General features: G+C 44.2%; 1 protein-coding gene and 1 non-coding gene across 3 annotated transcripts; both read right to left on the bottom strand.

Annotated features, from left to right (window-relative positions):
• Positions 1–35,818: 35,818 nt before the first annotated feature.
• CFAP418 (cilia and flagella associated protein 418) lies at positions 35,819–59,514 on the bottom strand. 2 transcript variants are annotated; one of them, XM_068983768.1, is made up of 6 exons: positions 59,360–59,514; positions 54,713–54,800; positions 52,346–52,410; positions 51,753–51,818; positions 44,071–44,166; positions 35,819–38,109 (listed from the first exon to the last, which is right to left on the bottom strand). In XM_068983768.1, the coding sequence occupies exons 1-6, from the start codon at positions 59,512–59,514 to the stop codon at positions 37,956–37,958; spliced, it is 624 nt and encodes a 207-aa protein (XP_068839869.1). In that variant the 3' UTR covers positions 35,819–37,955. The 2 variants fall into 2 exon arrangements, with proteins under 2 accessions (XP_068839869.1, XP_068839870.1); XM_068983769.1 differs by lacking the exon at positions 44,071–44,166.
• Positions 59,515–59,992: 478 nt separating this feature from the next.
• Positions 59,993–60,074, bottom strand: TRNAS-AGA (transfer RNA serine (anticodon AGA)). Its single transcript has one exon. It is a non-coding gene; the product is annotated as a tRNA-Ser (tRNA).
• Positions 60,075–72,089: the final 12,015 nt, after the last annotated feature.

Genomic DNA, 72,089 nt, shown 5'->3' with positions numbered 1-72,089 from the left:
CTCTGCCTGCTGCACAAAGGGTCCTGTGCTGCGAGCTCCCTCTGAGGGTGACGGCCAAAGGCAAGGCGATGCTGATGAGCACCTGCCGTGGCCGGTGTGGCAGGCCCTGTCCTGGGTGCCTTGGTGTGTGAGCTCACTCAGTCCTGCAGCAACCTGGGAAGGAGCTGCTGTTACCCCCTCTGTGTCACAGGTGAGGAAATATGGAGGCGCAGAGAGGTTAGGCTACCTGTCCAAGGTTGCACAGCTGGTAAGTGGCTGATTTAGGATTCACATTCAGCAGTCTGGCCCGCCAGACCTCATACCCTCACGACTGTTTTCCTGATGGCCTGGAAACCCTCTCCCCTTCTTACACTGCCATGGTCCAGGAGGACAGTGTTGGCACCTCTCTCACTCAGTACCACATCCAGTGCCCAGCGGGAGGGGCCCGGTTTGCAGAAGTGGTTGTTCAGGTCTGGAGCACATGGGGCCAGGCCCACCTCAGTTTCCCGAGGGCGGCGCGGTCACTGGACGGAAGGGAGGGCCTGCTCCAGGGCTGCGGTGACCATCTGTGTTTTTGCAGCGCGGTCTCTTCAGGCTTTGTTACCACAATATGTTTATTTTCGGAGAATTACTGTTCCCAGCTTGGCACCGCAGGCCTCTTATTTGTCAGCCGAGTTCTTTCTGGTTTCTTTTGAAGTGTGTTGTGTGCCAACTCCACCGCTGCTATCTTTGTTTCTTTTCTAAAATCAGCGCCCGAGTGGGCAGCCCTGTGTATTCACTCGCTTCTTCAATAAACACAGCTTCCGTGTAAGGACACTGTGCTGATTGCTCTGGGGACATCAAAGATGAAGTCGGTGTGGCCTTTGCCCTCCAAAATCTTCCAGTCCACGAGTGACAAATAGCACGGAGGTGGCTGTAGTGGCACATGGATGATGCTGTATGAGTGTTCCCACCAAAGTCATGGCAGGACTTCAGAGAGCTCTCAGGGAGGCCTTTCTAGAGGAGATGGTGGATAAATCAGCTATAGCGCAGAGATCCCCAAACAGTAGTCTGTCTCAGGTCCATCTTCAGATACAATTTTGTTTCCCTGTCCCATAGCAGTGCAGATGCACGTGGTACCAGGCTGGTGGGATGGCTCAACCTTGCAGGGTCATTCAGGGACCAGTTGGGCTCTATCCCGTTTCATTTCCTTGCTCCACCATCATCTACTGTCTTTAGCTGCAGGGTTGACGCTTGGTCATGGCTGCATCGATTTCCCTCCTCGTGGCAAGGGCAGAGAGATGGTGGAGGAACGCAGAGATGCTTTGAGACACAGCTCCAGAGTGGCTCTCCTATCCTGTTGGCCAGAACTTGGCCTTTGGCCACATCTACTTACAAAGGAGGCTGGGAAATGTAGTCTACAGCCAAGTGGCCAAGTGTCCAGCCTAAAGTTCATTGTGGAAGAAAGGGATAACAGGGAGATTGGTATCTCTATTTCAATGACTTGGGCCTGGGCATATGGACAGGGTATTGTTGGGAAGGAATAGAGGGGGAGGGCATTCCAGGTGGAGAAAATGGCAGAGGTGTGGGAAGATGCATGGTGGATCTGGAGAAAGGAGAGCTGCAGCCTCCCTGGGGTGTAGGATTTATGTAGAGGAGGCTGTGACCCATGTTTGCATAGACATGGAACAGCCTTCATCTCTTTAATAGGCTGCTCAGCCTTCACGTAGGCTGTGATCCTTGTCATCTGCTATCCAAAAACAAATCTTCAATCAACCACACAGGATGTGCGCATCATCGGCCTTACTCAGGAAATTTGATCTTGAACCGATAGTGATCTAGATTCTATCACAAGCTTTGCTCCCCTGGGGTATGCTGCTTTCAACAGTGATTCTTGTGTCAAACGCTGGCCACCATTTAATGCAAGTTCTGTAGAGGACTCTGTTAGCCCAGTCACCTAGCAAAAGACCTTCACTGTGCTGGAGCTTGTGTTAAGCCCTTGGAAGAAATGGCCACATGAAGAACACTTTGGAATGTTTCAATAAAACATTAAGGCTGTTGCTTATTATTTTGTTCATTGAATAATATGGTATTTTACTTTATATAACAATCAACCAATTACATGTCAATTATATATCAGTAAAGCTGGGGAAAAAGCTTTAAAAATTTTGGATGCATTTATAGAGATGCTATAATGGAGCATATATGGAGAAGGAAATGGCAACCCACTCCAGTATTCTTGCCTGGAGAATCCCAGGGACAGAGGAGCCTAGTGGGCTGCCGTCTATGGGGTTGCACAGAGTCGGACACGACTGAAGCGGCATAGCAGCAGCAGCAGCAGCATAGAGATGCTATGTGTGTATCACAGACCCTGTTCAGGATTTTTCATTAAGCTCTCACATTGGTTTTTGGATTCAGAATACACATTTTGTATAATAATGTTACTGCTTTAGCTCATACCTTGTTTATCTTTTTGTCTTTTCCAAAACGACCATGTTGTCTTTCAGAATTTTCACAATTTCTGTTGGATTTTTGTGTGATTTACTAAACAAAGGAATTTTCTCATGCATAGAAATTTCCTTCTGCAATATGGAGTGCTAAAAACAAACAAAAAAACATGAATAAAAAGAGTCAACCAGATACATCTCTTAATATCAAGCTGCTCTGTCCTTGCCATTCAACAAATGTTGATTGAGGCACTATTGGCAGGCACTGTGGAAGGTGCTGGAAATACAGAGAGAAGAGGCACAGACCCAGACTTCAAGGAGCTCACAGTCTGGGGCAGGGCGTTGGGGGGCGTGGAGTGTGGGGCGGGTAGGTAAGTAACAGGCACTTATGATGTAGGTGCTGTGAGAGACATAGGGCAAGATGCTATGGGGGCTGGAAGGGGGAAGACAAGAAAGCTTTCTGAAGGACCTGAGTCTTAAGGTTGAGAAAGGGTTAATAATGTGAGGAAGGAATAAAAGAATTTCCTGTTCCCAGGAAAGCGAGCAGGATGTGCAAAGGCACGGAGAAATGAGAGGGGCTAGGCTAGCGTGGTTGGGGAACTCCAGCAGCTGCACAGGGCTCTGGTTTAGGGGCCGTGGGAGCGTGGCTGGAGGGTAGTTGGTCATGCGGTGGACCTCGCAGCCACCCTGGGGAGGGTGGTCTTTGGCCTAAAAGAGCTGTGCAGCCCCGGCACGTGATTAGATATGCATTTAAAACATGTCAGCCTTGGCACTTCCCTGGCGGTCCAGTGGTTCGGACTCCACTTCCATGGCTGGGGGCATGCCTGGCTTTGATTCGTGCTGGGGAGCTAAGATTCCGCATGCTTTGCACCACAGCCAAAAAAAAAAAAAAAAAAAGTCCACCTTGTGAACATACACTGTGCAGGGAAGGAACCAAAAAGGGAAGCAGTTTCATCGTTTCAGCTGAGAAATGATGTGACTTTATGTGAAGACACGGTGGACACAGAGGTCGAGAGAGATGTGAGGCACGTGAAGGGGAATGACCCATGACACTTGCTGGCTGACTTGGGGATAAAGGAGAGACACCTGTCAGGTGTCGGGTTGGGTGGCTACTCACGCAGTTGAAGACCCAGGACGAGGAGCAGGTGAGGAGTGGGGCAGGCAGAGTCTGACCATGGAAACACTGAGCTACGGGTCAGCGGGAGGAGGAGAGACTTGGGCGTTACCGACGTGCAGGTGCTGGTTAAAGGCAGGAGTGTGTACAGACCTGGTGAGCCTGCAGTCATGCATGCACCCGCTGTGCAGTCAGCTACTTGCACTCAGTTGAAAAAATAAAAACGTTGATGGAAGCCCTCCTGCGGGCCTGGAACCTTCACACTTACTCATTCAGCCCATCTGGCCTGTGAAGGAGGAGATAACACCTGGTCTGACTGGAGAAAGGAGTTAAGTGGCTCAGCTGGGAAAGAATTCACCTGCCATGTGGGAGACCTGGGTTTGATCCCTGGGTTGGGATGATCCTCTGGAGAAGGAAACGGCTCCCCACTCCAGGATTCTGGCCTGGAGAATCCCATGGACTGTAGAGCCATGGGGTCACAAAGAGTCAGACACGACTGAATGACTTTCTTTCATTCACTCAGGTATCATTATCAGCCTGGTTTTACAGTGAGGTTCGGGGGAGTGAAACGAGGTCAGCCTGCTCGCAGGGCGGTAGAGGGGGATTCGGAGCAGGTCATTGGTGGCCTGATCTTCACCGCAACTGCCTTTCATGATGTGGGTGACCTTTGAGCTGGAGATGCTTAGATGGGGTGGAGCATGATGGTCACGGGGGTGGCATGAGTCAGGGGCAGGAGGGCAACCTGCACATGGCCTTGACCCACACTCATATACTGGGTTCTGCATCTGGTACACCTGGGGGAGACCCGGCTTCGTGATTTCCTGCGGACATTCGGAGAGGGCCTGGCACACATTCTACCATCCTTGTTGGAGCGGCAGGCTCCCTACCTCTCTCAGTCCTCTGCATCCCCTGCTGGATGGGCACATGTGTCCCTGGGGAGAGGAGAGGCTCAGCAGCATCAGGCTTTGAAAGGTGTGAGCAAGGGTGTGGGAGGTGGGGCACAAAGGCACGAAGTGGTACTTCATTACCAACACTGATTTAGTACAAGTCTGGGGGAATGGGCTGAAGGCATGCTCCTTCCTGCCTCCAAATAGGTCCAGGTCCCAGCTACCAATAAGGGGGTCCCAACCACTGGGTTTTGGCAGATGGTATTGTTAAGAAGCTTGAGATGAGGTCATCCTGGATTCAGGATGGGTTCAGTTCACTTCAGTCGCTCAGTCATGTCTGACCATTTGTGACCCCATGAACTGCAGCACGCCAGGCCTCCCTGTCCATCACCAGCTCCCAGAGCTTGCTCAAACTCATGTCCATTGAGTCAGTGATGCCATCCAGCCATCTTGACCTCTGCCATCCCCTTCTCCTCCTGCCTTCAATCTTTCCCAGCATCAGGGTCTTTTCAAATGAGTCAGTTCTTCGCATCAGGTGGCCAAAGCATTGGAGTTTCAGCTTCGGCATCAATCCTTCCAGTGAATATTCAGGACTGAATTCCTTTAGGATGGACTGGGTGGATCTGCTTGTAGTCCACGGGGTGGGTACTCAATGCCATGACTTGTGTCCTTATGAAAGAAAAGAGCGGGCGGTCTGACGACCTGGAGGAAGGCACTGAGGGGCTGGGAGCAGAGACTGGAGTGATGCTTCCATGAGCTATGGGACACCTGAGCTCCCAGCAGCCGGAAGAGGCAGGAAGGATTCTCCCAACAGCCTTTGGAGAGAGCACAGTCCTACCAATGTCTTGATTTTGACCCAATCAGTGAGACTGATTTCAGAGTTCTGGCCTCCAGAAGGCTGAGAGAATAAATTTCTGTAGTTGTAAGCCACCAAGGTTTTGCTGGTTGGTTGTGGGAGTCCCAGGAAGCTAATGCATCTGGTGAACCAGGCTAGCTGCCTGGGCCCCAGGCAGACAATACTAATAATTCTCAGTTTTCTTTCCCAGGGAGACTGATACCACCTCCAGGGTGACCTCAGGGCCCTCCAGGCAGCTGCTGCCCTCTGGCTGGGGCTTGACAAGCTGGATGAAACCCGCTGGCGGCATGGATCCCAAGCCTATCGCTGGGCATGGCGCTGGCAGTTCAGGAAAGTGGCCCAGAGTTTTGGCTTATGTGTGAGTGTGGAGGATGTGGGCATTTCCCTTGTGGAGCACTTACAGCTCTTGTCAGCCTCTGAACATCCGGGAGATGGTTATGGACATGGAAGCCTGGCGTGCTGCAGTCCACGGGGTTGCAAAGATTCAGACACGACTGAGCGACTGCACTGACTGAACATCTGTCTGCTCAGGCCCACCTGGACTCTGCTTGCCAGCTGGGTCTCTTCCAACTCCCCAGCAGCCGCTCTGCAGACAGCAGCCCGGAGCTGTGGCTTCACCCCCGCAGGGTGATTAATTCAGCCGCAAAGCACTAAGCAGTGAAAACTACCGCTTGAACCAACGTGATAGTGCCGGAAAATGCATGAGTGCCTAACTTTAAAGGCTGTGCATTCCTAAGGGGGCCTCCTTAACTCTTTCTGGAGTTATGGAAAAAGACTGCACTGAGGAGGTGTGACCTGGGAACCCGAGCTTGAAGGAGTGGAGATGGTCCAGGTGTGGAGGGAGAGAGGTCATTCAGGCTGCGGCCGCCCCACCCTCCCCTCCGCGGGCATTTCTTAGCCTTCTGCCAAGGCTGACTGCTCACCCGGGACCCTGTTTTCTACTTTCCTTCCTTCCTTCTTCCCTTCCCCCATCTTTTTTCTTTTTTCATCCTCTCCCTCCAATTACTTGCATCAGAATCATTGCCTATACTCATAGGCTCCCGGGCTGCACCCCAGTCCAGAGTTAAAGGCTCTGAGGATGCAGGACCTAGGTACCTGCATGTTTAGCACCTTCCCCAGGGCTTCCCTGGTGGCGCCGATGGTAAAGCGTCTGCCCGAAATGTGGGAGACCTGGGTTCGATCCCTGGGTCGGGAAGATCCCCTGGAGAAGGAAATGGCAACTCACTCCAGTATTCTTGCCTGGAAAATTCCATGGACGGAGGAGCCTTGTTGGCCACAGTCCATGGGGTTGCAGAGTTGGACACGACTTCACTTTTCACTTTCACCAGGTGATTCTGAAGCACCATCAACTGGGAATGATTGACCTAAAGGTGTTCCCAACACAGCCCACCATGGCTGGCCTGATGCAGAGCAGGTGTGTGTGCTTCAGGGCGGAGCCTCATTCTCAACTTGAAAAACTGGTTTCCACAAGGAGGCTGCTTGGCTCAGAACCATCCTGCGCTGTGGGCGGGTTCGGGCAAGCTGAGCCCAGGGGTGCGGCATCTGGGGATGGTCTTGGATTTGGTGAGAATGGCTTCACTACTCATTAGCAGCTCAACGGTCTTAAGCAAACTATTTTCTCATCTGTAAAGTGGGGCAACAATAGGACCAATTTTGGTGGGTTGTTGAGAGGGTCACGTGAGGGCCAATAACCACAGGATCGTTCCAAAAGCAGAGATTTTGGTTGTTTATGTTTTGTTTTTAAATAAGGGTGATAAAACAAACATATCGTACCCAAAAAGGAGAAAGTCTGATTGAAATCTTTATTGAAGCTTAGCTTTTTTGATCAAAGTGGTAAGAATAGGGACAAGTATGCTTGAAGATCAGCAGTGATTCTCAGTAGATTAAGCATCAGAGCCACCGTGTTCAAAACATCAGTCCCCCCTGGTTCCACCAGCTGCCACACCACCCCCACCCCCATTACAGTGACTCTCTAGGAGGTATCTGCATTAAAAAAGAAAAAAAGGGAAAACCTGCTTTCCTATGATAAGAATGGCCTGGAGGTCCTTGTAGAAACATCTTCCCTGACTTCTGGAGATTCTGCTTTAGGGGGTTGTGGGTGGGTTCTGGAACTTGCATTTTTAAACAAGTGTTTCTTTTTTTTTTAATTGAAGTATATTTGGTTTCAGTTCAGTTCAGTCGCTCAGTCGTGTCCGACTGTTTGCGACCCCATGAACTGCAGCATGCCAGGCCTCCCTGTCCATCACCAACTCCCGGAGTCCACCCAAACCCATGTCCAGGGTCCCTGGGAAAGAGGCACCATGGCCATGGGTCTGGGCAGCTGTTGTTGGCAGCGTGGCTAAATCCCTCCAGATTGGGTTAATAGAAGGAAGAGGGGTATGAGTTTCAGGACAGCGGCCATGGCTACCAGTTTCCACAAAACCTGTCAGGCCCTGTCTGATCCTTGACCTCTGCTAGCTGCCCCTCCTCACAGCTGGAAGCCGCACAACCCATCCCACCTGAGTCCTCTGCCGCGTCTCACCCTGGGCAGGGTTGGGGTGGGGAAGGCTCGAGGCAACATCAGCTCAAGAGTGTGTGTCAACAGCAAGAACAACAGCAAGCATTCCTGGCTGCAAATCCAGCCAACCCTGTGCTAAATCCCTGAAACTGCCTTCTGGACTTTGTCCTGAGTCTGCAAAGTGGCTGCGTTAACAGGTGACTGTAGGAGTGCCCAGCTCCTGCGCGAAGTCTTCCCTGGGAACGCAGCTCCCCTTCTCAGGTGCGGCCCTGCCTTTCACTCAGGGACAAGTCTCTCTTCAGGCTTTGGCCCTGTGGCTGCCCCTTTATAATGAACAGTTCCAAGTTCCTATCCCGCTGCCATTCCTCCCAGGGCCTCCCTCAGGTTAGTTTTGCACAGGCCTTCTTCACACATAAAAAACTGAAGCCATCTTGATAAACAGCCCGAAGTCACACAGCCTTATGGCTGAACCAGAGGCCAACCACACGGTTCTAACTCTGGCTGCACACTGCAAGTGTGAAGATGTCTGCCTTCTTCAGAGGCCTGGCAGGCTTTGTTTTTTGTTGTTTAATCAGGCTGCCTCCTACCAAACGGCCCTCTTCAAGAACCACACACTTGCCCAGCATTTACATTTGCAACCCTGTTTGAGGGTCAGCCCTTCATAATAGCAGCATAGAGTCCTCTGAAGTTAATACAGAAGTTGGGCTAGAAACACAGAGAGTACTGGCCTAAAGCAGTAGAGGAAACAAAGTGGGAAACAGGGGCCCCACCGTAGTTCAGTTCAGTCGTGTCTGACTCTTTGTGACCCCATAGACTGCAGCGCGCCAGGCCTCCCTGTCCATCACCAACTCCCGGAGTTTACTCAAACTCATGTCCATTGAGCCGGTGATGCCATCCAGCCATCTCATCCTCTGTCGTCCCCTTCTCCTCCCACCTTCAATCCTTCCCCACATCAGAGTCTTTTCCAATGAGTCAGTTCTTCGCATCAGGTGGCCAAAGTATTGGAGTTTCAGCTTCAGCATCAGTCCTTCCAATGAATATTCAGGACAGATCTCCTTTAGGATGGACTGGTTGGATCTCCTTGCAGTCCAAGGGACTCTCAAGGGTCTTCTCCAACACCGACCTCAGGACCTCTCAGCTGAGGGCTGTGCCCCCCCTCCCTCCCATGGTGCTAGGCAACCCGCCCCCGATACCGAGCCTTCTGCCCTCCCCACCCTGGCCTGGCTTCCTGCCCATCTGTCTACCAGCAGGAGGGCTGCAGGAAGGAAGCCCAGCCTCCCCCAACAAGTTCAGCAGGACATGGGCTAAATGCTCCTGAAAAAATGGGAGCCTGGCTAGGCCCCTGGCTCCCACTATTGACCTCTGTCGTCAGTACAGGCTGTCTTGAGATTCAGCCCACAAGTTCTGACCTGAGTCCTCCCAATTCCTCACTGTGGGCTCCTCAGACCTCTCAGCTTTGCCTTTTAGAAACCCTGTTCCATCCCACAAGGCTTGTGGCTCTTGTCCGAATCTTCCTCCTCTCACTTCAGCTAAGGAAGGACACAACTGCGCCCCTCTGAGGGAGGCTGTTTGCTCTCACACCTACAAGTCTCTAACTTGGCTTTAGTGTACCTCACTCTGGAAGAGAGCACCTGCTGGCCTCGTAAGGACACACTGACCCCCTAGCCAACCATGCCTTGCTTCCGGCCCTCACTTCTAAGCTCTATGAACCTACTTTTGCCAGAATCCCTGGGGCAGGCGGCTCCTCTGCTGTGAGACACTGCACTCTTCCCGCCCCGGGACTGTTGCCCCCTGCACAAAGGACCTCACGCTCGTTACCAAATTGCTTTGTTACTGACGTTCAACAGTGTCTTGGGGATGCCGGTTCTCCAGCCTTCCTCCCAGGCCCCTCTGCTCTCTCAGGGGCCATGTTCCCCACCGAGCTCCTTCACACTCAGGGGTTCACTGCATTCCAGCAGGGCTGGGATGAAAGAAGTTTGAAGAAAGCTAAGTTCCCCCAGTTCTCAGGCATGTTTGGGCCCGTCCAGGAGTCCAGTAGACAGACTTGCCAGGTCTATTTATAAGGGAACCAGGGGGGTCTCCTGCAAAGGACCCAGAAATTTTTTCATTCCCGCATCACAATCAACCAACAAATCTACCTCAACACGCAGTCGTGAGCATTCTTGTAGGCACTGGGTGGGGGAGGGAGGTCAGAGGGAACTTAACTAAACAGATAAAATTTTGGTCTCTGTGGAAACACACATAAACAAGATCAACAAGTAAGCTATGATGTGAGAAACACTGAGGAGAAAGATTAAGCAGGTGTGGAGGTAAATGTGTGTGTGTGTGTGTGTACAGGTGCTGACATCTGAGATGGTGTCATCACTGAGACTGCGAGCAAAGACTGGAGAGGGGGTGGGTGGCCACGAGCAGGGAGAATATTCCAGGCTGAGGGAACAGCAAGTGCAGAGGGCCCGAGAGGACAGCAAAGGTCCTTTGCCCAAGGACTGGAGGAGCTGCGGGAGTAAGGACTAGCAGCCCAGAGTCAAGGTCAGAGCATCACTGGGGTTTGCGGGGGGTGGTGGTCATGTTAAGGCTGAGACCACAGGGCTTTGGGAGGATTTGGGTTTTCCTCTGAGGTGGGAGGACGAGGTTTCAGCAGAGCACTGCCTGGTGGATGATTTACTCAGGCTACTGTGTTAAGACTGGGCTGAAGGGTAGAAACAGGAGGATCGGTTGGGAGGCTGTGGCAATAACCCAGGCAAGAGATAGTGGTGGCTGAGTCTGGGCTGGGGACACTGGAGGTGATGAGAAGTGGCTAGAATCTTCCTGGGAGTTGAGGGTCGTGCCATCAGAATGATAATGCTTGGGCCCACCGGCTGGGTAATCCAGACTCTGGGTACCGATCCTTGTCTTGGATCGTGTCTTCAGATTGCCCAGTCTCGGTAGACTAGAGGTTTTGCTTTCCCCTGAAACAAACTGATATTCTCCGAGTCAGTCATTATGGAAAGATGCTAATATGGGGCAGGATTGGAGGCAGGTTTGGACTGGGGCTAGGGTGTCCATGGGGCTTGCCTCTGCAGGTGTGGAGGTGCTCGGGACATTCCTGGTGATGGTGGGGTGACGGTAGTGGTGGTGGTGGGGCTGAGTTAGCCCTGCTCTAGTCGGGGCCTGGCCTGCTGTGGGTTTTGTTGGTTTTCATCTTTACCTGCTTGTGGAACATGTATTCTTTCAATGCAGACATCGATGCCGTTGCCAGAGGGCCTTGGCCCCAGTGGGTCAGAGCTGGAGCCGTGACTCTTGGGTGGCCATCGGGACCCAGGCATGGGTCTGAGTCTGGGTGGTCGCTGGTGGGCAGGAACGAGGAGGGGAGAGCCGTGGAAACTGTGGGGCTGCAGAGGTCTAGCTCAAGAAGTGAGTTGGCGTGAGTGAGCAAGCTCAAGCGTTCCTGGACTGTGTCTGAGAGGAGCTGGAATCCCCCAGGAGGCGGGGAGACGCAGGCCAAGAAGGCTGTCCTGGTGACTCACTGTCACGCTCCTTTTCACTCCACACTCCTGCTGCCTGGGAAGCGTGCCTTCTAGTCAGCTGACTCCTGGGTCTCCCCAGGCCAGCCTGCTCTCCGGTACCCACACCTCTGGGCACCCTGGCTTCTGGCATCCGAGCTCTCAGACCCGGCATGTCCTCCCTTGCTACCCGCTCTCCCTCCTGTTCTCAGTCTCTGGGGCAATGACCCCCTACCCCTCAGCCAGCCGCCCCGCCAGAGCCTGCAGGGCAGCCCAGTTCCCGCCACACCCAATTAATTATAGACTCCGCGTGTCACCTCCTGAACACCACTCGACCCCCGTGCCTTTCTTTCCGCCCTCGCAGCAGCCCTGGCCACAGTTCTGGGGGGGCCCTGACAGGTCTGTCTCCCAGTCATGTCCTCCTCACCCCGGGGTCCCCAGAGTGCCTGCGGAGTCGGGTCTCCATCCTGCTCTCCCTGGGTCTGTGGCTGCCCCTCACCCTGGGGACTGCAGGGCACACGAGGCCTGGCCACCTGTCCAGCCTCTCTGAGCACTGCGGGGGTGGGGAGGGTGGAGTCTGTGCCCAGCGTCATCTTCTCCTTGGGCTATGCCCAGCGTCTAAACAAGGAGGAATTTCCGCCTCCCTGTAGCCCTTGTAGCTCAGTAGGTAAAGAATCCACCTGCAGCACAGGACACTCGGGTTTGATTCCTGGGTTGGGAAGATCGCCTGGAGGAGGGCATGGCAACCCACTCCAGTGTTCTTGCCTGGAGAATCCCATGGACAGAGGAGCCTGGTGGGCTACAGTCCATGGGGTTGCAAGGAGTCGGACATGGCTGAGAGACTACACTTTCACTTAAGGGAACCGTAAGGAAGGAAGAAGCAGGCCCCACCCCTCCCGCTGCCACCCTGCCGGCCCTGTTCTCCTGGGGCTGGAGGGGGCTCTTTGTGACCCAGGAGGAAGAACCTGGCACCCTCAGCTGGGTGTCTCCCTATTTGTCCTGCAGAAACGTGTATTCAGTGCATTTGCCAGTGTTTATTGACTAGGTTGCGGGGTAAGCCTGTGGTTTTAGGTAGTAAGAATCCAGTTTAGGGGGGAATCCTTAGAAGCCCCACTCCTTCTAGAGTACTATTTATTATTCCCCTAAGTGAAGTGAAAGTCCCTAAGTTGTGTCTGACTCTTTGCGATCCCACGGACTATAGTCCCCCAGACTCCTCTGTCCATGGGGATTCTCCAGGCAGGAATACTGGAGTGGGTTGCTGTTCCCTTCTCCAGATGATCTTCCCAGCCCAGGGATTGAACCCAGATCTCCCGCACCGCGGGCAGATTCTTGACCATCTGAAACACCAGGGATGCCCATTATTCCCCTAAAACCCTAGCCAAACCAGGGTCTTTCACACCTCCGTGCTTCAGCTTCTGCTCTTCCCTCCCTGAAATGGCTCATCCTTCTTTGCAAATTCCTCTCTTGTTCCCAGGCTCCCTCAGGCTCTGCATCAGTCATGGGGTCTCCCCATCCCGCTCCTGCCCTCCAGTGCTCCTTCCCCAGGCGCCCCCCCACCCCCTGCCGCCCCTCCACGGGTGCCTTCTTCTAGTCTCCCAAGTACCTAATTCTACTGCAGTGTTTGTGCCTAATCCACTCCCTTGCTTCCTTTTCATTTTTGTATCCCTTGCTCCCGGCACAGAGTCTGGCCTACAGTATTTTGCTTGGTAAAAGTCTGCTGAAGGTAATTCAGTTCAACATAGTGTATTCCACGTATATGATGTTCTAGGCACTATAAGGCAAGCATTGGGATACAAGATGAATTGGGGACCCTTTAAAGGTGTGCAGTCTACTGGAAAAGGGCACACTCTTGCAATTAAGTCATTATCAAGTGATATGGTAAGTCTTACATTAAGTCTATGAAGAATGCAGCTCCTGGGTAGAGAAGTATTGGACCTGGAGTAAAGACTGGGTTTAAATCTGCCAGCTGAAAAGGGCCACTTGCCATCTGCCTCTACAAAGATGAAGTCACTAGCCACTGTGTTCTCTGACTTTTAACACACCCTAAATGGCACCCCACTCCAGTACTCTTGCCTGGAAAATTCTGTGGATGGAGGAGCCTGGTAGGCTACAGTCCATGGGATCGCAAAGAGTCGGACACGACTGAGCAACTTCACAAGAAGAGTTTAGGGTGGAGATTAGGAATGAGATGCTCTCTGCTTTGGGAAATACTGGCAGAACAATTCAGATAGATATTTTCAGAAGATTTTATGAACCCTAAAACTTGCATCTTCTCACATCTAGAGAAGCATTAAAATCATTCATAGAGACATCTGCTCCTCGTGACAGCAAGTTTCTGCCAAAATGTGTGCTTAATCGCATGTATACTCCCTTCACCAAAATCACGTATATACTGACCCCACCACTGCCTCTTTGGAGCAGTTCCTCTGAGATATTTGAGATGCTATCTCTCAGGCTGTAGTCCTCATTTTGCCCCAAATAAAACTTAACTCACAAATTTCACATGGTGCATAATATTTTCAGTCAACAAATTCTAGCCCCATAACCCACTAGCCTCTGTTTTCATAGCTGTAAAATGGGAATAATAGTACCTATCTCCATAGGTGAAGGATAAAATGAGACGATACAAGTCAAAACATCCTGCATAGTTCCTGAGTTTCCCCAGGTGGCTCAGTGGTAAAGAATCTGCCTACTCATGTAGGAGACACAGGAGATGCGGGTTTGACCCCTGGGTTGGGAAAATCCCCTGGTGTAGGAAATGGCAAACCACTCCCATATTCTTGGCTGGAAATTTCCATGGACAGAAGAACCTGATGGGCTGCAGTCCATGGGGTTGCAGAGAGTCAGATGCAACTGAACATGTGTGTGCACACACACACAGTTACTGGGCACAGGATATACATCCAGTTAACATTTGTAGAATTGTCCCTGCTTCTAGAAGCTTTACTTTTGCCTGGGGCTGTTGTGCAGACTTTGCAGAGGGGTGACACTGGCAGTAGATTCAGAGAAGTGAAGAGTGAAAGTCGCTCAGTTGCGACCCCATGGACTATACAGTCCGTGGAATTCTCCAGGCCAGAATACTGGAGTGGGTAGCCGTTCCCTTCTCCAGGGGATCTTCCCAACCCAGGGATAGAAGCCAGGTCTCCCGCATTGCAGGTGGATTCTTTACCAGCTGAGCCATCAAGAGGGAGTCTGTAAACTGCATTTCTGGACAGAGGTCTTGGAGCTTGGGGTTGTGACCCGGGGATGCCGAGGCAAGGCAGCTTCTCGAGGAGCTGCAGGAGCCAGGAGATCTGTGGGTGTGTGTCCCCCACCCGCCCCAGAACTGCTAAGCTGGGCCCAGGCCCAAAGGTCCCTGTTTTGTCCTAGGGAGTGGGAGCTTGCTGCAAAAGGACAGGCCCCGACAAGCCCTAGGTGCTGGGGCTTGCACCCTGCTGTTTCCTGGGAGCAGCTCACAGCCCTGCCGGCCCCTCCTCGTCCTCCCATCTCTTCAGGGAGACCCAGGGAATCTCAGCCCAGATTTCTAGAGTGACTGTCAGCTGGGGGTCAAGATGCTTCTTCCTTGGGGCTTTGGTTTAAGTGCAGCCCCTGAAGCAGAAAATTCCTGCTTCAAGTGGCAGATCTAGAGGTCAAGCAGCCACCAGAGAAATCCTAGTCCTTGGAGTCCATCCTAAAGGAAATCAGTCCTGAATATTCATTGGAAGGACTGATGCTGAAGCTGAAACTCCAATACTTTGGCCACCTGATGCGAAGAACTGGCTCACTGGAAAAGACCCTGGTGCTGGGAAAGATTGAAGGCAGGAGAAGGGGACGACAGAGAAGGAAATGGTTGGATGGCACCACTGACTCGATGGACATGACTTTGAGTAAACTCTGGGAGTTGGTGATGGACAGGGAGACCTGGCGTGCTGCAGTCCATGGGGTCACAAAGAGTCAGACACGACTGAGTGAGTGAACTAAACTGAACTAAGTTTATAATCTTGGGCCTGTAGTCTGACCTCTTTAAGCCTAGCTCCTTCCTCTATGAAATGGGGATAGCAATTCCAAGCCCCAGGGCTGCTACAAGGATTAAGTAAGGGAAGTTGTGCTTTCTTACTTTGTGCAATGAAGACTTTTGTACTTGGCATTAATTATGCAAGGTGCTGTGGGGAAGGTTACAGGAAGGACCTGGATACTCACTCAGATAATCACGATGGTGTGATCACTCATCTAGAGCCAGACATCCTGGAATGTGAAGTCAAGTGGGCCTTAGAAAGCATCACTACGAACAAAGCTAGTGGAGGTGATGGAATTCCAGTTGAGCTGTTTCAAATCCTGAAAGATGATGCTGTGAAAGTGCTGCACTCAATATGCAAGCAAATTTGGAAAACTCAGCAGTGGCCACAGGACTGGAAAAGGTCAGTTTTCATTCCAATCCCAAAGAAAGGCAATGCCAAAGAATGCTCAAACTACCGCACAACTGCACTCATCTCACACGCTAGTAAAGTAATGCTCAAAATTCTCCAAGACAGACTTCAGCAATACGTGACCAAGGAACTTCCAGATGTTCAAGCTGGTTTTAGAAAAGGCAGAGGAACCAGAGATCAAATTGCCAACATCTGCTGGATCATGGAAAAAGCAAGAGAGTTCCAGAAAAACATCAATTTCTGCTTTCTTGACTATGCCAAAGCCTTTGACTGTGTGGATCACAATAAACTGTGGAAAGTTCTGAAAGAGATGGGAATACCAGACCACCTGACCTGCCTCTTGAGAAATCTGTATGCAGGTCAGGAAGCAACAGTTAGAACTGGACATGGAACAACAGACTGGTTCCAAATAGGAAAAGGAGTACGTCAAGGCTGTATATTGTCACCTTGCTTATTTAACTTATATGCAGAGTACATCATGAGAAACGCTGGGCTGGAAGAAACACAAGATGGAATCAAGATTGCCGGGAGAAATATCAATAACCTCAGATATGCAGATGACACCACCCTTATGGCAGAAAGTGAAGAGGAACACAAAAGCCTCTTGATGAAAGTGAAAGTGGAGAGTGAAAAAGTTGGCCTAAAGCTCAACATTCAGAAAACGAAGATCATGGCATCTTGTCCCATCACTTCATGGGAAATAGATGGGGAAACAGTGGAAACAGTGTCAGACTTTATTTTGGGGGGCTCCAAAATCACTGCAGATGGTGATTGCAGCCATGAAATTAAAACACTCTTACTCCTTGGAAGAAAAGTTATGACCAACCTAGACAGCATATTCAAAACCAGAGACATTACTTTGCCGACTAATGTCCGTCTAGTCAAGGCTTTGGTTTCTCCAGTGGTCATGTATGGATGTGAGAGTTGGACTGTGAAGAAGGCTGAGCACCGAAGAATTGATGCATTTGAACTGTGGTGTTGGAGAAGACTCTTGAGAGTCCCTTGGACTGCGAGGAGACCCAACCAGTTCATTCTGAAGGAGATCAGTCCTGGGTGTTCTTTGGAAGGAATGATGCTAAAGCTGAAACTCCAGTACTTTGGCCACCTCATACGAAGAGTTGTCTCATTGGAAAAGATTCTGATGGTGGGAGGGATTGAAGGCAGGAGGAGAAGGGGACGACAGAGGATGAGATGGCTGGATGGCATCACTGACTCAATGTGCGTGAATCTGAGTGAACTCCGGGAGTTGATGATAGACAGGGAGGCCTGCATGCTGCAATTCATGGGGTCGCAAAAAGTTGGACATGACTGAGCGACTGAACTGACTGACTCACTCGGATCCAGTCAATCACAGGGTCCTAGAGAATCCACTGCTTCTCAAACTTTCCTGTTCAAGTCATCCAGGGATCTATAAAAGGCAGATTTTGATCCAGTGGGCCTGGGGTGGGAGCTGCGAACCTGCCTTTCTAACAAGCTCTTTGGTGATCCCACTCCCTCCTCCAGGGCCAGGACAAGGCACATACCTTCACCTCTGCAGGGCCTTGGACGCTCTCCTGACGTTCCTGACACTTCCAGCCTTCACCAGCTCCTTGCAGGCTGCTCACTGGTCGGATGAATCTTCCTGAAATAGAGGACGAAATTTCTGATGTACAGCCAAGAACCATCACAGGAGCTGCTGCTTTCGTGGGAGAGAGGAGGGAGGGCATAGTCGTCTGAAGAAAGGACGACTTTTAAGTCAGCAAAATGTCCTAGAGGCTGCTTGGCATGTGGGAGGTGAGTCACCCAGGGCTCATTTGAAAGAAGACTGTGAGGGGGATGAGGCTTGGCAAGAAAGGAGGCTGCTCCAGAACACCACCTCCCTTGGGTGGGGGATGCTTGCTGTCAGGCTCCTCCCTGGACTCAGTTTCTCTGTTGTGATGGGGCTTGGCAGGTGCCTGGAAGCCCTGGCTGATGGCAGTAAGGAGTGCCTGCTTGGGAAGGAGACCAGATGAGGGGCCCAGAGCCCTTGCCTCCGCACCATCTCTGTGCAGCTCCAGTGTCTGTGGGGAGGAGGGGGAGGAGGGCAAAGCCATGGCTACACAGACATACAGATAGATCAAGTCCTGCTTGGAAGAGCCGGCAGCCGTCTCCACCATGAGCCTGGGAGATGGTCTAGAGGAAAAGGGGAAATGGCAGAATCACTGAGGCCTGGTGAGGGGCCCTGGTGTTGACGGGGGGTGGATGCCACTGGGTTCGCTGAAGAGCCAAAGCAGACTCCAAGTTATATCTGCTTTTGTTTTTTTTTTTTCTCATTACTTTAATGTTTGCTTTTCGTTGCCTTTGTTATTATAATGGCCTCCCTCAGGGAACCCTGCCCCTCTGCCTGAATGTTAAACTAAAGTGCCTTTGTTCAGCTCACAGGGAGACAATTTGAGCCTGCCCACCTGTGAATGATTGCTGAAAAGAAGAAATTAATATTAATACAACCCCTCCCTGATGCTGGCCAAGCCAGGCAAAATTAACTGTCTTGTTTTTTTTTTTACTTTACTTTCTTACCTCCTCCTTTTCTCTGTTCTGGCATCCAGACCCCAAAAGATGGTTTGTTTTGGGGACACTAATCTGCCATCTTCTCAGTCTTCTGTCTTTCTGAATAAAGTCGCTATTCCCTGCCTCAGGCCTTGTCTCCCAATTTACTGGCCTGTCGTGTGGCAAGCAGAGCTATCTTGGGCTCAGTAACAACTCAGGTGGGAGGACTTCCTGGGTTTTCTGATAGTCATAGCATCAGCCAACAAGCAGCTCTGCGCTAGTTTCACATAGTTCTAATGTCAAGAAATATAAAGCTGAGATTACTGAATTGTGCTAAACTGGAGGAATGGTGCACTGGCAGCATCTGGAGCTATGGGGTTTTGGCCACCAGGGGTTGCGTTAGGGGAGCCCTAAAGTCAGATGGGGAGGAGTGTCATTTTCAAGCTGATGAATGAGAAAATGCAAACAGTAATTTCTGCACATAAAGCACCTTCAAGAAGACATTGGGCCCCCTGTGAGCTTTATCCACATTTGCATAAAGTATTGCATAAAAGTGATTGGTGTGAGCCTTGCTGGTCTGTTAGCTAAATACAGATGTGTGTTTGCAGCTGTGGTTACCCTTGTTGGACTGTCAGGAGGAAACTGTATATTGTGCATTAACGAGCAACTGATTAAATAGAGGAAGCTGGCTGTCCGTTCGTGGTGGCTCTGATTCCATTTTGAGAGCATAGACCTGAGAGAAGGAAATGTTTTAAAACATGAGAGGGCCTGAAATTAAAAAAAAACAAAAACCAACTCTCATAATATTCTTCTTTCATTTGTTTATTAATCTGCTTTCAGAAAGTGAGGCACCTTATAATTAAAAAACACCTATGTAAACTGGACAGCTTTAAATATGTCAGAAACAGCAGCAACTAGAGAGGAAGTAGAGAGAAAGTTCTGCCCTGAACCTAAGGCAAATGGCATTCGGCACTAACTGTAGATCTGACGCTCTCTTGTCTTGCTTTCTTCACTTTCCTATATAAGAGACTCTGAAGACGTTGCATTTCCCATGACTCTCATCAAATGAGTTATGAAACTGTTACAGTGAAGAGCCGATGTTGACTCCACGTTGGATCTGTTTATTTGACTTTAAACTTTTCATTGCTTTTGTTGTTGTAATCATACATAGTGGCCCCTCAGAGAACCCTGCCTCTCTGCCTGACTGTTAAACTAATAATCTGACCCTGCCCACATGTGAATGAATGATGGCAAGAAAAAAGAAGCTAACACATCTCTCCCTGGAGGCTGGTCATTCCAGGAGATGTTTTGCAAGACTGATTGCCCTTTTTACTTTACTTCATCACCGTCTCTCCCTCTCTATTCTGCCTTTTTTACTTAACTTCCTCATCATTTCTCTTTCTGGTTCTATAAAAGAACCTGGCATCCAGACCCAAACAAGATGGTTGTTTTGAGACATTAGTCTGCCATCTTCTTGGTCAGCTGGCTTTCTGAATAAAGTCATATTCCTTGCCTCAGCACACTGTCTCCTATTTTACTGGCCTGTTGTGCAGCGAGCAGAGCAAGCTTGGACTTGGTAACAAAATATCTCCCCAGGAACTCAAAGCGGAAGCTTGGGCCAGCTTTCAGCAGCTTCCAGAGCCCAGAGAACACTCAGGACCATGTGTTTGGTCCTGCGGCCCCTGCTCTGCTGCCCTCTGCTCACTTTGGAAGGTTACTGCTCACTCCCCATGTTTGTCCTGGACCCCAGGCCTTGAGATAGTGTATGTCTGGGCCTCAGTTCACAGGGTTGGTGTCCAGTGGAGAGGCAGCCTTGATAAATATGGTGAGGCTAGGTCCTGAGGACTGGCTCTCAGCTTGTATGCCCACCTGGCCAGATTTCCCTCTAAACACCCTTCTAAATTGGGTGTGTGGGACCAGCAGGGTCAGGAGAAGTCAAGAGTGGGAGAAACAGGAGCTGGAGAGCAGGCAGGGCCAGGAAGTGACCTGGTGAGAGTTGTTCCTCACACTCACGCAGCACTGGGTCTCCAGTTACTGTGCTGGGTGGCAGGACTGAACACAAGGAATAAATCACGTGTGGAGCCTGGTACGGGGTCATGGCTTGGGTTAAAGGGGCAGGTCCACCCTATTGGCTCCTTTCCTGGCTGGTCTCAGTCTCTCCCCACTCCTGCTTTCTGAGCTCCAGTCATATCCTAGATCTTTCACTTCTGGGGAAGGGCTTCATGCTTTCCCGTATCTGGGCTTTCCCAAGACAAGTTTTCCCTCCCGTGAATATAAGCCCACAACCTTCATGGGGGTTGCTGCCCACTTCTGCAGGGGCAGACTCTCCACGGCACCTGCAGTTCCCCTTTGCACTATTCACTGCACTTGTAACTGCACGGATGGAGTGGATACTTCCCATTTTTATGCCCCAGCAGTCTGTTTTGTGTGCATGGCTATAGTACCCTTGTTTAATTTGGGGAGTACCAACTCTCCTTCACTCTGGACCTATGTGTTTTGGGAAAAACTGACCCTGGGCACCGAGCGTGGAACATGTGACCTAGACTAGACCAATCAGTATAGTCCATGCCTATGGGCTTCAGTGATTGGTTTAGGAATGGGCAGGTGATCCAGTTAAGCCAATCAAAGCTAAGGACACTCAACCTCTGGATATTTGGATTTGCAGGAAGCATGGATTCACTTCCACTAACCTGAATCAGTGATGATATGAACCTGAGTGTTCCTGGACAACCATGAGTGAAAACTGAACCAACCCAGAGGGAAAAGAGCCAAGAGATATTTCCTAGTGACATTGCTGAAGCTCTGAATTGAGCGGTATTTAAAGTCAACTCTATGTTTTCGTATTTCAGTTGTTGTTCAGTTGCTAAGTCATGTCCGACTCTCTGCGACCCCATGTCCTTCACTATCTCCCTGAGTTTTCTCAAACTCATGTCCATTGAGTCAGTGGTGCCATCCAACCTTCTCATCCTCTGTTACCCTCTTCTTTCCTGCCCTCAACCTTCCCCAGCATCAGGGTCTTTTCCAGGAGTGGGCTCTTCACATCAGGTGGCCAAAATATTGGAGCTTCAGCTTCAGCATCAGTCATTCTAATGAATATTCAGGATTGATTTCCTTTAGGATTGACTGGTTGGATCTCCTTGCAGTCCAAGGACTCTCAAGTGTCTTCTCCAACACCACAGTTTGAAAGTGTCAATTCTTTGGCTCTCAGCCTTCTTTATGGTTCAACTCTCACATGCATATATGACTACTGGAAAAACCATAACTTTGACCACACAAACCTTTTAAAATAGAGACATTTTGTGTTGGATATTTTGTCAGTTGCAAGTGACTTCTAAATAATAGCCTTGGTTTAAGTTGTCTTCCTTTTGCAGTGAGCACAGGCATTATATCTGTGTCCTGGGCCTGGCTTAGTGCCTGGTCCATGAGAATGGTTAACAAATGAATCAACCAATGAAGAGATGGGTCTCAAGAGCTCCCCTAATCTCACCCTTTCTTCCTTTCAGACCTAGAAATAAGGCAATGGTTGTAGTTCTTTCTGGGTGATGAACTTGTTACAGAGTCCCACTGGAACCAATTTTCTTTAGAGCTGAGAACTTCAATTACAAGAAAGCAGCCACAAGTCATGACTAAAGGGTTGCTGGGAAAGACCTGTTGCTCAGATTTTCAGAGTGTCTATAGTTTTACTATTAGCAGGATTTCTTTGGCTTACAGTTCTGAGACCTCTTAGGAGTTCTTTGTAAATATATATCTATATTTGCTTATATGAGTATAAAGTATCTGAAAAGATACACAAGAAGCTAAAAAAAAATAGTTACCTGCAGAGAGTTGAGATGAGAATTGGCACAATGGAAGGCAGGTGGGTATAGGAACGATAATTTTTATATTGTTTAAATTTTGGGCCATTTGAATGTCTTACCTTAAAAAAATTAAGTTAGAGAATATCCATGAGAGTGCAGAACCACTAGAAGCCATTGTCAGCACTTAACAGCTGGGGAGGGGGGCATTTATTTATCAGCTCCTTTTGCAACTGGGGGAGCTGGTTTCATTGGGGGAGTCGCTGATAGATTAGGCAGGAGTGTTTTGCCCTGGTTGAGGAAGGGGAGATACAGGGACAAAGCATTCAGGGGACCCTGTGGTTGTATCACACATCTGACAAGGTGAGGGGGAGGAGAATTAGGCAGGTCAAGGGAGGGGTAAGACATTAAAAACCCTCCTTCCCAGGGGCCCATCTGTCCCTGGATGGACTTGATGGTTTCCAAGACTCCTCTTGGTTGCTCAGATGGTAAAGAATCCACCTGCAATGCGGGAGACCTGGGTTCAGTCCCTGGGTTGGGAAGATCCCCTGGAGGAGGGCATGGCAACCCACTCTAGTATTCTTGAATGGAGAATCCCCATGGACAGAGGTGCCTGGGGGGCTACAGTCCATGGTGTCGCAAAAGAGTCGGACACAACTGAGCAACTAAGCACACAGCACACGACTCCTCTTTTTTAAAAAAAGTTCCGGACACACCCCTCTTCTGTGTATATGCAGGCACAACCCTTCAACTTTCCAAGCCTGTTTGTTGACTCATCTATAAAACAAAAGGGCTGGATTAATGATTTAGTCCCAAGTCCTTTCCAGTTCGGATGCTCTTTTACTAAGATGATGATGTCATCTCTCCCTGAGACCCCTGTTCAGAAAAGACACAGGGAACAATTTATGTACCTCAGGACATGCCAAGCTTAGACACTGAAGAGAGCTTGGCTGTTAGGGCGCCTAACAAGAGCAGTCACAGTTCCTTCCCGTGTTTAAATGTTGCTCAGTGGAGTTAAGTGGATGAGCAGGTGGTGTATCAGTTGACTGTGTAGCTGATGTGCTTCCTGCCCCATTTGCCTGGCACCCTGGGGGCTCCTTTGTGGCCCTCCTGATGCAGTGTGCCCCCACTGGCCAGTGGGCTTCTGCAGAGCTGGAAACCTGTGCCAGTGATTGTGACCTTGGAAAGGCTGCTGGCTGTCACCTCTGAGAGAACCCCTGTGAGAATGGGAAGACCCTCATCTTTGGAGCACAGTGTGGTAGCAATTGTTGTGGTCATCAGTGGTCAGGGGGCAGCAAGTTGGGGAGGGGGGTGGGCGATGGGCAGCATTTGGTGATGACTGGAAGAACTCCAACCTGGTGTGGGGTGATGGTGGAGCACCCAGGCTGGTCTGTGGGGCTGGAGGAGGGGTGTCCCTCAGGAACAGGCTCTGCTGAGGGGCAGGAAGACAGGTGGCCCAGTGGGAATGTTCACAAGGGCTCAGCTTTAGATTTTCATATTACAGCAATGAGTCAGTCAATTCAGGGACCGAGTTAGAGTGACAGAACCGAAAGCTGCTTGTCACATCACATAAAACGGGCAGCTCCTGGCATCCAGCCCTTATGGCAAGAACAGCAGCAGCTGCTCACGGAGGGGCAAAGAGAGTGGGCGTAGAGATGCTACTCAAGCCCTATAGACCCTACTGCCTATAATGAGCTGTAAAAGAACAAAATACAGATAGGCAGTTTATGTACTACCTATATGTCATTTTTCTTTAATTTTGATTGGAGTATAGTTTACACCCCAATAAACTGTATAACTGGGAGATATATATATATATATATATATATATATATATATATATATATATTGAGATATATATATATAATTGTAAACTAATTGGGAGTTTACAATGTTGTGTTTTCACTGTACAGTGAAATGACTCAGCCATACGTATACATGTGTTCCCTCCCTTTTGGATCTCCTTCCCCTTCGGGTCACTCAGTGTATTAAATAGAGCCCCCTGTGCCACAGAGTAAGTCCTCATTCGTTGCCTATTTCCTACATAGCATCAGCAGTGCACATGTGTCAGCCCCAGTCTCCCAGCTCCTCCCATCCGCTCCCTTCCTCCTTGGTATCTGTATATCTGTTCTCTACATCTGTGTCTTTTTCTGCTTTGCAAACATATGTCATTAAATTCTATGATTACATGGCTTGGGCTTTTGTGATCAGTAATTTGTTCTATGTAATAGTTAAAACAATATCAGTATTTCTGTGACTTTGTTTTGGGCCTTCATTTTCTCGCAGGGAGTCACAGTGTATGGAGGAGGGCCAGCCTCATCCTCCTGGAGGCCCCCTGGGTGATGGGCTCGTGGTTGCCCAGGCAGCCAACAGGGAACTGGAACAGCAGCTGAAGGGCTGACTCAGCTGTCTTCTGGCATCCTGAGCACAGGCCTCTGCCCTCCGTCTCTGCTGCAGTCCTAAATGAGTTTAGGCTTTGAAGTTAACCAAATTTGGGTTGAAATATCAATTTAACATTCAGCTGAAGTGGGCAATTTTCTGGAGAAAAATAATTATTAAATTTAATGCAAAAAGTAATAAAAATGTGTATGAACCACTATTTTAGCCTATTCTGTGTACTTTCCTGTATATTTGAAATATTTCATCATTAAATATATTTTAAAATGCTAATAATGATAAACAAATACAGACTCTTCATCCCATTCCTTTAGGGAAGAAACTAGTCACTCTCATCCATAGTTCACACCACTACATAAATTGATGCAATATTGTGAAAGGGTAATTTGACAGTATCATCAAAATTTAAAATGTGCTAATTTGATCAAGCAATCCTTTTTTTTTTTCTTAAAGCCACCACCATTTAATCTCACAATTTTATGGGCCATGAATTCAGACAGGGCTTGCCTAGGCAAATCATTTGTTCTACATCAACTGTGGTCATTTGCTAGTATTTAGATGGCAGAGGGGCTTATTAGGATGGTTTAAGATAACTTTACTGAGTATGAAAGGCTTGGCTCCACTGGCATCATCAACCAGAAGGTCTATACAGGGTCTCTTTGGCATGTGGATAGATCTTAGATTAGTTGGACTTTTATTTGATGGACTGTTTACACGACCTGGCTGCTCAAAATACAGTCCATAGACCAGCACTACAGGCATCACCTGAAAGCTTCTTAGAGATGCAGAATCTGACCAGAATTTCCATTTTTAATAATCTGTAGGAAATATTACGTACTAGTAAGTGTACAGATATCTCTACAAAGGTATTGCCTGAAGCACTGTCTTTAACAGAAAAATTATGAAACAGAAGTCTCCATAAACAGAAAAATAGTTAAATCTTAGAACATCCATAACCATGGAATATCACAGAGCCATTATAAATGAGATAAATCTATGCATACTGGTCTGGAAAGATATCTATGATATACTATTTGGTTAAGCTCCCTCCTCTCAAAGACTCAAACAAATAGCAGGGTAATATATGTATCAGTACTCCATTTTTGTTAAGAAAAAAAATGAGGAAATATCTCTAGCATCCATCCATCCAAAAGTTCAGAAGGATGGACATCAAATGAACAATATTTACTTTTGGGGGTAGTGGAGAGATTTTTGCATTTTTATATGTTGTATGTTGATGCACAAGAAAAGTGAGCATATAAAATAATTGTTTATTTTGTTTTGCTTTCTGTGTATTTAAATGAAAAAACAAAAAAAAAGCCTTAAAACCAAATCACTGTATTCTGGGAACATCTGTGTTGAACAATCAGGCTTAAAGGTCATGAAGATAAGGTTTCCTGGTCTCAGAAGGCCCGTCAGCACAAACTGGCTCACCCTTGCAATTTCCTCCATCGCCTCTGCCAAGTCCGTCACCTTGCTTTCCCATCTTTTGTTGTGAGGAGTCATTTCATTGCTCCTCTTTAACTTTAGGTCCAATTAGATTCCTTGAAGTGCTCAAGGAGTTGAATTTTGAAGTGAATCAGTTAAAGTGTTCCACTTTCCAGGTGGGTTCACAATGTCAGATGACAAGTGCTTCTGGGTATGAAGGGTTGTGAAACTTCCTGGGTGAGACTGCTCAGCTGCTTGGTGCCTGTCCTTTTCTCCTAAGAACAAGGCAGGTGGTTTAGACTAGGGAGAGTTTCTATTCTCAGCCAGAGAAAAAACATTTAACTCCACCACTACAAGGTATCTTTAAACACAGAAGGCGGATTTTGATGAAAAACTGAAATGCCTGATGTTTAAGAATGTTCTTCTGGGTGCTTTTCCAGAGACCAAAGTCCAACCAAAAAAATGAGATCCAGTCCTCAGTGCAGGTCTGCCCCCTATGGGCTAGATTCTCAATTTATGAGGGTCACTAAGTCAGCCTTAACAGAATTTTCCACAGCTTGTTGTGATCCACACAGTCAAAGCTTTAGTCAATGAAGCAGATGCTTGTCTGGAATTCTCTTGCTTTTTCTATGATCCAACCGATGTTGGCAATTTGATCTCCGGTCCCTCTGCCTTTCCTAAATTCAGCTTGTACTGGTTCAATTTTTGGTTTCCCAAAATTGGGAAAGGAGTTCGTCAAGGCCGTATATTGTCTCCCTGTTTATTTAACTTATCAGCAGAGTACATCATATGAAATGTCGGGCTGGAATCAAGATTGCCGGGAGAAATATCAATAACCTCAGACCTGCAGATGATACCACAGTAATGGCAGAAAATGAAGAGGAACTAAAGAGATTCTTGATGAAAGTGAAAGAGGAGAGTGAAAAGCTGGCTTAAAACTCAACATTCAAAAAACAAATATCATGGCATCCGGTCCCATCACTTCATGGCAAATAGATGGGGAAACAATGGGACTAGTGACAGACTTTATCTTCTCTCCAAAATCACTGTGGATGGTGACTGCAGCCATGAAATTAAAAGATGCTTGTTCTTTGGAAGAAAAACTATGACAAACTTAGGCAGCATATTAAAAAGCAGAGACGTCACTTTGCAGGCAAAGGTGCATATAGTTAAAGCTATGGTTTTTCCAGTAGTCATGTACAGATGTGAGAGTTGGGATCATAAAGAAGGCCGAGCGCTAAAGAATTGACACTTTCAAACTATGGTGCTGGAGAAGACTCTTGAGAGTCCCTTGGACAGCAAGGATATCAAACCAGTCAATCCTAAAGGAAGTCAATCCTGAATATTCACTGGAAGGACTGATGCTGAAGCTGAAGGTGATACTTTGGCCACCTGATGTGAAGAACTGACTCACTGTAACAGATGCTGATGCTGGGAAAGATTGAAGGTGGGAGGAGAAGGGGATGACAGAGGATGAGATGGTTGGATGGCATCACTGACTCTATGGACATGAGTTTGAGCAAACTCCAGGAGATGGTGATGAACAGGGAAGCCTGGCGTGCTGCAGTCCACGGGGTCACAAAAAGCCAGACACAACTGAGCGACTGAACAACAACAAAGTGATGTTGTTTAGTTGCTAAGTCGTGTCTGACTCCTTTGAGACCCTGTGGACTGTAGCCCACCAGGTTCCTCTGTCCATGTGATTTCCCAGGCAAGAATACTGGAGTGGGTTGCTATTTACTTTTCCAGGGGACCTTCCGCACCCAGGGATGGAACCTGTGTCTCCTGCATTGGCAGGTGGATTCTTTACTACCGAGCCACCGAGGAAGCCCTACTCAGATGGGTCTTTTAAAATCCCCAGGTTCCTGGAGTAAAAATTGCGACGAGCTGTAGCCATGTGCAGGCTTCTTCAGGACTTCCTTCCTTTGCTGGTCCAGGTCTCGGGGATGGCTGGTGCTGGGCTCAGATTGTGGGTTGATGACTGGACAGCTGACCCGGAGTTGCAGCAGGGATTTTAGACTATGAAAGGGGAAGTTTCACCGAGGGTTTTCCTTTCTCCTTCCTGGGGAGCAGGGCCTGTTTCTAGCAAAAGTACTGACACATGGGTTAGCAGTTTCCATTTTTGTCACGTTGGAATCAGTGATGAGCAAACCGGGGGATGTCCAGCGGTGAATTTCACGCAGTGGGGAAATCATCGCCTTGCACCAGCTCTGCCTGTAGATGTCCACACTTGGATGTTTGGCATTGGCCAGAATCCAAGACACGTAACGTAAAAGACCTGTTATCATGATTCCTTAGGAAGTGACCCATGTGTTACCAACTCGACTCCTGACTAGAAACTGGCACCTCTCTTACCACAACCTGGCACAGTGCAGGAGGGCACTTTAGGTGAAAGGCGCCTGTGCTTTGATGCTCCCTTTAAGTGGGTAGCTTCGGGTCTCCTGCTATAAGGCAAGCTTGCGGGTACTAAGACATGTTTAAGGCAAGATGGAGAATGCTGAAGGGGGCGTTATCTCTAAGGTATGCATTCACATTTACTAAGCACTTACTAAGTGCCAGGCACCACATTAAATGTTTTACGTGGATCATCTTATTCACCTCCTCCCAGCAATTCTGTGATGTCAGCATTCATTTCATCCTGCACAAGCTGGGGAGAAGGGACTCGGGGTGGATGAGTGACCTGCGGATGACCACATCCCCCGTGAGCTCAGAGCCAGGACTCCAAGCCAGGACTCCAAGCCAGGCCGTCTGCCTCCAGGTCTGCGCTCCTTACCTCACCCACTCCAGCCACTCGTCTGTGGCACTAAAGGCTGATGAACAGGGCCAAGGCGAGGAGGGTCACAGAGCCCCTTCGCTGAGGACACGGTGCTGAGCCACACGCATACCTGCGTCATCTATGCCTTTACAGGTGGGGCCATACAAATGTTTTCCGTCTCATTTTTTGGGTTTATTATCGGACCATGGATATTTCAGAATAAACGTGCTGTCGATTAAATGTCTAAACGTCTGCCATAGAAGCTGAGTGGAAAGAAGCCCAAGTGGTCTTCAGGGCATAGCCTGCTGTGGAATGAAACCAAGAGAAGGGACTGGGAAGGTTCCAGATGCTGAGACTGAAGACACTTATAAGAGGATATGCCTCCGTCCGCTGGGAAAAAATTTTGTTTAAACCTCTACCCCTTAGAAAAATGTAAAAATAAAACACAATATTCTTTGAGAGCAAATCTTTCATAATTTCCCCTACACGTCAATTTAAAAAGAAAAATCTTGACTGTATGTATGAATCTTTAAAAAAATTTGTAATGTATATTTTAAAAAATTATTTTAATTGAAGGATAATTACAATATTGTGATGGTTCTTGCCATACATGGACATGAACTGACCACAGGTATACCTGTGCTTCCCCCTCCCGCCTCCCTCCCCACCCCATCCCCCTGGCTTGTCCCAGGGCACTGGCTTCGGGTGCCCTGCTTCATGCGTAGGACTTGTTCTGGTCATCTATATTACGTATGGCAATGCACGTTTCAGTGCCATTCTCTCAAGACATCCCGCCCTTGCCTTCTCCCACTGAGTCCAAAAGTCTGGGTTTCTTTGCTGCCCTGCATGTAGGATCATCAGTACTGTCTTTCTAGACTCCATAATATGTGTTAACATATGGTATTTGTCTTTCTCTTTCTGACTTACATCACTCTGTATAATAGGCTCCAGGTTCATCCACTTCATTAGAACTGACTCAAATGCATTCCTTTTTATAGCTGAGTAATATTTCATTGTGTATATGTACATCATCTTCCTTTTCCATTCATCTACCAATGGACATGTTGGTCGTGTCCATGTCCTAGCTATTGTAAATGGTGCTGAGATGAACACTGGGGTGCGTGTGTCTCCTTCAATTCTGGTTTCCTCGGGGTGTATATCCAGCTGTGGGATTGCTGGATTGTATGGCAATTCTATTTATTCCCAGTTTTTTAAGAATCTCCACACTGTTCTCCATAGTGGCTGTTGTATGTATGAATCCTGAAAGTACATCAAATTTCTCTATTGACTTAAAATTGTCTTTCATGCACATTCTAGAGTCCTATTTTCTGCCTAATATTATTAGTGAGGGCTGCTGTTTGCAATGGAAGATGGTGCCAGTGACTCACTTTCTGGGGGGCTACATCTCTGAGATGCTTCTTCTAGTGGCAAAGCATTTGCATGGTCCAAATTTGGAGGTTGCTGTTCTTTTCTGTATGAAGGCGAATGAGTTATTATGAGGCTCAAGCCTCAGACTCAGCACTGACCCCACGCTGTTTCTAGGTACTAATGGAAACACTGATGACAGTACACTCTGAACCCTAAATGAAATAAGTAGTTTAAAACGCTTACATCATGAAGAGAGATTCATGCAGATTTAATCCTGGGACATTAAAAATCACTTAGTATAGCCTCATATAAAAATATCGGCAATGACAGCTTTTAGCAAATAAATTTTTTTTTTTAAACAGGTGATGATACTAAAGACCAAAGAGGAGTGTGATGTGCTGAAGGTCGTTATCACTGCTAGGAGATTATCAACTCAGGCCTCACGCTGAAATAACTGGGAGTTTTTTGTTTTAAATACTGATGCTTGGCCCTTAACTTCAAGACAAATTAATCAGTTTCTGGGCCTAGGGCCAGGCCCCGACACTTTTTAAAGCTCACCAGGCAACTCAACTGAAGCCAAAGCTGAGAACCACTGCACCAGACAAGAATCTGGGCCCTAATATTCCAGGGTTATCAAATTCAGGGCAGGCTCTCATTCCTCACCCCCGAGCCCTTGAGAGACTTGACTAATGGAATCTGGAGCTCTTTCTCACTGCATCTAACCTGGCCTCCTTCTCATTAGAGTCTACCACCTGTCCTTCAGCACTGGGAGACAACCTGAAGCCTAGTACACCTGCTTCCTCTAAACAAAGTCATGGAAATGTCTTCAAGTATTATTTTGGTAAAGCTGGGATTGTATAGTTTTACAGTCCAGTGTATTTATCAGTTAGGCCACCAGGGGTCTGCTGGGGAATACCAGGGTGAAAGCCCTGGTTACACAACTGAGGTTGCAGCTCATCTTGCAGAAAGCAACTTTGCCTTTCCCTTACACACAGATGCAGAGTGGAGTGGGCCAAGGTTCAGATCCTACCCTGCTATTTACAACCTAAGTGATTTGGGGCCAGTTCTTTGTGCCTCGGTTTCCTCATCTGTAAATAAGAATGATGAAACGATCTCTAGAGTCCAGCCTTCTTGCCTCTCCTCTGGTATTGATCTCCAGCAAAACTGAAGCCTAGGCCAGCAGCCTTTTCCAGTCTTCTTTATCTGTTCGAATCTCAATCCTCTCAGGCCCCTGACAACAATTTATTTGGACGAACAAATCCTTGAGGAGAAAGGCCTCGCTCACTAATATTCAGAGTTCCTCTAAACGGTCTTCTGAAGACAATGACTACATTACAACACCTCTTTTCATGGGTACTTTGTATTCTTCTAGCCAGACATGAACTCTGTCGTCTCCTAACAGTGGATTTTATCAGAATCAGTTCTATTCAAATCTAAGAGTAAAGGGTGTAGGCTGCTGATCAGATGCAGGAACAGCAGTCCAGCGGCCTGGGTCATCATCTGAGCCCTGAGCCTATGTCATGCACAGAAACCATCTGGCTTCTAGTTGGAACCAGAGTCGGTTAGATCTGTGAGGCCAGCCAACCCCCAGAGCTCTCTCCCTATAGTTTTTTTGGGTAGAATATAAGTTCCTTCCAGGCTCTCATCTCAACACTGCTCAACATCTCTAGCCATCCCCTGCTGCCCCACCTCCCAACTACTCTTGCCTCTTGGCCAGCTCCATTTCCCGTGCCTTCTGGAACATCCATTTTGTGGTGAACTCCACAGGCCCTGATACCCTCTTAACAAACATGGCTTTCTTGGGATGCCTCCCTGAGGTCCTTTCATCCTACAAGTTTGAGATGCCATTCTTTTCTGCCTGAGTTCAGGTGAGGACGTGCAGTCTTCTGGAGGGACAGGAAAGAGGAATTGTGAACAAAAGCACCACATACAAAGCGTGTGCCACCTGGAAAAAGAGTTCGTCATCTTCTCCCTCAACTGCTGCTTCCAACTGGTACCATTTCTGTCCCATGGGACTACATGGGGCAGGCTCTGAATTCAATCCTACCTCCCCGGTGCAGCCTCAGCTGTTACTACCATTCTCCCACACTTACAGTATAAAGCAAGCCAAGGAAATTTACTTCTAGTTTTTTAAAGGCCACTTAAGAATCACCTACAAGAAGGAAGAGCCTCCTTCCCTCCCACTTGGATTTCAACGCCTGTGCTCTGTAAGAACCCTGACTACTTTTCTCTGAGAGCACTCAAGGTCTCAGCAGTTGGTGGTTCACTTCTTTCCACCACTGACTGAAAGCTCCAAGAGGATTCAGATCATGTGTTTCTGAAACCCCACATCCCTGACCCCAGAATGTGGGCTCTTCCCCACAACACAAACCCCATCTCCCAAAGCATGGCTAGCACAGCACTGTATTCGGAGAGGAACAGGATTCAAGTATCTCAAGTTGGAAGGAAACTCCTGTCAGTCAATGCAACTCTCATTTTAAATCTGAAGCCCAAGACACAGTAGCTTACCTACGGTGCTCCAGGAAGTCAGTGGAACAATGGTCCAGACAGTTTTCCCTGAACTGCTAGGAGTTCCTTCAAAGCCATAAAGAGCTTGAGATAAAATCTCCAAGATGGATATACAACAAGCACACAAATAATTAAAATACAAGGCATTACATGAGGAATGAAAGCTTGAGAGACGGTGGGAGGGGGAGCAATCACACCGGTAGCCTGGGGTGAGGTGCGGGAAGGGAGGTGATCAAGAGTGTGCATAGCTCTCAATCTGTTTGGTCTCAGGACCCTTTTCCTGCTTTAAAGATTATTGCAAACCCTGAAGAGCTTGTTCTATTTGTGGTTATATCTATTGATATTTATCATATTAGAAGTTAAAACTGAGAACATGAAAAACTTTTTAGTTAACTTAAATCCATTACAAATCACTTGTTCAAATCACTACTAGTTTCATCTGGAAAGTCATATGCTCAGAGTGGTAGATCCAAGTTTCCCAAAATTCTAATTTTTGCTTGAAGACTTAACATTTTATCATTGGTAACAAATACTGCCAGTTATTTTCCTGGAGGTGACTCACTCTGTTAATTTTTGAGAAAATGTGTGCTAAAAAGTCTGAATTTTAGTTTGTCAGTTGTTCTTCCAGGCAAAAATGGATTCCATGAAAAAAGTGGTTTGTTCAGCTCACAACTCAACTGCACAAGTGCTTTCTGTGTACCCCCCTCCCACTTCAGCTCAGTTGCTCAGTTGTGTCTGACTCCCTGTGACACCATGGACTGCACCATGTCAGGCTTCCCTGTCCATCACCAAATCCCAGAGTTTGCTTAAATTCATGTCCATCGAGTTAGTGATGCCATCCAACCATCTCACCCTCTGTTGTCCCCTTCTCTTACTCTCTTCAATCTTTCCCAGCATCAGGGTCTTTTCTAATGAGTCAGTTCTTCCCATCAGGTGGCCAAAGTATTGGAGCTTCAGCTTCAGCATCAGTACTTCCAATGAATATTCAGGGCTGATTTTATTTAGGACTGACTGGTTTGACTCCTTGTGGTGTCTCCAACACCACAGTTCAAAAGCATAAATTCTTCGGTGCTCAGCTTTCTTTATGGTCCAACTCTCACTTCCATATATGACTACTGGAAAAAACCATAGCCTTGACTAGACAGACCTTTGTTGGAAAAGTAATGTTTCTGCTTTTTAATATGCTGTCTAGCTTGGTCATAACTTTTCTTCCAAGGAACAAATGTTTTTTTAAATTTCATGGCTGCAGTCACCATCTGCAGTGATTTTGGAGCCCAAGAAAACAAAGTCTGTCACTGTTTCCCCATCTATTTGCCATGCAGTGATGGGATAGAATGCCATGATCTCGGTTTTTCGAATGTTGAGTTTTAAGTCAGCTTTTTTACTCTCCTCTTTTACTTTCATCAAGAGGCTCTTTAGTTCTTCTTTGCTTTCGGCCATAAGGGTGCATATCTGAGGTTATTGATATTTCTTCTGGCAATTTTGATTCCAGCCTGTGCTTCATCCAGCCTGGCATTTTGCATGATGTATTCTGCATATAAGTTAAACAAGCAGGGTGACAATATACAGCCTTGATGTACTCCTTTCCCAATTCGGAATCGGTCCGTTGTTCCATGTTGGGTTCTAACTGTTGCTTCTTGACCAGCATACAGGTTTCTCAGGAAGCAGGTAAGGTGGTCTGGTATTCTCATCTCTTGGAAGAATTTTCCAGTTTGTTGTGATCCACAGTCAAAGGCTTTGGCATAGTCAATAAAGCAGAAGCAAATGTTTTTCTGGAACTCTCTTGCTTTTTCTATGATCCAACGAATGTTGGCAATTTGATCTCTGGCTCCTCTGCCTCTCCACCACAGTATTAAATGTCAACCAAGTGAAAATGTGAAACAGCACTAATGTCTTAAGTGTTACAAAAATAGGTTTGACCATGTGGACCCCCTGAAAGACTCCAGGGGACTTCTCTGAGAATGGAAAACACCATGAAAACCACTGACATACAAAATACAGACTTTGAGAAATGAGTCGAATTTTGATAGAATTAGATGAGGGTGAGCAGGAACATTAAGATAGCAAAACATGCAGTAGTCTAAGGAATAGTGGGTGTGCTGTAGGTCTAGTTGGAAGAGGAGGGAGGCAGAAGAAGCCAAAAAGATGCTGTGAAAGGCCTGGGAGGCCTTCATGATGCTCAAATAGGTTTAAAGTAGGAAGAGAAGGCTACAGTGAGTGGGTGTTTTTGAAAGTTATTTCAACTTACATGAAAATAAAGCTAGACATGTTTATATTTACTAGAAATAAGATAAAATGACAGCAGAGTAGGTTTTCACAGATTGAATGTTAGGGAATGAATAAACATGTGATCAAATGCTTTAGTGTAAGAAACATGTGGTACCAATTAATTTAGATAGAAGGAAGAAGAGTGAGAGCATTTATTAAGCACTTATTCTGAACTAAACGCCATACTATGTCATATCATTTTCACATAGTATATAATTTAATCTTCACAACAAGCTTACAAGAGGGATACCATCATGCACAAAGATGAGGCAAATAAAGCCCCAAGGTTAAGTAGCTTTCCAAGGGACATGACTTCCAACTCTGATTTTGTAACACTTCATACTGTCACTCATTTTGGGGAAAGTCTGAAAACAAATTTAATTATCAACCATGCTTATATATTCCATGCCATACTTTGAAATAGGGTACATTTGGTGTCACAAACCCAAATAAATGTGATATAATGTAAAACCTGAAAAGAGATTGTATATTTTGAAATTTTTCGTTCCTTTCAGAATTACCTTAATACGTAAAGCTAGTATGGTGGCTGACAGAGATTTTGTTAAAAACCTAACATCTGGAAAAAAAATCAGCATTTGAGTTACTATTACGCTTCATTACAATACTTATTAGATATAAGACCCTTCCCTCCTGCATTTAAAAATATCAGGTGAGTAAGAAAAGGAGGGAAAACCATTAAAAATCATAGTTTGATGCATTTCTTTGGCCCAAGAAAAGAAAGGTGTTAAGTGTATGGACATCATCATATGGGTCTGGATGGACACCAACCACTGTATCAACAGGCTCCTTCCTACACGCAGACCTGTTCCTTTAGCTGCCACACTTTCTTACATGTGCACGTACACATACATGCTTACACAGGCACTGAAACTTATGGCATGCTTCTCTTCCTCAATGCAAATAAATACATTCTCTGTTCAACAGGATGGCTCAAAACTTTGCTGACATTTTAAAGGAAATTATCAAAATTATATCACATTAATCCCCATATGAATATTTTATTATAAAACAAAAAAAATACACCTAAATACAGAGTAAAGCTATTTATTATTTATTTACTTTTGGGTAAGATAAAGGTATGAGAGTACAACAGAGTTCAAACAAAGTAGCTGCCTGGCTTGATTAAAAAACAGACACTTGCTGGGACCTTCTTGGTGGTCCAGCAGTTAAGAATTCATGCAATGCAGGAGACTCAGGCTTGATCCCTGATCCAGAAACTAAGAGCCCCCATGTTGCCAAGCAACCAAGCCTGTGCACCACAACTACCGAGCCAGCACTAGGGCTCTACAACTAGATAAACAAGTGGGTTTGTTACATACTGTATTTCAATAAAACTTTAATTAAAAAAAATAAGATACTTGAAGGTAGTAGAAAATTATTATAAATATTGAAAACAAATGGGCAAAACATCTTGAAAGCTTTATAGACTTTGCATTTAAAAATTATAATTGATTACAAGCTACACTCTTCTACATTGACAGTAAAGTAGCTGTGTTTTGGCTAATAAGTTACAACTGGTACTAGTCTACTCATTTGTATATAAACATATACTTTCTACATTTCAGATTAAAAATTATGCAATATTAAAAAGCTTATAAAGTAAATTACCAACAAAAATATGAACTCATTTACACATTTCTGACATTGGGGAATTAATTATTATAACTATTATGTTATGGACTGCTACACATGGGCAATATATCTAAGTTACAGAATAGTTATAATGAAATAATAAAAGCAAAAAATTCAAATCCATAATTTAGCAAATTTGCTCATTTAAATTAAAAAAAAAATCACCATTATGACTAAATGTGCCAAATTCCATGAGGTCCTGAATGTGTGGATCTTGCTGCTCTGCTTTTTTTTGCAATAGGCAATTCAACCCAGATCCTCCTACGTTTCTGATAAAATTTTAGGGGATAAAACACTTTTATTGAAAGACAAGATCTGTAAACATATCCTTAATATAAAAATGTGAGCATCTACCAGTGAGATGTATCCTGTTAGTATACTAGACTGACTTACTAGAGTAAGTTATACACATATGCAAAAGTGTCACGGTTAGGAGAAGGATTTGAATGACCAGATCTTTCTTTGCTTGAGTAAAATGGCTGAAACAGATTCAGTATAAGACTAAACAGATCATAACTGTATTTGGTTAATCCCTTTAAGGAAGCCTTGTGTCACATATCTGAACTGCATAATAGACACATGTGGTGAAGAGCATCTGGCAAACTGGAATCTCCTGATGAGGCTGGGAGCTGGTAATTTTGAGGTAACCACTTTTCCAAATGTGCTGCTTTGTAGGATTCCTCAAGTCTTAGTCATATTAAGGAGCCCAACAGGTTACCTGCTGGTTCAGCTATGCTTTATTTCTCTTTTCATGTAGTTATCTAATGAACAGCATGTCAACCTGATCCTACCAGAAAAATCAACAGGCTGCCTAAGAAAATATCTTACTTGCTGTTCTCTTTACTTAATGGAGTTTTAGGGCATTAAAGGCAAGAAGATATTGGAAAATCCAGCAATGATCCATATCAGGATTTTTCCTTCTAGTTTTAGGTGCATCAAAAAAACCTTTTTAATATAGAAATGAATATTTGCTAAAATACAAAACTAGATACCTTTTGATATCTAAATGAACAAAAGGAGGAGAAATAAATTAAAACTGGTAATATATACTTACTATTGTGCATAGAATTGCTTTGAATTTGTGAAGTAAGATCAGATACAGGCAGTGTTTTCACCTACAATTCACCCACACTCTTGAAAACCCTTTCCTCAGTCACTGACTATATGGATTCTGATGTGTCTAAATTATGATTTTTGCTAACAGCAGATCTGACCAGAGCAGGTGACATGTACCCCCCTCAGTGACCTCTCTGCAGGGCCAGCTTTATCCCCTTTAACTGCTATAAAGAGGAATACTCATGCTAAGTGTATTAGCAGTCAGGAGTACGGCAATTAATAGTGAATGGCTATGTATCTGTATGAAACTCCAGGAGACAACCTAGCAAAGAAGTATTTGGATAACCTGTTACCTTACTAAGTGAAATGCTCATATATCAGAAAGGAATAATTCCAAAATGTTAAAGCACATTATCTTCCCAAGTCCATTTAGTCCTTGAAAATTTGTACAGTCATTAAATGAAATTTTGTCTTTTCCAAAGGGCATGATACTATGTACCTTTACCTAAACACTGTGGTGATGAATAGAGACTGCGCTCATGAATGCAGCTGTCTGAATGTAGGAAGTCTGGATCCTTAGTGTTTGCCACAAACCCAGCGAAGCTGATGGTCGGTCTGAAGGTCAGTCAGTTCTTCAACAGCTCTCCAGCTGCACTGGCAGGCGTATGCTCGTGTTCCTTTCTTTTTTACCAGCTTTGTTTTTAATTTGTGGAATTCTGGCATATTGTTCCTGTTGGTAAAACAAGAAGGTTTTAGTATAATAGCTTTGTTCAGTGCTTAATGACTTAGAAAAAGAAAAGAAATCCTCATTGCTTTATTTTCCAATCTTTACAGTCAAACACTAAACTACTCAGAGTTTTCCCATGCAAAACAGGAGAAGCGCTTTGGTGTTCTCTTTCTGAGGGTTTCAGTATTTTAAAATGGTAATCCTCTACGTCTGTTTACTAGGGCTGCTGTAGAACACAGTGACGTAAGGAGCTGAAGAATCACTGATTCGTCCCATCAGAGGCAACATGAAGTAAGAACAGAGTGGAACAGACGGCGGTTCATCTCCAACCTCAAATACTCACCTGTGCCATATTTTAAAAGCCTGCACATGGAGGGCATGTAAGAGGCATAAAGTTAACAGGCTTCTGATATGTTAACTACAGAAATTTTTCATTAATAGAGAAAAAGTGCTTGTTATTTCTATGTGTTGGATTCATATTGTATCTCATTTGTTTCAATTTGTTCTTATTCACTTATAGTATCAGGAAAAAAAGAAAGTCTCTCCTGAAATAAATGTCAATAATTTTAACATAATTGCGTCAATGGGCAGAACTCATGAAAAATGATAACCATCTGACTTGGTGCTATAAAAAAGACTACAGAAATTAATTCATAGAAATTAATAGAAAATCAACTATGATTTTCACAGTTCATGTACTGAATTTATGTAACTATTCCATGGCAAAAGAAGATGAAAAAATTCCAAGTGGAATGCTGAAAAAATACACAGTAAAAATGAAATATAGTACAAATTAAAAAAAAAAAAGACAGTGCTGTTATTTGATGTTTGCAAAGGAAAGCAGGGTACGAAGTGCCCTCTGGCGGCCAGTGGGCACCACACACAGCACCGCACAAAATTCAGGGACAAGTTTGACATCAACAAAAACCTGAGAGGCTTTCCAAGGCCAAGGGTCTGACTTCAGGAAACTGAGACTTTGACCAGCTCAACGACTCAGCTAAGGTTACAGTGAGACAGGGGAAGGAAGGAAGAAGTTTTATGGGAAAGAGAACAGCCGAATAAAACTAAATATGTTTGATTAAAACTAAATGGCTACAAAAAAAACAAAAACAAAAAACCCTAAATGGCTATGTGAAGAAGTGTTCTTTATTCAATCTGTAATATATTTTGACAAACTTAACATCTGACACTTGATTGGATTGAATCCTTACAGATTTCAGGAACAGGAATCACAAAGGCCAAGGAACTAATTAATTAATACATTTCACGTAGTGCATTATTTTAAAAGCTTTGAAAGAAAATATCATTATTTTCCATAAAGGAAATACAATTTAATAGAAAAATAAGAGCATTTTATTTAGCTATTGGTGGCTCACACGGTAAAGCGTCTGCCTGCAATGCGGGTTCGATTTCTGGGTTGGGAAGATACCCTGGAGAAGGAAATGGCGATCCACTCTAGCACTCTTGCCTGGAAAATCCCACGGACGGAGGAGCCTGATAGGCTACAGTCCATGGGGTTGCAAAGAGTCGGACAAGACTGAGCGACTTCACTTTCACTATTTAGCTATTACAGCAGGATGGTCAAGTATAGCTTACATTTCTTTTAGAAAGTTCTAGAACTTATCAAAGCTAGGCTACACTTACTGCCCTCACTTGTAAGATAAGGACAATGAAACAACTAAAACGGTTTTTACTGTATAACCAACATGCAGATTGGTATCACTAAAAATGAATGGCTCCCAATGTCCTGCTGGGCATTCAGGGATACTCTTAGAACTTTTACATTGTCTTCGGTCATCACCTACTTCTGGTTTCCCCAGTGATCATTTCCCATCCTCCTCAAGTGTTTCATCTCCCCTCTACTTCTCTACTTTCAAGCAGATCACATCTTCATTCACAAAACCAGGCAATGAGATGTGAAAAGGCTTCCGTTTCCTAGCTTTCCCCCCAAACACATCAGCATATGACCACCTTCTACCCAGGCACAGAGGAGGCCTCTTCCTACCCACAGCTCACTTCCATCAGCACTCTGCACCAAAGCCTCTAGGACCTTGATACTCACATAACCTCCCCTTCCAATGTCTTCCCTCCCCTCTGCAATATAAACATCAAAGCATCTCCTATCTTAACTAAATGAGCCTTTAACTCTGCATTCAGTGACAGGTTTCCAAGTCACCTTTCTGGGCAACATCTTCCAGTCTCATGGTTCTGACTACCACTGTACAGACATTTCTTATCTGAGCTTCTGAGCCACAGGTTCATCAGCTCCCATAATGAACGTATAGACTCCTTCAAAACTGTTCTTAAATTCTATCAATGGACTGTATCATGGCCCATGTTAGTAAACCAAGACAGAAATCTAGGACCCATCCTGGGTGACATTTGTCTCTCATCTTCCACAGTCAGGATTACCTCTAAAATAGCACTCGAATCCATCTCTGGTCTAACTCAGATCCTCATTTCCTTCCCACTGGATTACCACAATATCTGCAATCAGTTCAGTTCAGTCGCTCAGTCGTGTCCGACTCTTGGCGACCCCATGAATTGCAGCATGCCAGGCCTCCCTGTCCATCACCAACTCCCGGAGTTCACCCAAACTCATGTCCATCGAGTCGGTGATGCCATCCAGCCATCTCAGCCTCTGTCATCCACTTTTACTCCTGCCCCTAATCCCTCCCAGCATCAGAGTCTTTTCCAGTGGGTCAACTCTTCACATGAGGTGGCCAAAGTATTGGAGTTTCAGCTTCAGCATCATTCCTTCCAAAGAAATCCCAGGGCTTATCTCCTTCAGAATGGACTGGTTGGATCTCCTGGCAGTCCAAGGGCCTCTCAAGAGTCTTCTCCAACACCACAGTTCAAAAGCATCAATTCTTCGGTGCTCAGCTTTCTTCACAGTCCAACTCTTACACGCATACATGACCCCTGGAAAAACCATAGCCTTGACTAGACGGACCTTTGTTGGCAAAGTAATGTCTCTGCTTCTGAATATGCTACCTAGGTTGGTCATAACTTTCCTTCCAAGGAGTAAGTGTCTTTTAATTTTATGGCTGCAATCACCATCTGCAGTGATTTTGGAGCCCCAAAAAATAAAGTCTGACACTGTTTCCACTGTTTCCCCATGTATTTCCCATGAAGTGATGGGACCAGATGCCATGATCTCAGGAATCACTAATTCCTGTGATTCTAAACTGGTCTGGTTCCCATAAATAGTGAGCAATCTTTCATAAATTCAAATATTCAGCTCTCTTCCCTGATTAAAAACCTTCAGTGGTTATCCATTGCCTAAAAAAATTAAGTCCAAATTCCTCAGCACTTCTTCTATGCCTCTGCTCTTTTTGATCTCTTGCTCCTACTTCACCTCGCCAAGTTCTGCTCTTATATCCAAAACTCCACACAGTCCAAACTGCTTGGAAGTTGCCAGACACACCATGCGGTTTCACCCGTGTCTTTAAAAATATCCCCTAAAAGAACACCAGTGTCCATCTGGCTTGCCAGGCAAACTCCTGGTTATCCTTCAAGGCTCTGAGGCTTTTTCTGATACCTCAGGGGGGAATGCATCCACCTTGCCCTGTGAAACTCCTCTTTCACATTTATCATGTGATGTTGTAACAGTGTCTCTCTTTCTCAAAACTGAGCATTGCTTGAGAGCAGGCACTGTGTCCTATTCATCTTGTGAGCCTGGTATTTAACAACGTTACAGGCTAGGTCCTAAAGAAAGCCTGATAAAAAGAAATGCTAGTAAGCTCTACAAAATATATCGATGATCTATATCCTGATGGGGATTCACAGCCTCTCCTTTATTTGTTCCATTCTCTTACCTCCCAAACATATTCCCAAGCATCCTGAGGCCTGAGATGGTATTTTCTACTGATTTCAATAACTACTCATCATTCTTATTTTAAACACTGTATTCAGTATGCTGTGTAAAAATAAATCACAATAAACATCATCTATTTTTAATAATGTAATGAATCTTCTAGCTCTATCTAGAAGTCTGTAGTTTTTAAAAACCAGGTTGCTCACAGCTACGGGCTTCCTAGGTGGTGCTCGTGGCAAAGAACCTGCCTGTCGATGCAGGAGATGCAAGAAATGTGGGTCCGATTCCTGGCTTGGGATGATCTCCTGGAGTAAGGGATAGCAACTTGCTGCAGCATTCTTGCCTGGAAAATTCCGTGGACAGAGGAGCCTGGCGGGCTACAGTCTATGGGGTCACAAAGAGTAGGACATGACTGAGCGAGTAAGCACAACAGCAACAAGCAGATCTACAGTAAACCAACTGCGCTTGCTCTCGATAACTCAGAGACACTCTAAGTTCCTCAAGGACAACTAAATCACCAACAAGCTTCCTTTATGCCTGTGCTCACTGACGTTTTGATGGTATACGCATTCTATTATACTAGTTTTATAAAAATTGATGGTTCATCTTAGCGAAATATGTGGACTATTCCCCATGCACTGCATCAACTAGAAGAAAGCATAGAGCAGAGGGCTTAGATAAGTCAGAAAAGATGAAATGAATCTGAAATTAAAAGCTAACTTTTCCAACAATGGGATTAAAAAGTGGACTAACACAAATCCAGGTCAGGTATAAGGGCTCCTGACCTGGATTTGGGGATGACACTAGGCTTTTTTGGGGTTGGGGACCATGAAATCTCTCAAATTGTAATTTTTCTATGTATTTACATATTTGAGTTTTTCTTTGCATATATGGAGAGGATTCAAAGTTTTCACAAGATTTTCAGAACATTTCTTGCTGTGAAAAGTTTAAAAACTCTTACATTAACCCTAGAGGAGACTCCTATAGATTTACATGAGAACAGCTACCAGAAAGGTGTGAAGAAAGCCATGCACCAGTTTCCTATGCTACAGAAGAGTGCTGTAATAATTCTGATTACTTGTATCTGAGAATATATTCTTTGTTTAGGCATAGGTTTGGGGGCCCCAAAATGCATGATATATGTACTTTACTAATTTTTAGCCCTTAATTTTTATTTGAAAATGTGAAGGTATAGCTCAAATATATATATATATATATTTTTTTTTTCAAATATATTTTTATAACTTAAAAGTATTAGGCATTCATGGGACTTCCCTGGTGGTCCTGTGGTTAAGACTCTGAGCTCCTAATGCAGGGGGCTTGGGTCTGATCCCTGGTCAGGGAACTAGATCCCACATGTCACAAAGTACAGCCAAAAAAAAAATATTAGGCATTCAGTAAGTATTACAAAAACATGAGTAAGACATTATCTCAACCACAAGGAGGGAGGCAGACATATACAAACCTAAGAGCTTTTCAACCTTTTATTACAGTTAAGTACTGTAACAGGTACAAAGTGCTATGGACACATGAAAAAGGATGAGTTTAATTCCAAGCTGAGAGAGTGGTACGGGAATCATGGAAAATGAGCAACGAATTGTACCAAGGGACATGCAGGGTTTAGGTAGATAAAATGGTGGGAAGGTACCCCAAGAGGTGGAGAGTTTACCCCAAGTCACAGGGAATGGGAGCACTGAGTGCTCTGACGTAGCTATAATCTTGCAAAGGTGAAGACTATATGGTGGAAAGACAAACAAAGCTGGGTGATAGACAGATGGGGACTGACTCGTGGAGGGTCTCATATGCCATGCTAAGGAATTTGGACACTATTCTGTAAGCAGAGGGGTTTGGGGCAAGAGAATGGCATACTCAGAGTTATGCTTTAATTCTCGGCAAGTGAAGGGTGGTCTGGAAAAAGAGACTATGCTCAGGAAAAATAGTGAGGAGGCTACTTCTGAACTCCTGTCCAGAACTAACATGTCCTTAATTAGGCTGACAGCACAGATGGAAAGGAGATGATGTGAGAAATATCAAAGAGTGCAGGTCACACAATCTGGCCAAGGCCACCAAGAGGCATCACAGCACAATAAGAAATATAAAGTTGCATTAAGTACATTTTTCACAGAGTGAAGTTTTTAGAAACATACCTGAAAAACAGGTAATCACATGATCTGTCCCACCTATAGTCATCGTAGCTTTCTACCCAGAAATCACAGGCTGTACAACGCAGATGGTCACATGCTCTGTTCAGAGAAAAAGAACTGTACATTAGAAATGATTGGTAAGTTTAAATTTGAAGAGTTTAAATCTGGGACCTCCCTGGTGGTCCAGTGGCTAAGACTCCATGCTCCCAATACAGGGGGCCCAGGTTCCATTTCTGGTCAGGGAACTAGATCCCACATGCTGCAGCTAAGACCTGATGCAGCCAAATAAATAAAATATTTTAAAAATGTGAAAATCTGCTGCATTTATTCATAGACTATACCATACATTACAGATTACTGAGTAAACAACAGAGACACAAAGATGAATCTGATTATAAATTTTTATACTAATGGACTGATTACCTATTTGAATTTTTAGGTTAAATTTCTGCATAAACCTACCTATTTTACTAAGATCTTACATACTGATATATATACACACACATATATATTTACAGATTTAAAGAAAAAAACTGATATGTAGATCTTTTAGTTTTTAAATTGCACCTAAGTAGATCTTCACTTAAGATAACTTTTTAAGTGTTTCCCTTCCTAATGAAAATTTCAGGGTTGCCACACTGTATTGAAATGAATCTGTCTCTCCTGTAAGTGCTGGGACAATATCTTATTTGCTTCTGTTTTCCCACTACTTTGTATTAATGTATTCATTCATTCACTTAAAAAATATTTACTGAAAGCCTACTATGTGCTGGTGAGATTCTGTCCTCATATAGCTTAGATTCTAATTCAAGAATAAACAATACTTACAATAACTAAATTATATACTATGTTAGATGATAAAAATGCTTTAAATAAAATAAAAAGTAGAGTCAAGTCAATAAAACTGGAAGCACTGGGAGGAACTGTACTGTAATTTTAAATACAGTGGTCTGCATAGGTTTCACTGGGAAGGTATGTCTACATAAGCAGTTTCTTTAGATGAAGTGGTAGTTGTAAAGCAAGTGGGACTAGGAAATGGTTATATTTAAAACAGATGGAAAAAGAGCAGGCTTGTATGTTGATGGCAGAGATGTAGTAAAGGGCCAAATGCTGCTGATGAAAGAGGACAGAACTGCTAAAACGATACTTAGCACATAACAGGTAGTCAGTGACAACCTGAGGAACTGAAATGCCATGCAAATCTCAAAATTCATGTACTATACGGTAACATCAGGATTAAAACGATAACATACAATGAGAATTATTAATTGCTGCTGCAAACAATTTGACTTGTATAGTAACTGTGATTTAAAGAAATCTCCATTGTTTGAAGTATTTTAAAACTAGAATCAATATACATTTGATCATCTAAAAATTATAAGGAAATAAGGGTTTTCTAAGATACCAAAAACAAAGTGAAAAGACCATTAATAGAGTGAAAGAAAACATCTTTAACACATAATCAAATACTTATACTGACAAACAGTGCTTACAAATGACAAAAATGAAAAAAACCTAAAATATACTCTCACTAATATAGGTAGCATAGATGAATGGTTAAGAGTGTAGACAGGATTGCCTAGGTTCAAATGCTGATTCCCCAGCTGTGTAATTATAGTCAAGTAACTTAACTTTTCTGTGACTCAGTTTCCTTATCTCTTAAATGGTGATAATACTTACACGCTCACAATTAGGAGGAGCTAGCCAAGCTAATACTGATAATCCTTATAACAGTGGGTGGCACATAGCATTTGTTAAAGTTAAAACACATATAAAGAATTAAAATTTAAAGCAACTATGGAATATATATTTAAACCAATTATGTTAGCAAAAATTAGCACTCTCAGACATTTATGGTGGGTATGTAAACTTCTAACCTTTTGGGGAAAACCTTGGTATAATTTTAAAATTAAAATTATACCTAGCTGTTGTGCCAGCAATCCCGTTTTGGGGAATCTACAAATAAAAGTACCAGAATATAGGCATGTATCTCAAGAATTTCTACTGCAGTATTGTTGAGATGGCAGAAAAACAGGATATCACCTGTATAGCTATCCAAGAGGGAAAAGATTGAATAACATTTATACTATGGAATATCAGGTAGTTGATAAAGGGAGACAGATAATTACATTTACTTATTGACCTAAAGGTGCACAAAGCTAGGTGCACAATAACATATATAGCATGATGCTGTTTTTGTAAAATCTACTGCCCAGATTTTCCTGTACAGGTGTTCATAAGTTTATAAAAACATTTTGCTGTTGTTCAGTCACTCAGTCCTGTCTGACTCTTTGTGACCCCATGGACTGCAGCATGCCAGCTCCCCCTGTCCTTCACCATCTCCAAGACTTTGTCCAAACTCATGTCCATTGAGTCAGTGATGCCATCCAACCATCTCGTCCTCTGTTGTCTCCTCCTGCCTTCAATCTTTCCCAGCATCAGGGTCTTTTCTAATGAGTCGGCTCTTTGTAACAGGTGGCCAAAGTATTAAAGCTTCAGTTTCAGAATCAGTCCTTTCAATCAATAGTTAGGGTTGATTTCCTTTAGGATTGACTGGTTTGATCTCCTTGCTGTCCAAGGGACTCTCAAGAGTCTTCTCTAGCACTACAGTTGGAAAGCATCAATTTTTCGGCACTCAGCCTTCTTTATGGTTCAATTTTCATATCTGTATGTGACTACTGGAAAAACCATAGCTTTGATTATACGAACTTCTGTTGGCAAAGGGATGTCTCTGCTTTTTAATATCCTGTCTAAGTTTGGAAGGAGATTGTTATCTTTCTCCTTATACACTTTGACTTTTGTTTTTATTTTTTTCAATAAACATATAATACTTCTGAAATTAAAAAATAAAGTCCATCATTTTATTTTTTTATTTCCCTCTAAAATTCAGATATGTCAACTTCAAAACTGCAAATATATTTTAGCCTGAAAGTTTGATAATGCTTTATATTTCTAAAAATATTAATTATAACAATAACTAAACATTTAAAATCTATACAAGCTTGAAAAACAATTCCATATTTTCTTTTGAACTGTTAGAAACCTATGAAATTGAATTTGTACATATGGAAATTCAACACACTTATATTTGTACACATCTGAACTTGGATTTTGAATGTACAGGTCAGGAAAATGCAAAATGATGGTTCCCAAAGCTGCTATAACTGGCTTTCTTATGCATATGTAGTTTATTACATGACTGCACAGAGTGTTAACTTTAATGCCTTAATACATATGTGCAATTTGGCTGAATTACTGCTGTTGTGGGAACTATAATTTAGAATTTCCTGACATTTTGTATGTGTAAAATTTCAACCATAATGTTAAATACAGCTTTTTAATTTAAAATTTAGTAGTTTATTCAAATCTATTCACACTACCACATTTTCCTACAAACACTGTCCTCTGAGAAACATAAAACTAACTTGCAGCTAAGAAATCATCCTGCTGCTACGATTCACTCTATTAGATCATAATTAGTACCAGTCTATGGAATACTCCAGGCTTGCAAGTAGTTTAAAAAATGAGCAGGGCAAAATTCAGTTTGGCTTGAAAATAACGCTTTGGCTTTATCTATACCTTATCAATGCCACCATGCTTTGCTATTACTCTTCCTCCTTCCCACCAGCTGGGTAAAAGACTCAAATCTTTGCACTCTAAAATCATTCAGGATTACGCTCAAACTTGAGCTTCATCCAAAATCAAACCGATCTAACGGGTACAGCAGGCCCTCCTTTACACCCTCGGCATGTACACCAGTGCTTATTTTCAGAGCTTAAATATATTTTTCTTTCCTAACTATATATAAAAGAATATCTAACACAAACTCATGGTTCCAATTAAAGATACCTGTCAGGTCTTTCCTCTAAAATGTGAGGAAATACAAACATGAAGGTATCACCAATGGCTTTGTCCTTTTATCTGGCTAGTAAGTAAAAAGATGTTAGCGGTGGGAATGTCCATAACACAGCCCAATGCCGTCTTCTGCACAGACTCTGTGGTTCTCAGTCAGATCTACACCGTGCACTGGGGAGTCCTGCTGTTTGGGCAGTTGGAAAATAACAGTTACAGTAGCAGAAGAGCTTCCTTCTTGCATACATTATATAATCAACTGGTATACTAGAAAACATAATGGACTAGGAATCAAATTACACAGTTGAGTCCTTGCCTTGGGCAAGGAACAGGACTTGGGAGTCATTTTTGACAACTTTCTCTCTGACCTCCAATAGCCATTTAATCACTGAATTCTGTCATTTATGTACTTTAAGTATCTCAAGTGAGAGCCCTTTCCCTACAGCCACTGCCAGCACTTAGGTCACCGCGGCCATCACTGTCTCTTTCCTGGACCACTGCTAACTACTGCTTGTTGACTGGTCTTCCAGTGTTCTCTCCTGTCTTGTCCTTCCAAGTTCCAATCCATTTTCTACTCTAGAACCAAAATTTCTTTAGAAACACAAATATGATTATGTCACCTTTATTTGCTTAAAACAAAACAAAAAACAAACCTAACAACCCAATGGCTTCCACTGCCCTAGGACTTATGTTTCTAAAATCCTCTTCAGGGCCCCAAACCAAACATCCTTTGACTGCCAGCTCCTTCCAGAGCCACCCTTTCCCCCACTCAACACACTCCAGCCCACCTGGCTGCTCCCTTTCTCCAGAACCTCTGGCTTCTCAAGCTCAGGATGACCTAGCATGGTGTGCCCATCTAATGCAGTGTGTCTTCATTTAACAGGGTGGTGCCAATGGTCCCCTCTCTTTGCTTACCTCCTACTTATCGCATCATAGTCTGATTAAATATTATTAGCTTAGGAAAGCATTCCCTAACCTTTCATATTAGCTAGAATGCCAATTATCTATGTGTATAGCATTCTGCACTTATCTTTTATATTACATATTATGTGGAAATTAAATAGTTATTTGTAGAATTAAAGTCTCTTTCCTTATCTATACTAAAAGCTCATTGAGGGAAGGGAAGTGTTCATTTATTTGTTTGCCACAAGGTATTCACTTAAAACCTAGGACTTAGCAAGAACATGATGAATTAGTACATGTTTAACGAAAATAACACCAGTGCTTCCTCATTTATAAAATGGGGTTAAAAATTCTTGTTCTATCTGCAACTTGGTTTTTTTCCGTGAGCAGATGAACCAATACACATATACAAAAAAAGTACTCTGGACAGTATAATGTACTTCACACATGTAATGATTTACATGCACATGAATATGTACGTGCTTATCTTTCTGTGGGTGCTGATCTGTGTCATGAAGAGGGTGGTCAATGATTAATATCTTCGTGATGCGTGAAGAAGATCTGTGAATATAAACATTTACCTGTGCATATACATGCAAATTGCATGTGGTAAGTATGTTTTCCATTCTAGACAGGGAAAAAATGTAAAAATACTCAAAGGCAGAAAAATGTTAAGTGGAAAGTATTAATAGAAGCGTAACAAGTGTTCTACTGGAAGTAGAGTATCTGACCTAAGCTTCAACTGGAGGTAAAAGAACTGAAAAAAGAAGAGGAAGAACAAGGACAACAATTTAGTAAAGCAAACAATGAGTTTAGAGTTAATATGAGACAGATGTCAGCTCTCATTTTCCTTCTGAACAGGGGAGAGGTGCTCAAGACTGTATGTGAGGGATCTTTTCTCTAATGCTCTATGTGGGTGAGACTACAGGAGATACAAGTGGATGGTAACTAGGAGACCCTCGCTGTATAGTTCACGGGTGACTTGAGAGAAGCCTGGATCCAAAGCAGAGTGGTCTGGCAATGGCTGAGACAAGTCCAACTGGGCTCACACGGGTAAGTCGGGACTGATAGCAACCAGACAGAATTCTTCTCTAAGGGCAGTCTGTGTCTCTAATTCTTTGTACAGACAGTCCTCAACGCAGGATGAGTCAGGTGCTATCAACACTTATTTACAGCCCTCACGGCAAGCATCATTCCTGTGGGCTGCTGCAGCCTGTCCACAGCCTGGTCTTCCTGGTCTAGGCTGCCTCAGATCCCAAATTTCCCTCTGGTCCCACAGCCCTTTTTTCTGGGCCTCCAAGGTCTAGGCCAGCTGCACCCTTCAACAATGTCTTTTTGGATCACACTTTTATTATTCAATACAATGATTATCTCTCCTGAAGTGTGATTGTGTAGTCATATAGCACAGTCTTTCATTTCTTAAAAAATTACCAGAAAAAGTGTTTTAGAAATAATTAGACAAAACATAGTAATTTAGTTAAGTAGGCTTCTGTAAAAGTAGAATCAAATTTATCAGGACAGTAAAATGATTTGCTGAACTATTTAATAATAAACAAGACATGGAAACAACCTAAATGTCTATTGCCAGATGACTGGATGAAGATGTGGTACATTAACACAATGGACTTCCCTGGTGGCTCGGATGGTAAAGCATCTGCCTACAATGTGGGAGACCCGGGTTCGATCCCTGGGTAACGAAATGGCAACCCACTCCAGTACTCTTGCCTGGAAAATAACATGGATGGAGGAGCCTGGTAAGCTATAGTCCATAGGGCTGCAAACAGTCGGAGACGACTGAGTGACATCACTTCACCTCACATATGCACAACGGAATACTACTCAGCCACAATAAAGAACGAAATAAGGCCATTTGCAGTAACATGGATGGGCCTAGAGATTATCATACTAAATGAAATAAGTTAGAAACAGAAAAACAATTACCGTATGATATCACTTATATGTGGAATCAAAAATATGACACAAATGAACTAATCTCGGTAACAAACAGACTCACAGACAAGAGAACAGACTTTGGGTGTCAAGGAGAAGGGGTGGGGGGAGATGGCTTGGGAGTTTGGGACTAGCACATGCCAACTATTATACATAAAATGGACGAACAACAAGGTACTCCTACTGTATAGCATAGGGAACTATATTCAGTACTCTGTGATAAACCGTAATAGAAAAGAACATGAAAAAGAATGCATATATACGTACAATTGAATCACTTTGCTGGATAGGAGAAATTAACATTGTAAACGACTATACTTCAATAAAAAAAGATTTACTAAAGATCAGTCCGTTTCCCCACTTTACGACAAATGACAGTGGAGTAGCCTGGGAGTCTGAGGGGGCTTGGGACAGGCAGTACCGTGACTGTAAGACCACCCTGAACAAGGTCCTGAGTGAGACACTGGGTAAAAGGTGGGCTGGGGAAGAGACGCCAAAAGGAGGGCTTCTGCTTTTGAAATATGTAAAATCAAGAGACTATGCCTAAGAACTCTTTGGTACTCCAGACCTGCAGCTTCTCACGCTGCTTGGCCCAGGCAGGGTGCATAACACACCATATAGTGCGTGGCTGTGTTCCCCTGTCTACTCACTGGCCTCCAGCGCCTGGAGGGAAACAGGGCAAAGCAGAAGCTCAGCTCCCGGTGTCCTGTGGAAACCAAGCTGGGATGGAAGTGACCCAGCCACGTTAAGTGGATCTCAGAGAAGGTGTCAACACAATGAACACCACATACCCAACATCACAGCTTTCACAACTATCACCTACGCATAATATGCATTTCAGGAAAGTGTCCTCAGACTGGCTAACAAAACATACCTCTTATGATGAAACAGACTCATGCCAAGATGATAAGAACTATGTTCCAACAGGGTATCAATTGGGAAAGACCTAATTAATGTGTACTCTATTTCTGACATCTTACCTCTGTGAAGTATTTGTCCCAATCCCACATGGAACAGTGCTTCCGCCAATGTACACTGGGCTGCAGCTAGACGTGTTCAACAGAGGGGAGAAAAATAAAACCAAAACATAAAAGAGGGATGAGAAGTTAATTTGGCCTCATTGACTCTATATTATTGAAATCAAATTGTATATTTTCCTGAGCAAGTCATTTATTATAAGGAAGAGGTATTCATTCCAGGGTCAGTGCTTTATTGGATAAAACCTGTACATTCAGGACCACTCAAAGAGTTAAAATGAGTCAGAGGAAAATGTGTTTGCCAAATAATGTAAGGGACAAAGTAAATACTGAAGAGTATAACAGCACATTAATTCTGAGAAACTGTTCACACTTTTTTTCACACAGCAGAAAATTATTTACAACAGCAATAACCTCCCATTCAAGTTCCTTTGCGCTAAGGAGTCACAGACCATAAGAGCACCAAAAACGCTGCAATTCAGTCTTTCCCCTGAAAACTAACCAGTGCTTTGTTGCTCAATGTTGCTAAATGGTAACAAAATCTACTAGACCGTGCTTACCATTGGGTGTAATTTACTGAAGCAATCCCGACTTACCTTTTACCAAGGCCTTGAATGGAAGCTCTGACAGATGTGTTACCTGAAGATTTAGATTTTAATTTCTGTTAAAAAAACCAAAATAATAAAAGACCACAGGTAACTTAGATAATTGTAACATGAAAACTAATATTTGTTATAACAAAAGTATTTAAAAATGGCTTAAATAAAAATTTCCTATGATTTTAAAGTTTCAGAAATAAAAACAATGATCAAAACCTTTTAAAAGCAAAAGGGAAGTAGACCTCCCTGAGGAATTTACAAATTACTATGCTAACATTTAGTCTAGAAAATTGACATACTGCCATTATTAGCAAGCTAAGATTTAGAGTCACTTTATAACTCTTCAGTTAATACTAGACTTCAGTGATTTAATATGAAGGGTCTGCTATTTAAAACTTCATCCTGGAAAAATGCAATTGAGGAAAAAAACCTCAGACTCATTTTAAAGGCTGTGAATGGTACTCACCTGAACTAAAAATAAATTAACCAAACTCCTGGGTAACTTCAGGAATATTAGTTTTGATCAAACGGAATGGTATCAACCATTATATATTCAATGAAAATGTAGAGCTACCAAGTCACAACCATACAGTAGTTCCTATATAGTTACATAACATCATCATTAGCAAGCATTTATTAAGTGTTAACTGGTATAAGGTACCAAACAACATATGCCAACCACATACTAGGACCACCGCCAAGGAGAGGAAATGAGAAGGAGAAAAGGCAGTTTAAACTATGCAGAGACATGCCATCATTTTACCTAGTAGGTGAGGAAATTTAATGGAGGCAAAATACTTTGTTTTACTATTTTCTCTTAACTCTTTTATTTGTTAAATAAACAGAACTGGAAACATTTTTGGTGCATATCTGAAAAATACTAATGTGCCTGAGTCTCTTTTTGTCTTTGGAAGCATGCTCCATGTGCCATCCTGGCTCACGTTTATGACTCAAAGCTGGCACACTGGGACATCTGCAGTTGTTTCTGGGCTTTCCTGGGTGAGTCTGAAAATGGTTAATGAACAAAATAACTGGCAAGTAACATAATACTGTAAGTCAACTATGAGTGAGTGAGTGAAGTCGCTCAGTCGTGTCCGACTCTTTGTGACCCTGTGGACTGTAGCCTACCAGGCTTCTCCGTCCATGGGATTCTCCAGGCAAGAATACTGGAGTGGGTTACCATTTACTTTAACTTTAAAAAAAAAAAAAAAAAGAAAGAAAAACACAGCACAATGGGTGAGCAATGGGGGAGGGAGTATTGTTCTCAGGAGCATGATCTGGCCTCTTAGGATAAGCTGGGCACGGACTGGCAATTCACACTTCTTTTCTCATCCAGTCAATGTTTGACATCAATCTGCTTTTCTCCAGAAGTTTACTTGGGTTGCTTTCTCTCCTGCAGGTTGGAAAACTGAATGTAATAACTAACTTCAAAAAGGGAACATACAAAGACTTCCTTGGTGGTCCAGTGGTTAAGACTCCAAGTTCTGAATGCAAGGGGTATGGGTTCAACCCCTCGTCAGGGAACTAAGATTCTGCATGCTGCAACGTGCAGCCAAACAAGTAAATAAAATCTGATTCCTCACCCTCAAAAAAAGGGGAGCACACAGAAGAAATGTATAAAAGTATATTTCTTCATGATTATAAAAGCTATTTTTGTTTCAAATTATCTTCTCTAATACTTCTTTAGAAAAGTATTCTCTTCTCTTTCCGAAATGCCTTGATCTAAAGATATATAGCTTCTGGTAGTTCAGTGGCACTTTCACTACTGTGGCCCGGGTTCACTTCCCAGTGGGGGAATTAAAGTCCCGCAAGCCACGCAGCGTGACCAAAAAAAAAAAATACAAACGAGTAAATCTGGCAAAATGTTAGGGTATGTTCAGTATGAGTAGTAAATATACAGGTGGCTGTTACATTATTTTACAAGCTTTTATAAAGTTGTCATAGATACACAAGTATTTAAAAAATTAACATATTACCAACTCACTCATTAGTTCAGGGATGAGAGCAATGGCAAAGCATCTGAGATGCTAAGCACATTCCTATAATGCAAGCTGATTTTAATCTTTTAGAGGAGTGCTCTTAGAGTCTACAAATAAATACAAGTAATCAACTTCATCTGTAAGTTGCATTTTGTTCAACAGCTTTTCTAATTTATCATTCTTGATGAGAAATAAACAGCAAAACACACACAGTTTCTAATACTTCTTTCCTGTATAAATCTAACTGGAATAATTTCTTTAAACAATTTTACTTCTCATAATTCAGGACTATAGATACTTGTAAATTCTATAAGCTTTCAGATTATTCTAAACATGTCTTGAGATATTGAAAGAATTGCTGTTACCTTTACGACATTTTACTTACAAAGTGTTTTTTGTCGAAGTGGGGCTCTTCAAATATTTCATTAATAACACTGTCAAGATCATCTTCTTTTTCAAATGTTTCTGCTGATCTGAAAAAACAAACAACAACAAAAAAACAAGAAAACATTTGAAGCTTAAGTGCAGATAAAGTCAGTCAAGAATCCGAAGAGTTCTGTTTCAATAAAGTCTATTATTAGAGTTGATAACAAAAGGACAAACGTGATGTAATTTTTTGTATTATGGGCGCAGCCCAAGTTTCTTGAGAAAAAGATGTAGTTTATTGAGTACAAATTCACATGTGTACTTTTACATACTTAAAATATAACATTTAAAGCCATATGATATATAAGAGAAAGGTAGGTATGTACTTTTTTAAATTACATCAACCGCTTATTTAAGAATAAAAAATATGTACAATTATAAGTAAAACCTGAGAATTATAAGCAAAGATAATTTTCATATGTCTAATTTTCCCCTAAGGGTTCCATTGTAAGTCAAAAAATAGTCTCTTTACTACAGGAGCCAAAGGTTATATAACCAAACGATCAATGACAAACCCACACAGAACAGTGTTAGTTGCTTGACGGAGTACCTCAACTACCTCTTTATCTTCTGCAGGTAAAGCCATCACAGGATTACTGACAAACTGTTACTGCATGGGACTTCTATTTAACAGCTAACATTTACTAAATGCTGGAGAAGGAAATGTCAACCCACTCCAGTATTCTTGCCTAGAGAATACCATGGACAGAGGAGCTTGGTGGGCTGCTGTCCATGGGGTCACACAGAGTCGGCCACAACTAAAGTGACTTCATGCATGCATTGGAGAAGGACATGGCAACCCACTCTGGTATTCTTGCCTGGAGAATCTCAGGCATGGAGAGCCTGGTAGGCTGCCGTCTATGGGGTTGCACAGAGTCGGACACGACTTAGTGACTAAACCACCACCATACTGGCTTCTTGCCAAGGATGCTTTCCCACCATACTGGTTTCTTGCCAAGGATGCTTTCCTCTTCACAGAAGCAGTAGTTTTTATCCATTGTTCTACCTCCTTACAAGTATTAATATACTGGATTTAGCATCAGCTGGTGACCTGGCTGAGGGCTTCTTCTTCTAGAAATACTGACATTTGGACCAGATCATTCTTTGACGTGTGTGCCACAGCGGCAGGCTTGTGCACAGTAGGATGTTTCATAGCATCCCTGACTTCTACCCACTAGATGCCAGTAGCACACCCTTCCCCAGTTGTGACAATCAAAAAATGCCATTGTCAAATGCCCCGTGAGTGGTAAAGTCATCAACAGTTGAGAACTATCCACCTAGTTTAAATTAAGCTTATGGAATTTAAGCTTAAATTAAATTTCCATAAGCTGTTGTGGAAAAACCCAAAAGAACTTTTTGGCCAACTCAATATTTAATCTCTCTGAATCACCTGCAATGCAGGAGACCACGGTTCGATTCCTGGGTTGGGAATTTCCCCTGGAGAAGGGATGGGTACCCATGCCACTATTCTTGGCTTCCCTGGTGGCTCAGAGGGTAAAGGGTTTGTTTCTTGGGCTCCCCTGGCGGCTTAGACGGTAAAAAGAATCTGCCTGCAATGTAGGAGACCTGGGTTCCATCCCTGGGTTGGGAAGATGCCCTGGAGGAGGGCTTGGCAACCTATTCCAGTATTCTTGCCTGGAGAATCTTTGTGGACAGAGGAGCCTGGTGGCCTACAGTCCATGGGGTCTCAAAAGGTCAGACATGACTAAGTGACTAAGCACACAGAACCTCAGACATTTTGTGTGTAACAAGCAGATCTAGACAACTATTTAAAACTTCTTCCAGGTGTAATATTCCGTCTCTGGCCTCTATATCCCTCAACTACAATGAAGCTTCCTTTTCGCCCCCAAAGTCTCTACTGCCCAAATCATTACATTCAATGGCCTTTCTCAGTAACAATCCTTTTTAATCTTTCAGAAGCACCTGACACTTGGGTACCAGTTCCTTCAATTTCTATTGTGACAGCAGGTTGCTAAAATTCTCCCTGAGAAATCCTCTCCTTTGGTTTTCAGAGTGTTCTCTCTGGATTCCCCTCTCCCCTGCAGTTTCACAATTTCAAGAATCAGATGCATTCAAATGTTATCAGTCTCCTCAGTACTCTTAGGGGTTCGAACTGCCAGCTTACATTAAGACTCTGGTCTGTTATCAGAGTACACAATTTTACGATGTCTATGCTTGCCTATGTTTTCCTACAGAAGTGGGAAAACAATGCCATCATTTCACTGAGAAAGCATATACATTTTAAAGAATGGTATAATGTTTGGTTTTTTGATGCTACAATACAATAATCTTTATCAAAGGTTAATAAATAGCTATTGGTTCTCTGACTTTGCTTCTTATATTGAATCTTGATTTAAAATATAGTTTCTGTCAAAAATAAAATACATATTCTACATAATACAGACAATTGGGGTTTAACACTTGAGCCACAATTAAATGTGAAAGGTATACAAAAAAGCTTTTATCTAGGTGTACAATGTCCTGGTAGACTTGGAAATATGAACTTGGGCAAGTAACTATTTTTCTAAGTCTTTGTTTGGTCAGTAAAATGAGTGTAATAATAGCATTCACTTCATAAGGATTTGGAAATTAAATAACACACATAAGGCTCTTAGTATACAGAAAGGATTCAATAAAGTTGGTTATTATTATACCTATTATCAAGAGATTATGATATTATCTGTAAATATTAGCAGCTGTTCCTGATATCCAGATGTGGCATAGTCATATATTAGTTGCAGAATTGTCATTTTAAAGACACAGTTCCAGTATTTTAACTCTTTTAAGAAAAAGAGATACAAGTAAATCACTATACAATTGGCAGGTAGTCTCCTATTAATAAGTTCATAATATAAGTAGGTTCCTAACTTTCTGGTATCAATTTTGGCTCAGGACAAAATTTAATGTTTGTCATTATATACTGCATTTATATTTAAGTTTAGGGTCTTTGTTGGTGCTTTCTGTGCAATTTACCTTTAAAAATATACTGCCAAGTGAAAAGTTTTAACATGTGAATAACTGTAGTACTGGCTTGCTACAGCTTCTGTAAATGTATTATTGAAGAATTTGACTTAGTATGGTGGGATGGGGTGCGAGGATTATGGTGGATTTTACAGAGAGAGAGAGGCATAAAAGGACCTGTGCTTGGAAAGGATCTGTCCATCTTACTAATCCTTACCATTTTCAGCAGCCAGCTCCAAGTCATCCTGTCCCTCTGTGCTAGTTCTCCTAAGATGAATAGGCTCTGGAAGGCTCTTTGATAAATTCTCTCCCCCCTCAAAGGAGTGAATAAAAAGAACCAAGAAACTGCAAGGTAACACTGCTGTAGGACAGGAATGGTAGATCTGCTGGAAATCAGTACAGAAGGATGTCCAGCCTTTAAGATAACAATATACAAATTAATGAGAGTCATATTTACATATACAGTCAAGTGAGCCCATTCAAAGCAGTCATTTTAGTTGGCTCAACATTTATTTCTTAGAATGCTGCCCAGCACTCAACTAATTTTAAGAACTTCTGTTTCTGAACTTTAGACTCTGGAACGTTTTTATTGTGACAGTGAGTTTTTAAACAAACATATGTCATCAGAGGTAAATCTAGTAAATTGGGAAGCAATGGTGCTGGGCTCTGGGAAATCACACAGAGGTACACAAAAACAAAACCAAACCCACAGATGCAACCGTCAATGAACAAGACTGACTCTCTTAGTTTGCTCCAAAGCTGCCTCCGTGTAATTCCACAAGAGTTTCCAAGAGATTCAAGCAAGAGTTATTGCAGAGCCTCTCAAGTTATCACTTTGAAGGCCTATACTCACTCTGGCAAAAATGGAACTGAGGGGAAGTGGAGATAAGAAGAAAGTCACTGCTATTTAATAATTACACAGAAAAAAAAAAAAGACTGACAAATATGAAAGGTACTTTCTGGATCAAAAACCAAGACTTTAAGAAATTTCCCCAAATTTCAATTTGGATGCCTGAGATCCTCTGGGACCCTTAGTTAGGGCCCTGGGTAGAAGGATGGTGGTGGGATTAATAGAGTGTGACCAGTAACTACACCTTTTATCTGAAATCCAACCTCATTCAATTCTGAGCTTCAAAGGGAAAAACAACAACAAATGATGGACTAGAATGCAAACGTTTTCTCCAGCAGCTGGCCCAAGGATTGTTCTGCCTGGGGCATGGGGTCCCCGCACCTGAAAAGGGGACGAGAATCACTCACGCAGACGTAGGCCCGGGTCACCGTGACCCCCTTGGGGTTCTAGAGCAGGGGCCTAAGCTGCACCCTCTCTGCCCCACTGGCAGCCCCGGGGACGCGTCCGGGTGGAACACACCTGGGGAAGCCGCGGGCTTTCAGAGGCGGGGCCTGCTCGGGGGCGGAGTCGGGCCTCGGGGAGAGATGCTAAGATCCTCGAGGACGAGGCGCGGGAGTACGTGCGGCCCCGGAGAGTGAGGAACTGAGGGTCTGGGCCGGAACGCGGAGAGGAGCTGGAGGTCGTGGGCGGGGGTGAGTGGGTGGGCGTACGTTTCTTTCGGTCTGGCGGCGGAGGGGTGGCCTTAGGGCCTGGAGCAGGCTTCACCACAACAGCCCACCCCTCCCGCCTGTTAACCTGAGATTCTCTTTCGCCTCGGCTCGGTTCTGGTCGTTGCCGAAGAAGCCGCCGCCGCCGCCTCTGGGCCGCTCGACCGTACCCAGTCTCAGTGGGTCTGGTCGGCAAAACTTGGACTCCACCTCATCCAAGAGCTCGTCCAGGCCCTCCGCCATCTTGTATTCTCACGTCTTGCTCCCGGGTCGCTCTGGCACCCGGTGGTTTCCAGGGGCAACGCGAGGACGGCCCCCCCATCCCTCCCGAGGCGCGCTCCTCGTCGCCCCCGCGCATGCGCGCGCCGTTTCCGAGCCTCGCGAGGCTTGGTTGCTGACAGGCTCGCGCGGAAAGACTCGGTGGGGTCGCGAGGCCCCCGGGCTGCGCCAACGTTCCGGCGCCGGGGCGGGAGGTCGGCGCTGTCTGTTTCTGCGCTGCTGGCTTTCCTGTTTCCGATTGTCTGAAGTGTTTTGTCCCGTCTCCCGTTCCTCCTGGACTCAGGTTGTAACCACAATCGCCCGACTCCCTAGCTCTGTCATCGCCTCCTCGTCCAGTCCCCTTGGGGTCCCAGTCGTATCCCAGACGTTCATAAATTCCTTAAATGTCTGCAGAGAAGCTTGCAAAAGAGAAATAAGCACCTGTGTCAAAATGTTGACTTCCCGTAGTCGGCAGGATTCGAACCTGCGCGGGGAGACCCCAATGGATTTCTAGTCCATCGCCTTAACCACTCGGCCACGACTACTGCTGGTGATGGCTCTGGCAGTGAGATCTATGTAGAGCTTGCACACAAGTGTCTAGTAACAGGTATGTTTGCATCACGAGGAAAACACTACAAAGCATTTCTGTCAGATTAAGCGCACATTTGAATGTTTTAGTTCTTAATAATTTTAGTTTCTCAGAGGGGATCTTGAGAGTATCGCCAATCAGAAAAAACGGAATTTTAGTAAAATCGCTAGTTAGTCAGAAAACAAGAGAGAGGGAAGAAAGGTTGGTGCTGCTGTACACTGGCTTGCAGAGGCCTGCATTTTTCCGGAGATAACTGGGAATCTTAGGGCCCCGGATCAGCCTCCCGGCCTCCTTGCGTGATCAGCTCCACTCCCCCGCCGCTGTCTAAGCACAAACAGCTCCAGGACTCTTTTTACCCACTACGCACTAAAATAGTGTTCCCCACTGATTCAAATTCACTATGCAGGGCTAGAATGTCCCACAGTGTCTTAAAGACACTGTTCGGAGAAGTATGATGTGTGATACACCTGCAAGATATTGTCTCTCCTGTAAATACTATGTATGCACACTGAAACCAGAACTTTTGAGTATTTCTGAAAGGGAATTGCATAGAGGTTGGCAACCTTGGAAACTCTGAAGATACTTCGATCGAAATGAATTAGTAGCTTCATTTACTTGGGTTTTTTGTTGTCTGTTCAGAATATCTATTAAAGATACTCTGATAGATATTCTGAACAGACAACCTATGATGGAGCAAATGTAGAGCCAACCTTTCAATATTCATGACTTTTGGGAGCCAGTTGTTAAATGCAACCACTATTAAAAAATTAAATTATGTAAGCTTACAGTTAAATTAACTATATGAAAAAACAAAAACAGTAGTCAAAATTCACCACGGTCTGATTATTACCCTACATTTTAGTATAATTTATGTTTGAGGTTATTTACATCTGTTGTATCTGAAATAGTATACAGTGGTCTATTGTTGTGAACCTCTTCCTAACTTCCCATTCAGCGATGACACTTGGGTAGCTTGAAATTTGGCTTCCTGGGTGTATTTACACCACGGATATTGCAAATGGTACAAAATACTTTTCTTGCTAGAGCTAGTTGTCAGGCAGTTATCAGCATGTCACTAATGTTTACCACCAAGCAAATCTTGAATATTCCAGCAAGGCAGCGTTCCCCTTACCTGTCAGGCTTCCCTGGTTGTTACTTCAACTATCAGAATCTTGTTGCATCGTATGACGTCCCACTCAGTATATTGATATTTTGTTTTGTTTTTCCCCAACTTGCCTTGCTGGGTGATTTCTACTCAGAACTGACCTCCAGCAGAAAGATAGGAATAAACCACTTGATACTGAAATTACCCTTGCAATATGGTTCCAGGGGGAGTTATGCATAGTTGGCATACAGTTTAATACACTTAAGTTAATAATTTGATTTTTCTTTATAAAAGATGAAATCTGAGGTATACCATGAGTAGTTGAAAGACTTAGCATGTAGATTTGCATGAAGGACTATGAAAGATAAAAGAGGAAGTGTTTCTAATTTTGTGTTTTGTTTATATGAATATTAGAAAAAAAGAAGCTTATTTCCTTCTTCCTTCACTCCCACCCCCATTTTAGTGTGTAGGTATCATGTGTAGATCATCCAGAGGTAGGTGTTTTGAGAATTTCACTTACAGCTTATCAACTCTTCTTTGGAACTTCTGACTTCAGTTGTGTGGTCTTTCTGGCTTTAGAGAAAGTCAAGTTCAATGTCTGCAGTGAGAAATGCCATATCCAAATATGTGGTTGGCTGTGTGATAAACTGGAAAATGAAAGCACACTACTAAAAATCTCCAGGGACTTCCCTGGTGGCCTAGTGGTTAACATTCCAGACTTCACTGTTGTGGCCCAAGTTCAAGCCCTGGTGGAGGAACTGAAATCCTGCAAGCCACACAGCGTGGCCAAAAAAAAAAAAAAGAAAAACTCCGGATGTCAGGAGCAACACCAGGTGCACTTCAGTGGACTCTAAGCAATGGAGGTGGTTGTACCTGGTGAATGTATACATGGCTTTGGAAAATTCATGCAAATCATATTAGAAAACAATTTAAAAAACCATTTTTTTCATTTTTTCCCAAAATAGAGAGTCTTGTTTATTATCTCTGTAACTGTTAATATGTGTCGACAGTGGTGTGAATACTTGTCCCCTAACTCTTTCCCAGTCTTGGAAAGCATGCCAAGTGTCAGATGTTTCATAAAGGAGTATAGCCAAGAGTCTTCAGACAATACAGTTACTAAACATGGTAAAAGTGGCGTGCTGTGTATTATTACATTTACTTAGCATTCCAAGGAAGTATTTTAGGGAAAAGGTGTCCAAAATAAGAAAACAAAGCCCTGCTGACTTTGCCAAGTAACTGAAGACTGCTCGGAACCTGCCTTCTTGCTAGCACTGATCTAAATGAGTTAGAGGTGGTAATACAACTGGTTCTGTTCTCACACACAGTCCAGGCCAACCTCTTAAGTTACAAGGTGTTTTATAGTCATCCTAGCTGTTCACATCATGAATTGCAAGGCCTCCTTGGATTCTCATATATTAATAGGGATTCCCTGGTGGCTCAGATGGCAAAGAGTCTGCCTGCAATGCAGGAGACCCAGGTTCAATCCCTGGGTTGGGAAGATCCCCTGGAGAAGGAAATAGCAACTCACTCCAGTATTCTTGCCTGGAAAATCCCATGGACCGAGGAACTTGGCAGGCTACAGTCCATTGGGTCGATGTATTAATGCTTTTCTCCCCCTACACCAAAAATAGATACTCACTGCTGGGCAGTGACAGCGTCGTGGGTGTGAGGGGAGGCATCTTCGAAGAACAGTTGCCAGCCTCCCAGCTGCTAATGCTGGAGATGGAATAGCACGGGGGCAGCTCTGATTCTTTCAAGTGGTCCCCGAGTTAGGCCTCAGTGCCCCATAGGTAAATTCAGTCCAGAACACGCAGAATCTTTATGGGAATTTGTACACTCGTCTCTCACAGCTGTGGAGAGTTTAGACTAATCACAACTCTCACTGGGATCCTATCATCTTTGTAATTTGAAAAAGGATCAGGAGCCTGCAGACTTGGAACATCTTGAGAAAACTCTGGCTCTGAAATACATCATCACACGTGGGGGACACCACTTGCGGCATCATCGCAGAGAGCTGAAGAATGTTGAAATCGAGTATTTCTCTGGCGTGATTTCAAATGGCCTGAGAAATCCGAGAACTTTTTTTTTAACTGCAAAACAGATTCTTTCCTCTTCCATCAACCCTGTTGCTGTCAAAGTGTCCCATGTTAGGTGCCAGAAATGAGCATAGCCTTTTAATGATAGCAATGCCAAGGTTAACACGGCTCCCGGCGCTCTCTCAAGAATCTGTTAGGATGTATTTTGATCCACAGACACGTTCCAAAGGTGTGCATTTCCTTCGTCTTTCCAGTTTCAGTACATTTCTCTTCAGCAGCCTGGACAAACCCTGTCACTTTTTGCCAGAACTTCTCATGCTTTCCGGCCCCTCGAACACTATTTTTCATGGACCCCCATGAGTCCATATGGTAGGGCTAGGCTCAAAGTTGGTATTTGGGAAGCAGCCTCTGACAGCACAGAGACCTGGTGAACTACAGTCATTTGTTCAAAAGGCCAGTATTCGCAGATGTGCTCTAAGAGGGTAATACAATTTTTGATCCCACCCAAATGGATATTTTATCACCAATCCACATAGCAACCAACAAACAGATCAACCCAAAGAGGCAAGTGCTAATTCCTGTGGCTCAAACCTGTCAACCCCCTGAGGAGTCAGTAGTGCAGCCTTTGTTTGAGGCTTTGACGTTAAAAAAAATAAATATATATATATATATATATATTTTCACTTCTATCATTCTGTGAGTCCAGCTCCCTCTTCCCTCCTCCTTGTTTCAAATAAATTTTTGCTTTATGATTTTTAGCCTTCAGAAGGTTAAACCTGATTCAAAAAAAAGAAAGGATCAGTTGGGGAGCTATGTGGGGGAGTAAAAGTTTGAGCTAGGCGTTATAATGAAGGCAAAGAAAGAAAGTGAAGTAGCTCAATCGTGTCTGACTGTAGCCTACTATGCTCCTCCATCCATGGGATTTTCCAGGCAAGAATACTGGAGTGGGCTGCCATTTCCTTTTCCAGGAGATCTTCCTGACCCAGGGATTGAACCCAGATCTCCTGCATTGTAGGCGGATGCTTTACCGTCTGAGCCACCAGGAAAAGTAAGAACCAGATGGATGGAGGCCATTAGAAATGTCTCGCAGGCCAGGGCTTAGGTTTAGTGCCCAGTGGCCTTCCTGGTCCCCAGTTGGCCACAGTGCCTCTTAGGGAGGAACCCAGCATTTTAGGCTGACCAGTTTTCTCTAGTTCCTCAGCCATACTTCCACATATCAACCAATCTTTATAGCTTAAAGATTCTTACAGCTTTCTGAAAATCCTAAAGCTCCCCCTACTTGAAGACCGCACAGAAGTCCCTAAGGATAAAGCCAACAAAAGTATCTCCCTTAAAATGAGTTGCCCAAGGAATATAAGGGGACTGGAAAGGACTTTAGTGATTGTGTATAAAACTCATTTTACAGATGAAGGCCAGATAAGTGAAACAATTTAGAAATTAATTATTAAGAGATTTTCATCGCAACTGTTAGATTATCTTTTTTCATTATCAGGCTGGTTATTCTGGATAAGACTTGCTAGTGGTTATAAGATTAAAGATATGCATTTAATATTAGGTTCTCACATTTTGGAATCCTTTCATGCCTGGATTGAAGTATCAATAAAACCTGTCTTATCCCCCCTAGTTCTTTGTCTCTGATTGTCTGTGTCATTTGAAGGTGCCTACTGCAGGAGACCCAGGAAGATCCCCTGGAGAAGGAAATGGCAACCCACCCTAGTATTCTTGCCTGGATAATCCCATGGACAGAGGAGCCTGGCAGGCTACAGTCTAAAGGGTCACAAGAGTCGGACACGAATTAGTGACAGATACCACTGCTCTATAGTTTTAGTGATTACGGCTGCTGCTGCTGCTGTCACTTCAGTCGTGTCCGACCCTGTGTGACCCCATAGACGGCAGCCCACCAGGCTCTGCCATCCCTGGGATTCTCCAGGCAAGAACACTGGAGTGGGTTGCCATTTCCTTCTCCAATGCAGGAAAGTGAAAAGTGAAAGTGAAGTCGCTCAGTGTGTCTGACTCTTCGCGACCCCATGGACTGCAGCCTACCAGGCTCCTCCGTCCATGGATTTTCCAGGCCAGAGTACTGGAGAGGGGTGCCATTGCCTTCTCCAGATTATGGCTGGTCCTCATATTATGTGTGAGGACACGAACTCTTGAGGGACAGGGACTGGAACTGATGCATAGTTGTTTGTCCTATATTGCCTAGGAAGGTGGGGAAGAAGAGTGCCTTTTGAGAGCATCTAAATTGAAATCCTTTTATGTGACATTTAGGGACTAGGAAATCCCCATTGTATGTTAACAGTAAGGCTGGTTCTCTGACGACTTGTGAGTTAGAAGCTTGTAGAGATGGTTAGGTCTTCCTTTCCCCAATTCCTGCTAACACAGGTGCGGAATGGTCCGTTCAAGCCTCAGAAGCTCTCGGCTGAAGGAGAATGGATCTTCTGAGCCTGCAGGGAGGTCTCAGCTCCAGGAGGGGCTTTGAGGGCTACTGAGGAGTGTCAAAGCAGACCTCGCGCTTACCTCCACTCCCCTGCACTGGCATGTGCCTGTCCTTGAATGAGGGGACAGACGCCTTCCATAGAAGGAGCAGCATATTTTCTGGTCTTTTTTTTTTTTCCTGAAAATGGACATCATCTCAGACTGCATGCAGCCAGGTTCTCCCAGATATTTCTGACTGGCAGAACTTCTCTGATTGCTCTGTCAGTTCCTGCTTGCCCTGCTTTGTACTGAAAAGCCCTACCTGCATGATGAACTAGCCCCTGTCCCTGCCCTGCTCCGCCCCCGCCCCCTCCTCCCCTCCCCCCGCCCCCGCCCCCTCCCCCCCTCCCCCCGCCCCCGCCCCCGCCCCCGCCCCCTCCCCCCCTCCCCCCCGCCCCCGCCCCCTCCCCCCCTCCCCCCCGCCCCGGCCACACACACACACACCAAGTCCCTGAGTCACTCCAGGACCTACTCACTCTTCTCGATCATGGCTAGATTTGGAATTGGTCTGGGATGGCCTATGTCTAATGGGGCTTCCCAGCTGGCGCTGGTGGTAAAGAACCCCCCTGTCAATGCAGGAGATGTAAGAGGCACCAGTTTGATCCCTGGGTTGGGAAGATCCCTTGGAGGAGGGCAGGGAAACCCACTTCAGTGTTCTTTCCTGGAGAATCCTATGGACAGAGGAGCCTGTCGGCCTACAGTCCACAGGGTTACAAAGAGCAGGTCATGACTAAAATGACTTGGCATGCCTGGCTGCCCTATGAACCAGTGTGTGATGGATTTCTTTTACTTCCTTAAAATTTATTTAAAATTTTTCTGTATTTATTTTGGGCTGTGCTAAGTCTTCATTGCTGAGTGTGGACTTCCTCTAGTTGTGGTGAGCAGGGGCTACTCTTTGTTGTGGTGCACGGCCTTCTCATTGTGGTAGCTTCTCTTGTTGCAGGGCACGACCTCTAGAGCACGGACTTCAGTAGTTGTGACCTATGGGCTTAATTGCCCTGTGGCATGTGGGATCTTCCCTGACCAAGGATTGAACCTGTGTCCCCTGAATTGGCAGTCCCTCTATTCTACTTTTTGGGCTTCCCTGGTAGTTCAGAGGTTAAGCGTCTGCCTGCAATGCGGGAGACCCGGGTTCGATCGCTGGGTTGGGAAGATCCCCTGGAGAAGGAAATGGCAACCCACTCCAGTATTCTTGCCTGGAGAATCCCATGGGCGGAGAAGCCTGGTGGGCTACAGTCCATGGGGTCGCAAAGAGTCGGACATGACTGAGCGACTTCACTTCACTTCACTTTCTAATCTACTTTTAGATTGAACTCCCATTTCTATTCTGAGGCTGAAGTTTTGTCCAAAGCCCAAACCCTTGTCCAGGGCTGTAGTTGTTTCCTAGGGCTTCCAAAGATACATCACCACAAACTTGGCGCCTTAAAACAACAGAAATTTATTCTCTCAATACTGAAGGCCAGAAGTCTGAAATCAAGATGTGGCGGGATCACACTCTCTCTGATGGTTTCAAGGGACAATTAGTTCCTTGCCTCTTCCATCTTCTGGTAGCTATTAGCATTCCTTGACATGTAGGCTCATCACTCTAGTCCCTGCCTCTGTCTTCATATTGCCTTCTGTGTGTCTTATTTTATGAGGATCCATCTAATTGCCTTTGAGACTCACCCAAATTACCCAGGGTAAGCTCTTCCTTTCAAGATTCTTAAGTTAATCACATTGGTAAAGCTCCCTTTTCAGATATTCCTGGACAATTTGGGTGAGTCCTAAAGAGAATTAGACTCGGGAGGGATTTGACATGGATATCTTTTTTTAGGGAGGAAGAAGTCATTACTTAGTTTACAAAGGTTCTGATATCTCTGGGCCTGTGTTGGCTCTTCTTCCCAGGGGATGAGCCCCTTGTCTTATTTCTGACTAAGGTAAAGAGCCAACATGAATATGTTCATGTATACACAACTCAGTATACACATCTCTCTGCTGTCAATCTCTCTATTCATCCATCTAATCTACCTCTTTATGTTATCTATCTAAAATGAGACAAAAGTTTTACGAAATTATATTTTAATCGACGTGAGATGTATTCTGATATTTCCTATTCTATTTGATTCCATTCCATTCTATTCTATCGTTTTATTTGGAAAAAAGTGCTAGTCAAAACCTACTTCAACTGATTCATAATAAGTAATGACCTATAGTTTGCTGTATTCTGTTCTTAGAGCACTGCTCTGATTATATCCTGTTTCTTACTAACTCTTTTTTAAATCTGTTTTTTTTGTGTTTATTTATAGCTGTGCTGGGTCTCCACTGCTGCAAGAGGGCTTTCTCCAGTTGCTGAGAGCAGTGACTGCTTCGTGGGCTCTAGGACAGACAGGTAGCGCAGGCCCAGCTGCCTTGCGGCATGAGGGATCTTCCGGGACCAGAGACTGAACCACAGTTCCCTGAATTGGCAGGCGGATTCTTAACTGCTGGACCACCAGGGAAGCCCCTTTGACTAGCTCTCTGATGGTCTTACGTTGCTTTCCATGTGAAGTCCAAGGTCCTCAGCCTGGAAGTCTCCTAGTTCCCCCTCAGATCCACTATCCCTGGCAGGAGGCAGCAGACTGGGGGCTTTGGACCTGAAGGCTGGTCTGTGGCACTTGGAAGTGCTGTGGCCTTAGACAAGTTAACTTCATTTTTTTCTGTCCCTGTCCCTTCACTTGTAAAAGAGGATCAGGGTGCCTCCCTTCCTGGGCTGCTGTGAGGGTCAGATGAGAGAACGCACCCTTGGTGCTCAGTAAACATTAGTGGGGAGGTTTTCTGCCCAAGACATGCTCTGGTTCCCAACATACTCCACTTTTGGCTGTTTTCCAGAAGGATTTGGTGCCCTCCTGTATCTGTCCATTTGTTCATTCTATTACCCCTTTCTGACCCAACTGCCCTTTTTGGAGAAACCAGTCTTTCTTGACTTCGTCAAATGTCACCATTTTAGTCTCCTCTTGTCGATGAGCGGGAAGTGGCCCGGTCTCCCCTGTGAGTCTGTGGCCTTATAACCGAGCTTCGGTGCTTCTTGTCTGTCATAGTTCTAGGGTCCTTTACAAGAACGTGAGAGACTTTTTGGATGCGGAATGTGTTCACCCCATGCATGCTTTCCCCATGCATCCCCTCAAAACACGTAGAACAAATCATATAATATATTGGGTGATTTAGTGTGTAAAACTACCACTTGCTGTAGGAAGCTGGGATAAGTATGACTCTTAAGTTTTCCAGTTAATATAGAATGTTTGATAACTGTGTATGTAACTGAGGATGTCTTGCCTATCTTATATTTTTAATTCCATCAGAAATAAAAAAAAAATCCTTGGTTTATCTGAACTTTTCATATATACACACAGCTTGTATATATGAAAGTGACCAGCTGGCATATAAGTAATAAGTAGTAATATATAAGTAGTAACATGTACAAGTAATAATGCTTGTATATAAATAAGTGACCAGCTAATAGCTGGTTTTATATCAATGATATCAAAGAAGTTATCAATCATTCCTAGGGTTATCTTATATGCATGTGTATGTGTGTGCTTTAATCATTGTATCAGGGCATGGTAAAGGAAAATTGTTAGCAAAATAAAAGAATGGTATAGTTCTAGAAGAAATCTCAGCTTAACAGTATAGATTGAAGGTTATGAGCACAGGCTCTGGACCTAAAACTCTTGAATTTAAACCCTATTTATTATAAATAAAGTTCATTCATTTACTGGTTGTGCCATTTAATCTATGTCTTTATGTCCTCATCTGTATAAATTGGGGCTAATACTAGTATCTGCATTTTGGGGACTCCTGTGAGCATTGAACTAGTTGGTACATGTGAAGCACTTACACAGCATCTGGACAGCATCTTCCAGTAGAACGCTGTGCACGCACCATATTCCACGAGTGCAGGTATTTACCAAGGGACATTTACTGGAATGTTCGCAGCAGCGTGGTTTATAATAGCCCCAACTAGAAGCTACCCAAATGCCCATCAATAGTACAATGGAGAAATACCATTTTTTGTATATAATAGAATATCATAACATGTAACAACATGGATGAATCTCACAAACGTAGTAAAGAGTGAAGGTCACCAGATGTGAAAAGGGAAATAGTGTATGATTCCATTCATGTAAAGATCAAAACCAGGCAAAACTAGAAAATAGGATAACGATTGCATGAGTTGGGGAGAATGACTAGAAAGTAACATGAGGAGAGTGTCTGGGGGTGCTGGATATGCTGGCTTTTAGGTTGTGGGTACTGACTATGTGGATGTACTCAGTTTGTGAAAATTCACCAAGCTGTGCACTTGTGATTTCTGTACTTTCCTGTATGTAAATTACATTTTAAAAGTTTTTAAAAACAGTGTTGACCTGAAAAAAATATCAGACTGCTAGATATTTTTCCAGCAAAGACGGGTTTATTCAGGATTGGCAGAGAGTTGTGATTTTGGCACTGCAGCCATGACAAGCCATGCAGATCTCTACATGACAAGAGAAGGAGAATGCTTTTATAGGGGGAAGAAGGAAGCTGGGAGGGCTGTTGTAAACAAAGTCCATCGCTTCTCATTGACTGAGTCTTGTCAGGAAAAAAGGAAAGTCATTCTTGTTCCTGTTGAGCTCTGCTATCGTTGCAGGACCTGGGAGCTCCCTCTTCTGGTCTCCTTAATCTATTTAACTGAGGCTTCTGTTTATCAAGTTTTTATATTTTCCCTTTTTGATCAAGATCTTTCTCTGAAAGCATCCCTGATCAAGAGTCAAATTTTCAAGTTTTAGTGGCTTTTTGTCTCTCAGTGTTAAGAAAGATGTGTCAAGTTGGAGGGAAAGTGAACAGATTGGAAACTTATTAAGGTCACATTTAAGTAACAAGGAGGTAGGTGGGTGAATGCTCAGGCACTTTTTATCTAAAGTCCATATGTTATCAAGAGGAGCTTTCCAGGTGGCACTAGGGGCAAAGAACCCGTCAATGACATGAGACGTGGGCTCAATCCCTGGGTTGAAACTGAACCAGGGTCTCCTGCTTTGCAGGCAGATTCTTTACCAACTGAGCTATCAGGGAATTTCTAGAAAGGCAATGCCAAAGAATCCTCATACTACTGTACAGTTGTGCTCATTTCACATGTTAGCAAGGTTATGCTCAAAATCCTTCAAGTTAGGCTTTAGCAGTACATGAACTGAAAACTTCCAGATGTACAAGCTCAGTTTAGAAAACAGAGGAACCAGAGATCAAATTGCCAACATTCATTGGATCATAGAGAAGGCAAGGGAATTCAGAAAACATCTGCTTCATTGACTATGCGAAAGCCTTTGACTGTGTGGATCACAACAAACTGGAAAATTCTTAAAGAGATGGGAATACCAGATCACCTTACTTGCCTCCTGAGAAACCTGTATGCGGATCAAGAAGCAGCAGTTAGAACTGAAGAGGTACCAGCTGACCAAATCAAAACTGGGAAACGAGTATGACAAGGCTCTATATTGTCACCCTGCTTATCTAACTTCTATGCAGTGTACATCATGTGAAATGCCATGCTGGATAAATCACAAGCTGGAATCAAGATTACCAGGAGAAATATCAATAAACTCACATATGTGGATGATACCACTGTAATGGCAAAGGGAAGATGAACTAAAGAACCTCTTGATGAGGGTGAAAGAGGAGAGTGAAAAAGCTGGCTTAACACTTAACATTTAAAAAACTAAGTTCATGGCGTCAGGTTCCGTCACTTCATGGCAAATATTAATAGAAGGGGAAAAGTGGAAACAATGACAGATTTTCTTTTCTTGGGCTCCAAGATCACTATGGACAGTGACCGCAGCCATGAAACTGAAAGATGCTTGCTCCTTGGAAGGAAAGCTATGACAAACCTAGACAGCATATTAAATAGGAGAGACATCATTTTGCCAACAAAGTTCCGTCTACTCAAAGCTATGGTTTTTCCAGTAGTCATGTATGGATGTGAGATTTTTTGGACCGTAAAGAAGGCTGAGAGCTGAAAAATTCATACTTTCAAACTGGTGCTGGAGAAGACTCCTAAGAGTCCCTTGGACTGCAAGGAGACTGAACCAGTCCATCCTAAAGGAGACCAGTCCTGAATATTCATTAGAAGGACTGGTGTTGAAGCTGAAACTCCAATACTTTGGCCACCTGATGCGAAGAACTGACTCACTGTAAAAGACCCTGATGCTGGGAAAGATTGAAGGCAAAAGGAGAAGAGGGCTGTATAGGATGAGATGGTTAGATAGCACAAACTTAATGAACCTGAATTTGGGCAAACTCTGGGAGATAGTGAAGGAGAGGGAAGCCTGGCGTGCTGCCGTCCATGGGGTCACAAAGAGTGGGACACGGC

The sequence above is a fragment of the Capricornis sumatraensis genome, chromosome 11 (genome assembly GCF_032405125.1).
Source record: "Capricornis sumatraensis isolate serow.1 chromosome 11, serow.2, whole genome shotgun sequence".
Classification (NCBI taxonomy): domain Eukaryota; kingdom Metazoa; phylum Chordata; class Mammalia; order Artiodactyla; family Bovidae; genus Capricornis; species Capricornis sumatraensis.
The sequence above is the reverse complement of the archived record's forward strand: the minus strand, read 5'-3'. Positions and strand labels throughout refer to the sequence as shown.

Coding starts and splice junctions, on each gene's coding strand:
- CFAP418 (XM_068983768.1), bottom strand. CDS start 59,514: ATGGCGGAGGGCCTGGACGAGCTCTTGGATGAGGTGGAGTCCAAGTTT. Junction 54,801..59,359: donor GAGGCGAAAGAGAATCTCAG/GTTAACAGGCGG, acceptor TTGTTTTTTCAG/ATCAGCAGAAACATTTGAAA. Junction 44,167..51,752: donor GGGACAAATACTTCACAGAG/GTAAGATGTCAG, acceptor TTCTCTGAACAG/AGCATGTGACCATCTGCGTT.